Genomic DNA, 57,929 nt, shown 5'->3' on the forward strand with positions numbered 1-57,929 from the left:
AGAATTATGTATCATAGTGTAGTCTTCTTGTGTGCCAAGTTATATTGAAATTAGACCAAAACTGTAGGAGGAGTAGCATTTTGAAAAATTGTTTACAGACAGACGGACAGACAGACAGACAGACGGACGGACGCCGGACGCATTACTATCGCATAAGCTCTTCTGGTCTCTGACCAGTAGAGCTAAAAATGTCACACATTTCTAAATAAAAAGCAATTATCCACATTTAAATTACAATAAAACTAACCCAAAGACATATTATTATTTTTTACAAACATTTATTTCAAATCATCTCTATGTTAAACGACCAAAGAGAAATAAACCATTTCAATAAAAACAAACAAGTATATACCACTTTATAAATCTGATCAGTTGACTTAGCACCGATGATTCTGAACAGTTACTGTAAGATGCATTTGATCTTACGTTATAATTATTACAGATAGCGATCAAAATTGAAATATCAAATGTTTTCTTTCACTTCAGAATGTTCGAGGTATCTGGAAAATGGTATGATTAACGTGGATATAGATAAAGTGTTTACCCCTGGAGTAACCAGGACAGGCAGTTGTAATGATGGCTATGTTGCAGTATCTGGACAAATTAACGCAACATGCAACCCTAATTTTCAAACAGTTGTTTCCGATACTTGCCGTGAAGGTATCTTTTATAAGTATACTATGATTCGGTCATTTATAATTTGCACCTCACCTTATGTTCGTAAGAAAGTAATTTGAAATATACAGGGTTAGAAAACATATTATTGCATGAACATGTAAATATCCAAACTTTTAAAATGAGAAGTGATTTACAGTATTCTTATGTAAATTTTAGTCCTGCGAAATATCACGGTTGGCAAGCCTACAGAACAAATATCAACCTTTAGGGAGTTCGAATCTGGTTTAGCGGTGGATGGAATTAGAAACACTGATATTGACGCTCTCTCCTGTTCGCATACAGATGTCTCTGATGATAATCCGTGGTGGAGAGTTGACCTTCTAAAGGTTTACTTCATTGTTACTGTACGAATGCTCAACCGGGGAATGGATCGATATGGAATAGGTAAGTTTGAGGTCCTTGTCAAGAATTTTTACTAATAATGTGATGCCACCACCTGGCGGTGGAGGGCTCGACACTGAGGGCCATTGATCATGAACAGCGAGGGATCATTTTCGTGCCTGTACCTCGACACGGGACCTCGTTTTAAAGGGTCTTATCTGTGTAAGACCGGTCTCCATGTCCCGAAGTTGGATTACAAGCCGCGAGTTAAATTGATACGTAATTACAAAAGAGTCAAAACCACTAGCTTGCTATATTTTCAACTAAATATCAACTTATTCATATTTAATGAGAGCAAAATTAAACCTTTGATTTACTTTGCCATATTGGAACACTTAATTATCATTTACTATACACGTATGAGATCGAACAAGGCTGACAGGCACCTTTTGAAGTAGTAGTAATATAGTGGGACACAAAATAAAAATGGATAATTTTTCGGCTCGTCATTTCCACAAAAAGGAAGGTTTTTTTCGGTACAGCGCCGAGGGTTTCTTTTTCTGGCCTTTTTTTGGGGGGGGGGGGGGTTCCTCTTATTTGGGTGTTATTTGAGGAGGCTGGGGATCAACAAATTAACAACAAATTAACCACCACATATAACTTAAATTTTTAGAGATGATATCTATATAGCTGTCAACTATCATTTGGCAAAAAAAAAAAAAATCATACATATTTGTTTTAAAATTTGATCATTTTTGTGTATCTGTAAATGGAGATCTTCTTCTAAAGGAGGTCGAAATAGTCTAAAAATGGCCACGAACACCCAGCCCCTTTAACTGTTATTAGCTATCATTCTTGACCATGACTTTTGACATGCCCGAAGGCAGGTGGGTTTATTTCTTTGTTTTTACATTTGCAAAAATTTTTCTTAGATGACCCTTTTGAAGAGAAGAGATGTTCAGTTCTCTATGTACGAGGGGTGATCAAAAAGTTCGCGAACTATCTCTATATTTAGAAAACCACAATTCAGATCAGAATGAAATTCGGCACACATAGAGTCCTACACATGCACTGTAAATAGCATACGTAATGGAACGTTTTGCCCCGTGTTTGTGACGTCACAATGTGAAAATGACGTCATAAGGTATATAACGTGACAAAAAATGGCTGACTCAGTCGTATTCGAGAAACAAACGGCTGTAAAGTTAAACATATATCTTTAAAATTCCTTTGCAGAAGTTTATAATAATTTGTTCACGGTTTATGAAGACAAAAGGCTAGCCAAAAGTTTTGTCATTAATTGGATTGATTGTTTAAGTGAAGGAAGGGAGATGTTTAAAAATGATGTTTGTTCTGTTGCCCGTGGAAAGCAAACTGGGAAAGAGACGTGTCCTTTGTTAAGCAATTTGATATGAAAGATCGCCAACTTACAGTTTGAAAAGTAAATGAATATCTTTACAATAATATAATTATTCGAACCCTAAAAATATCGTTTTCTTGAGACTTTGAACATATCAGATATGATAAAGTGAAGGCATCCATACTTTATCCACATGGAATAAACGACGCTCAAAAGACAGATGACTTGGGTTTTGATGGTCACCATGCTCATTCTGCAAAATGATATCATTATCCATCCATACTGTTGCGGAAATTAGGCTATTTCTGACAATTGGACTGTTTTTGTTGTAAAAAATAACTTGCATGGTAAGAAATATAATATAAGAGTCGGAAAAAAGTTTATGCTTCTGCGACAGAACGCTAAGGAGCATGTCACGTGACCGCCTATATCACGTGATCTGCGCAAGGGCAGAATAGTTGCAGATACCCATTAAAATCGGAGAGAGCTACTGTAAAAAGAAATTCAACACTAAAACCCCATATCATTTCTTTTTTGGAAGTTATTCAATTAGTTCGCGAACTTTTTGATCACCCCTCGTATAGTACTAGTTTGGGGGTCAGAGGTCATAGCGCGACCAAACCACACGGGGAGATGATACAGTACCAACCAGACCCAACCTGACACTAAGCAGTCCAAGAGCAGTCCCGGAGACTGCATTATGGGACTGCTAATTATATATAAACCAGAGCTGTTACACAGCGGTCCCAGAGCAGTCTCAGAGATCCCACAGCAGTCCCATTGGACGGGGTTTATTAACAGGCGCGGGTCCAGGAATTTTACTCGGGGGGGGGGGGGGGGGAGCACTCCAGTGAAAAAAAAATCCAACCCAGAAATTTGACAAGAAAAAGCAAAAACCAAAAAAAAACAAAAAACCAAAAAAAAACCTAAAAACGTGAAAATCATATTTCGGGGGGAGGGGGGGGAGTGTCTAGTCGTTGACTTCCAAATCTTCTTCATACCTATGACTTTTCATACCAACTTAGCCATATCCAAGTTTTTGAGGGGGGATCTGCGTTTTCTAAGGAGGGGGGGGTCCAGGGTCACTTTCTACTTGGTTTAGTGGTCCGAATCCCCCCCCCCCCTAGATCCGCGCATGAGTAATTTAATGGGCGGAGCTAACTCGGATATGAGATTTCCAATAAACAGTGGAACTATAACAGGCAGTTGAAATTATTCTGAGTAGTATGCCAGGAATCCTTACATGTATGCGAAGGTCATATATAAACAGTACACACATAGAAACAATTTGAATTTAAATATTTATTGAAGGAAAAAGGTTTTTACACCTACATGACTGTATGAATTACACTAAACATGAATATTTAATCACAATTATCTGGTATATTAATAATTCAATATCTTTATTTTATCTGATTGAACCGGTTCCCATATTTATTTTTATATAGAAAATTAAACTTGAATTGAGTATTGTCAACCAGAATTAGTTTTAAATAGATCTTGTCATAATAGAACATGGCCGAGTATATTGCTTGTGAATTGGGAACAAAAATTATGAATGTCCTGGTCCCTGCCCCCCTGGGGCCTAAGGGATGGGGCCAAAACCACTAAAATTAATGAAATATTTAAAAATCTTCTTCTTCTTTACTCTTGGACATCAAGCATTCAAACTTTTTTGATGGTTGTAATAAGCATTGAGTCCTCTACCAAAATTGTGAAATTCATGACCCTGGCATCAGGGGTTCTAGTGCCACAGGGGAATAAATAGATTATATAGTGACAATTCATAATTTCTTTGAAAATCTTCTTCTCTGCTCCTGGGCATTAAATAAACTAAATAAGTACATGTACATAGTTATGTTGAATAAGGTTGCCTCTTCCAAAATTGTGAATTTCATGGCCCCTGGGTCAGGGGTTCTTAAGTTCTAGGGCGGGGCTATATAGATTATATAGTGAAAACGCATTATTTCTTTGAAAATCTTCTTTGCTCCTGGGTAGTTAATAAACAAAGCAATTTTTAAAACATTGTTAGGTTGAATAAGGTTGCCTCTTCTAATATTGTGAATTTCATGGCCCTAGGGTTAGAGGTTCTGGTATAAGGGCAGGACTCTGTTAATTATATAGTGAAATGCATAAATTCTTTGAAAATTTTCTCCTCTGCTCCTGGGTATTAAACAAACTAACCAAGTGTATAATTATGGAGGAGGTCAGAGGTCATCGAGCCGGAAAGTCGATCATAAAAGGGCTCTCTTGAAAATTCGTTAAAATGTGTTATTTCAACTATTTAAAGTGAGTAGGGAAAGTTTCTGCATTATTCTGGGGGCATACCATTGAGTATGTATAAATATATAAATACCTTTGTTATTCGTTTAAGTGCATTTGTCTATTTTCACGTTTTCTAACCCATGTAGCCAGTGAGGACAACTCACCCGTGAACACCTGAGAACATTGTCACAAATGTTATTATAGTTGTATGATAGTAGCTTACAGGCCAGCTATAGAATGCATGTGGAGATAAATTATAAAGTTAAACGAGACTTACCTGGAAGGTGAAGTTTGACTGTAATTTTTCCTCCATTGAGAGACGTAGGGATCAAATGAGATGAAGTTCAAGGTCACGTAATCATAATTCAGAGGAGTAGTAGTAAATATTGGGGCATCAAGTTATACACAAAATAATAGGGCGGGACTCGGAAAATCCATAGGGTTGGGCATTTGATCCCTACGTCTCTCAATGGAGGAAAAATTACAGTCAAACTTCACCTTCCAGGTAAGTCTCGTTTAACTTTATAATTTTTCCCCATTGAGAGCCTCAGTCTCAAATGAGACTTCAGAGTTGATGACCCAATAAAAATAGATCACAAACTTCATTACCAAATAAATGCAAACAAGTTTTAACTAACTTTATTAACTCCAACTCAGATTGATGAACACATTTCCATATATAATCTGCTACAAGTTGTCATTTTGAAAATTGTCCAACAAAGCATTGCTGAATTCACTAGACAGTTTAACTGGTTTGTTATAAAATTTTCTAAAGGTATTGTCAGTAGTCCAACCTGCTGTTCTCAGAATTGTGGCAACAGACACCTTAGCTTTAGCTGCAGCACTAGTTGCTGCTGATCGTGTACTATGCGAGGGAAAAACAGTTCATGTCTATTCCAGCATTTGTCATAACTGATTTGATCCAGCGACCAATGGTATCTACAGAAATTGGATTGTGAGGCTTTTGGGTACTTATACAGTACCCGCATCGTTATTCTTTACAGGATACACGATACGATAGGATACACGCACGATACAATAGGATACACGCACGATACGATAGGATACACGCACGATAGGACAGGATACACGCACGATAGGATACACGCAAAACACGATAAACGCAAAACACGATACACGCAAAACACGATAAACGCAAAACACGATAGACCTGATAAACGATCTACACGATAGGATAAACGCAAAACCTGATAGGATTGTTTCAAAATGCGGAACGTTTTTTGACAAGACGAAAAGATTATTTTGAATTAAATCTAAAGATTAAAGATTATTTAAATTAAATCATATTTTAATTTAAATAGTCGCAGAGCTTCAAATCTAAACTATAAAGTACATTTAATTATTATAAAAAGGACCTGAGATCTCAGTATTAATTTTACAGAAGTTGTTTATTTATATATATAAAAAAATTGACAGTGATTTAATGGATTTTTATGAAATGGAGACTGTATTTTTTTTTTAATTTCTTCCCAAGTGTGTGAATTTTGAAACTCTATAAACAGATTTATTACTTAGGAAAAATATGCATTTTAATTTTCTATCTAATAAATTTATCTACAAGTACCAAGTTATTTCACGGAAGAAATTTACGCAATAAATTAAAAAAAATTATTTACAGTGTAATGTCTAAAGCTTACAATCTGCAATGTATCCAAAAATCGCAATTAAATATTAATATCTTAGAAAATAATAAAAGTAGAGGACTGGCCGAAAGAAAGGTTTAAAGAAAACGGCTATAACAAAATTAATAAATTTAACATGATAGATCTATCAAGAACGAAACAGTTCAAGAAAATTAAATTTTCTGAATAGAAATCTAAATAATTATTAAAATTATTGCGATCTGCATAAATACATGTAAACTGTGTCATGAGAATATGAATCTGCTACAACTGCACATGTACGTTTACGCTAAGCTCTGACTTATGTACATGTAAACATTTTACATTACAGATACTTAAAATCTCGTATTTATTAACGAACATTGAATGGTTAAATACTTTCTTCTTAACAATACAAAACAGAAAAATTAATTAACAAATATTAAAAGAGTGAAATGCGACTTTTTCGACTAAATAATTATAAATCATTGCTATTAAACTCTGTGTGTACTGTTTCTAATAATAATAAAAATAGGTTTAATTCGGCAAATGGATTTTTTAAACCTTAAAAATCATTTTACACTGACCCGGTAATCTCATATTAGGCATATTCGAAGGGCGGTATTTTGAAAGTCCGCAACCAATTTTAAATTAGATAAACAATATTTAACCAAATAGCCAAATATAATATTGAATTCTTAAATAAAGTTATATAGGTATGGAATAAAATCGATTAATACTATAAATTGATTCTGTGTCTTTATTAGTCTTGCTTGGTCACGGCGGATCAGACGACTCCCTTTGTTTTATTTTTATAGTAAGATACCGTTAAAAAAATATTGCAAGCTAATTTTCCTAGTTTAGAATGTTAGAACTATTTTATCCGTTTCTACGATCAATAAAATTGTTTCCTAGAATTAATTTTGTCCGTTTTACGTAGAAAACCCGATGACCCGAAAGTGCACGTACCATAAGTGCAGTATATTTTTTTTATGTTTTTTAAAAGACGTATTTACATAAACATAATGGAAACATTGTACGAAATATAAAAGAATCAACGGAGTGAGTTTAGGGACTTCATTTCATTAAATTGATTTATTTTAATTTTTATTTAACATTCAAGATGATTTTTTAATCCATAAATCGTACAATTATTTAATGTATTTTGAATTAAATCTTTGATAAAATTGTTCAAACAAGTTGGGAACAAAATTTCGAGTTGACAGACTGGACACCCAGTACAGGTATGTTGACGGTGATCACACACACACGGGCCGAGGTGTCAGTTAGGGGAGAAGGGGGAGGGGGCGGTTGACCGCACAGGAAGACAGTGTGCTAATTAGAGGGCTACACATACGTGTCAGTTTTCTTGTAAGGAAAGGTCTTCGATTTATTTTGATTTTTGGCATCCCGATGGATTATATTTTGAGTTTATTTCCACGCCGAAAAGTAAGCTGTTAAAAAACTTCATGTTTTCCCCTGTACATGTACATATTATTTTTATGTTATCTAATGCCAGATAAAATTAATGAAAATCTCTTATTTTATAGTAACAGCCATGGTGTGATAAATTGGGTAGAATATTTTCATTGATTATATATGATAATTTTGATTTCTTTTATTAATTTAGACATATGTCAAGGAATTTATAGTTAGCTTTAAAAATTAAATTAAAAGTTTGAACGTATATACGGCCAAAATCGTTTTTAAAATCATCTGGATCATTGTCTTATATTATATTTGTAACATCATAAAGACTTTAAATAATAATGCATATATGCAGGTCAAATGCGTAAAACATATTTCTAACCTTATCAGACGATAATTTATTGCATGAAAAACAGACACATTTCAATATCCTGCTTATTATTTATTTATTTGCTTTTTGTCTACGCGAACATCGTAGCTTGCCAAAAATCTTTCTCCGGTAACTCCGATTCATTTGAGAAAATCATATTAATAGTATTTAATTTTGACAAAATAAATCATACAATTCGATAAATTATTTTTTTAAAGAAATAGACCAGTTGATCGATCTACTTATAATTTCATTTCTGAAAAATAGAGTTACTGTTTAAATTTTGACAATTACTCTCTGCTTTACCATGATATAATTATTTTATTTATTTATTTAATTATCTTTTAATAAATCAATTTATTCATTCATGAAATACGCGATTAATTATTTTTTCCTTCTACGCTTTAATATTTCTTATATTGATGAAAAAGAAGGAGATAAATCTTTATTTTCTCTTTTCCGGTCGAATTAATCTTATTTCTATTAACAAAACGAAAAAGAAATTCGGAATAGCTCAGTAGTTTCTTTACATAGTAACGATAAAAAGCGAGGGTTTCCGAATATACACGATAAACGCAAAACACGATACACGATAGAACCTGATAAACGATCTACACGATAAACGCAAACCACGATAAACGGAAAACACGATAGAAAACGCAAAACCTGATAAGCGGAAAACACGATAGGATAGGATACGATAGGATACACGCACGATACGATAGGATACACGCACGATACGATAGGATACACGCACGATAGAACACGATAGAATTGTAAAGAATAACGATGCGGGTACTGTAAACAATTTACATTCTGAGCCCCTCAATTTTTTAGTTCTATGAATATATTCCTCATATACATGTACAATACATAAATCTATATCATTTGGATAAGCAGCAATAGAAATTTCATCTAAATGATGCCCTGGTCTTGTTTGCTTTAACAAGTCACCATATTTAATGATTAACATATTATCTCTCACAGAAACATTTGTAACATCTAGCATATGTAAACCTTGTTTTCGCTGTCCAGATAATAAAGCTAACAACATTGCCAATTTCTTTGACAATTGAAACAAAGACAAATCCTGCACAGGAGACAATGTCTTAAGATATCCTAAAACCTTATTTACATCCCATATAAAATGATATTTGGGTAAAGTTGGTCTTGACAAAAATACACCCTTCATAAAACGTTTAACTAATATATGATCACCTATTTTTCACTCGAGTGATCAGAAAGAGACAAAAATGAACTTAATGAGCTTCTTGCCGTGTTCAAAGCACTGTAACCAAGATTTTTCTTATACAAATTTGTAAGAAATTCTAAAACTAAATTAACATCTGTTTTAAATGGATCACTCTGTTTTTCACAACAAAACTGCAAGCACTTTTGCTGATAACCCCTATATTGTCTTTTTGTGGATTCCCGCCATGATCTGCAGATAATATTGACAGTTTCTCCTGATAATTCTCTACTGAACAAGCATTGCCGGACAAACTGAATGCAGCTATCTTCATCTTTGTCAAGGGATGTCGTCGTTTTGGATCTTTTGGCAATTTCAAGAGAGTCTCTGTTTTCGGAAGAAGAAAACACGGACCTGCAACTTGATGCATCAGCTGCGGAAACCATGGCTGCGTCTTCCACACTGGAGCTATCAACAGAGCAAACTGCACTTCCTCCTCCTCGATCTTCTTCAAGACACTGCTTATGACACTAAAAGGAGGAAATAAATAACAGTCAATATTTCTCCAAGAATGTGCAAAGGCATCAACTCCTAATGCATTTGGATCTGATGTATGTCTATATGAATAATATTTATTTAACTGATGGTTGTCCTTTGATGCGAATAAATCTATTTCACATTTTCCACACAAATTTGTCAGTTTATCAAAAACCACTTCATCTAACTTCCATTCCATATCTACATTTTTGCGAGATAACGAATCGGCTATAATGTTTGTTGCACCCTGGACATGTTCAGCACTAAGCCAGATGTTCCTATCTATGCACCAAGTCCATAATTCACGAGCTAGTTCAATCAATGTTGAAATCTTGCCCCCTTGCTTATTAACATATGACACGGCTACTGAATTGTCCATACACAGTCTAATATGGGAATCTGAAATATTTTCTCCCAATCCTTTTAGAGTGTAAAATCCAGCTAAAAGCTCTAAATAGTTAATGTGTGCCTCACAAATATTATTGTCCCATAATCCACTAATTGCTTCACCTGAATCTTCATTCACTCCACCCCATCCAAACTTTGAACTATCACTTTTGAAAATGAATTTTGGGGGTTTTCTAGTTAATGGTTTAAAGGATTTACACACATTAAGAGACCACCAGTTTAGCAGTATCCTACTCTGATGAGAAATTGTCATATGGGCTTCAAAATTGCCTCGATTAAGTTTTAAAGCCAAATCTTTTTCAATTTCTAAGGTCTTATAATAAAGTCTGGCATATTCCACCCCTGGTTCAGAGGCTACAAACATGCCTACAAGCTGTGCAACCTGTTTAATTGTCACTTCATTTTGATTCAAAACCATATCGCAAAATTCTTTAATAGATTGAGCTTTCTCTGGTCTAATAGATTGAGCTTTCTCTGGTCTAACCGTCATTGTAACCGAATCTAATAAAAATCCCAGAAAGACAACATTCTGGCTTGCATAAAACTGAGTTTTATCAGGGTGAATAGTAAATCCTAGACTATCTAAAGACTTAACAGTGTCTCTTAAATTAACTTCACACTCATCTTTTGTGTTGCCCAATAACAAAACATCATCTATGTAAATTACATTCAAGTGACCAAATTTCCTAAGTTCAGCAAAAACAGGCTTCATGATTTTAGTAAAAATACGTGGAGCACTGGCTAATCCCATAGGTAGACAGGTGAACTGATACGTTTTATTTTCCCACCTGAATCTTAAGAATTGTCTACTACATTTATGAATTTTCACGGAATAATAAGCATCTTTGATATCAAGTGAGCTAAACCAACAATTTGGTTTTATTAAAGATAATGCTGACCTCAATGTCTCCATCTTGAAATGATGATTGTCAACAAACTCATTTAAATTCTTTAAATTCAGAATAATTCTAAAAGACCCATCTTTTTTGGGACGCAGAAAAATGTTTGAATAAAAAGAGTTTTCACACAAATTCTCATTTTCATGAACGCTCTCTACAATTCCCTTCTTTAAAAATTTTTCTACTTCTCTTTGAGCTGCTTCATACTCATTTTCAGAAAATTTTAGCGAATTTGGTATGTGAAATTGAAAAGGTTCATATTTGAATTCTATCTTGTAACCTTTAACAACATCAAGAATCCAACTATCATGAGTTAATGTACACCAATTATGTAAAAAATTGTTGATTTTGCCTGCAGTAAAATTTTCAGGCGTGTTTTTCAATACAAATTGATCTACAATTGTACAAACATTAGACATACTAACATCATGTGAATCTACTGATTTGACTCTCCTTTCTTCTTTTTCTTGTTGAAGCTGAACTGTTTGGCCAAAAAAGAATTCCCTTTTCCGTTCCCGTACCTTGGCTTCTTCCCATAGCTATGGGAGTAATGGGACACTTTGGGAATTCTGTATTTTCCACTGTAATCTTTATTTCCTATCTTTTGAGCCAGTTTCTTTGCTTCAAGCACATTCTTAACTTGACTGCCCAAGTCGTCTCTGAATAAATTTTCTGAAGAACTCTTTGCAGAACACAAACTTACAAACTGTTTGTTTTTCTCTGGCTGGATAATTTGTTCCCGCCTCTTGTAGGACAAATGGAAAACACACTTCTGAAACTTCAGGATGTCACCGCACAGCTGTTTTGCCTTCTTCACATCAACTGATCCTTTTTTCGAGTTGCAATTAATAAGCATGTCAAAAAGTCTCAATGTCGGAATCATGGCTTTTCCTATGAGATTCTGGGTAGTCTGCAATTTGATATCGCTTGCTCTGTTTTTGGATGACATGTTTTCCCAAATGACTTTGTTGACTTTTGGCGCAGAAATGTTGTTAATGTTCTTCGGCCTATCATACTTGTTGGAGATTTCTTTAATTTTCTCCGAGTTAGTTTTCGTCATGAACATTTTCTCCATGATCTTTGCCAGCTCAGAACTTAACGGTTCGCTCGTCTTGTCTTCATCACCGAAAAATTCGGACAGTTCATTAAGAGCAGAAACCTCATCATCATCTGACGAATCATGAAAACTATCATCTCCCTCAATAAGGGAATTAAGTGCTTCATCAGCATCCGATTTGTCTGAATTTTCTACATCAGAATCATTATCACTAAGTTCGTGAGAAGGACGAATACATGCTTGAGACGTTTTCGTTTTCTTGCGAGGTGGCGAAGTACTCTTAGATCTATTCTGTCCGCGTTTCCTCGAAACGTCCGGAATTGTATCCGTTGAAGACCGATCAGACTTCAAAGCAATAAGTTCCTTTTGAACTGAAGTCATGGTCTTAGACATATCTGCAAATTTACGCTTGAAAGTGTCAAACATACCACTCATATTTTCAGTATGCTGCTTCGAATGCATCGTGTTATCGTCACGAACGGCATCCTCGTCAACTTGATCTACTAGATCATAGCTGGTGGATTCTCGCATTTGCGATCATGGTCCCGGCTCATTAGCCATGCCGCCAAGAAAGAATGCAGAAATTAAAAGATTCTCAAACGCTAACTCCACACCACATGGCGTGTAAAAGTTAAATGGCGCACGGGGCTACAGCCCCTGCATCAGTGACGTCACTGAATCAAAAGCTGCACGTCTTTATCAACACATGTTGAAAGAATGCAACGCTAAATGCTACAATTCCCACATGGGAAAAGCGCAAAGAACATGTGTTCTGTACAAGCAATATTGCTACAAACCACTGGCTACAAAATCAGTGGAAAATTTAATTAAAGTGATTAATAAAATCTGAAAAGAATTCTCTAACATCACTCGCGTCTGAACTATGAAAAGACACAAACTTCTATGATTACGTGACCTTGAACTTCATCTCATTTGAGACTGAGGCTCTCAATGGGGAAAAATAACGTGTGTTTCTTGTGCTAATGTTCTTCTGTGTATCGGTTGTGTTTCCCGGAAAAAATGTCTGAAATGTCTGAAACTACTAAACTCTTAGAGGAAACTCGAGCCATTGTATATGAAGAACAAATTCGTACATTAAGGACTTTACAGATTCCCTGTATCATTTGGCGGTCGTTGCAGCAGCCAATGGAAAGGCATCGGTCTATAAAACATATAAACATAATTAAGAAAGAAATGTTTCCGTTCATTTTTAGCTCACCAGAGCCGAAGGCTCAAGTGAGCTTTCCTGTTCAAAATTTGTCCGTTGTCTGTCGTTCTTGTTATTAATTATTATATTTTCATTTTAATCATCTTCTCAAGAACCACTGGGCCAATTCCCACCAAACTTGCCACAAAGTATCCTTAGGTGAAGGGGATTCAGGTTTGTTTAAATGAAGGGCCACACCCTCTTCCATGGGGAGATAATTATGAATTTGTGAATAATTAATGGTATCTTCTTAATCGTCTTCTCAAGAACCACTAGTCCAGAAAAGATGAAACTCCTGTGGAATCATCCTCAGGTAGTGTAGATTCAATTTTGTTCAAATCATGACCCCCAGGTGTAGGGTGGGGCCACAATCGGGTATCAACGTTCAACATAGGAATACACAGGAAGGATCTTTGAAAATCTTCTCTAGAACGACTAGGCCAGGAAAGATGAAACTCATGTTGAATCATCCTCAGGTAGCGAAGATTCGAAGATTCCAAATTTCTTCAAATCATGATCCACAGGGGTAGGTTTGGGCCACAATGTGGTATCAAAGTTTAACATAAAAACACATAGGAAAAATCTTAAAAACATTTTTTTTTCAAGAACTGCAAAGCCGTGTTTGGTCATAGTTATATTTAAGTATCCTCTGAGAGTGTAGATTCAAGGTTGTTCAAATCATGAACCTAACAAGCGGTGGGGGGGGGGCACAATGTGGGATTAAAGTTAAAGAAAGGAAAACTTAGGGAAAATCTTCTCAAGGATCTGATTTCCCTATATTTAGGACCTTTTAAAATAAGTGATTTAAGGTCCTCCTTTCATGTATTAACTATATTTACGTCACCTGTAACAACGTATCCAGCAGAACTATAGTTATATGGCGAAGAAGAACATGAACACGATGGAGGATTATGTTTCAGATACTCGGTATCCAGGCCATGTAAAGTTTTATTGTAATTGAAAAGTTTGGAAGCAATGGTCCATGTATATTTGTGTATTGTTGATTCAAGTTTATTCAAATCATTACCCCTTTGGCAAGGGTGGGGCCACAATAGGTGACCAAGTTTTTACGTAGGAATGCATGGTAAAAATAGGTAAAATTCTTCAAAAAGCCATCATGATGATTGATCATCAATTTTAAAGCATAAAAAAAAGTAATGTACATTTGAAATTCAGAAGAATACTCAGAGGAGCAATAAAGTGGACAAAGGAATACAAAGGCTATAGCAATAAAAAAAAATTATCCTATAAGCAACAAAACCATAATGTGTCACAAAAGCATTCTAAGGAAGTGTTGATTTAAGTTTGTTGAAATACCTCAGAACCTACTTTTATAATATATTTAAAGCATTTCCATACGTTATATTTTAATGACTCTATACAAAACATGATTTTGTATACCCCGGATCGATAAAATCGATAAATTGTTTTTGTGCTGTCTTTCTGTTTGTCAACTTTAACCTAGCCCATAACTATTGAGTGGGTGGGGCTATGACGTTTATATTTCGCATTAGACAATTTTCGTAGAAGACAAACAGTTTAGAAACGCAGAGAAACTGTTACAAGTATATGTACATATAGAGAGTTTTCGATGGACCTTTTAGCAAAAGTTACCTCCCGTTGGCCGCCATACTGGACGTCCAAATGCTCATATTCCTTCATTGTTCAACCAATTTAGGAATCATTATTTTTCTGAAGTATATAAATTTTTGGAAGCCTCCTTTATTTAAAAAAAAATATTTAATAAATATTTTCCACCAAATATTGCTGCTATATTTTCTTAAACTTGGTAAGACAAATAGGAAAAGTCACCGAGTCGACCTCCAATCTGGCGGAGTTGAAAAAAAATCTGAAGCAAGTAAAAAAATCAATATTTTGCTTCATAATTATGATTCTTTCTTCTGCAAGCTGATGCAGATAAAATTCCTATGTCAATCAGCTTGCACAAAACCTAGCTTACAGTCTCTTAGTTCCGGGCCATGGAAAAATTGACCATTATGCTGTCTGACGCTCGTGGCGTCAGGCAATAAGTCCGCATTGTGAACATTCAATTCTCCAGATAACGTTTAATTTTTTTTTTCAAATTTTCCCCATTTTTGTATAAAACCTTTGTCCAATAAGGTTGCTATTTATAATAAAACGAAGTACTACAGTATTTCATTAGAAAAAATATGACAGGTTTTGTAAATATTTGGAAAGGGCACACATCGGGTCCGAAAAGAATTGTTTTAAATATTATGTATCTGATTGGAGCTTTAGTTAAAAATCTCTAATTTTTATTTCTTTACCGCTTGTATTCGTTTCGTTAATATATATTTTCAATTTTTGTTCTAAACCAAATCTCAATCCTTAACATTCTTTATAAAGTTGAAATTCTTACCATGTTTCAAGATTTCTCTACAATCAAAAACGTTTATATTTTGCTGCTTTTTTTTTTTTTTTTTTTTTTAATATATACAGATGCGTCTGATCACCTTCGTAATGTTTCCATCAGAACCGGAGAGACCGTGTCAAATATCTCAACACTCTGTGGTTTCTATGCTGGTCCTGGAACTCTTGGTGAACTGGTCACTATTGATTGCCCGCCCTCCACTACTGGACGCTACGTTGAAATCGCCTTGATCACCGAAATTTTGACCCTTTGTGAAGTTGACGTTTTTGTTGCTTCAGTATAAAGGGCCAATTAATTGACAATTTTTTTAATTACTCTACATGACAGATGAAGAAAATAGCGTTTGAAATATGTATCAGAATTTGATAGAAAGACATCGGTCATTCAAATGGTTTGATTGTATATTTATTGCTTAAAGAGGCTCATTATACCACTCTCTGATGAAATACTACACAAAAAAAATAAACCTCCATTGTGTCGTGGCTGTTTTCTGCTAGGGACAAATTGTATAGGTTCGCTTTATTATTTTATAGCCTGGCACTATCACAGTACTGTATCTTGTTTTGTGTATAGTTTTTAAAAATGATTTTAAAGTTTATAATTACATTCTCTATAAGTTTTTGTCTTTTTAAAAAAAATATGCTTAAACATTCCTTAGTGTTTTGAGTCAGGGGAACTCTTGCAATTGGATCTATATTCCAATTATTTTTTTTTTTATTTAATTTTCATTTCTTATAAACATATTCCATTCAATTTGTCACTTGTTTCTTTATTTCATAGATTTTATTTTTGCTTTTACATTAATAGACTGTACAATATATTACTTTAGTAGTTTACATTAAATACACACTTTCAATTCTTCTCCCTAGTAGTTCATATTATACAATTAATACAATTCCTCTTTGGTAAGTACGAATACATGTTCATTTCAAAAAGCTGCAAAAAATATATGTATTATATAAATCTTCACTGTGATAGCTTTATATGCAAAGAAGTAAAGAAAGGGGAGGGTGGAGGAGGGTGAACACACACAAAAAAATTAGTGAAGTGGGGGAACAATATTCAGTATTTTAACATAATTGTATATTTGAATATAAATTCGGAAAAATAAATACAATACATTATAGCATATCACATATAATTTCCCAGTATTTTTCATATTCTGAAAATTTACATTTTCTTTCAAATATTATAGCTTTTTAGGTCACCTGAGTCACTCAGGGGACCTATTGCTATCTGTTTTCGTCCGTCGTCGTTCGTTGTCAATCGGTCGTAAACTTTTGAACATTTTTAGCTTCTTCTCTGCAACCACTCAACTAATTTCAACCAAATTTGGCATAAAGCGTTTAAGGGTGAAGGGGAACAAAAATTGTAAATTTCATGGTCCCTGCCCCCCTGGGGCCTGAGGGATGGGGCCAAAACCACTAAAATTAATTCAATATTTAAAAATCTTCTTCTTTACTCCTGGACATCAAGCAGTCAAACTGTTAGCATGAATATAATGACCATTGAGTTCTCTACTAAAACTGTGAAATTCATGGCCCCAGGGTCAGGGGTTCTAGTGCTAGGGTGGGGCTCTATTGATTATATAGTGAAAATGCATTATTTCTTTAAAAATCTCTGCTCCTGGGTATTAAATAAACTAAGTAAGTACATAGTTATGATTGGGAAGAATGCCTCTTGCAAAATTGTGAATTCTATGGCCCCAGGGTCAGGGGTTCTGGTGTTAGGGTGGGGCTCTATTGATTATATAGTGAAAATGCATTAATTCTTTGAAAATCTTCTTTTCTACCCCTTGGTTATTAAATAAACTAACTAAGTATATAGTTATGATGAGGAAGTATACCTCTTCCAGAATTATGAATTTTATGGCCTCAGTGTCAGGGGTTCTGGTCTTAGGGTGGGGCTCTAATGATTATATAGTAAAAATACATTTAATCTTTAAAAATTTCTACTCTGCTACTGGGTATTTAGCAGATGAACTACCTAATATTCAGTTATGATGAACAAGGGCCATTCTTCCTGAATTGTGAATTTCAAGGCCCCTGGGTCAGGGGTACCATAGAGGGGGGTCTACTTATATACTGAAAATGAATTAATGGTATGAAATCTGCTCCTTGGTATTCATCAAACATTTTTGATAAGCAAGGGTGCCTTTTCCAAAATTGTGAAATGTGTGGACCAAGGGTCAGGGGTTCATGTGTGGTAATGGCACTGCTGATTATGGCTAAATATTACTGATAAGTTGAAATGCATTTTTTGTTCCCAAACTCTGTCTATAGGTACTAGTATTTTGAAAGTAACCAAACCAAACATGCTAATTGTATACTTATGATTAGCAATGGTGCCTCTTTCAAAATTGTGAATGCCATTATGACTAGTTTAAAACATGAATCAAATTCAATCGTTGGAAAGTTGTTGCATGATGCTCAGGTAATCTATAAGGTTCATGGGCCTCTTGTTCAACTAATATTCTATCTACACTATTTTTTTCTAGAATTACAGTACTTAATTTAGGCATATTTTTAAACCTACTGGCAAAAATAAATTGTTTAACAGGAAGTTTTATTATATTGTGTAATCTAAACATGTTTTTATTGTTGAGTTCCCAAACAGTATATCCTGTCTATCAAAATTAATAATAAAAAACACCATATTTTTTTTTACACATAAATACTCAAAAAATAAATGTTTAATTGTTTCGAATTCTTGTTTACATAATGGACAAACAAGTGAATCAATTAGTTTAAGTTTATAATTGTATATATTTTTATAAGAATTTTATAAGAATTGTTTTAGTTTTCTGTTTCGGTGTGCAAGTTATTATGCCTAACTTTTATTCAGTAAAATGTGATAATTCATATGAGTTGTTTATTGCTCTTGTAATGAAGGCACTTATGTCCTGCCAAAAAAAATGAAAAATTCGCAGGTGAAACCATCTCGTCCAGGGCTTTTCTCATTTTTCATATTTTCAGATAATTCAGAACTTCAAAATTGGTTGAAGGGCCTTCAAGATTTTCTGATTCCTTTTTGGTCAATTTAGGGATAACATTGCTCAGACAGTTTCTAGACTCAAAGCTGGTAAAATATTTTATCACTCCTCCATGGCACTTGATCCCATCTCTGATGTTTTAGAGGTCCGTGTTTGCTCTGTTCCTGTTTTTGTTTTAAATTGTTTTATGGACTTTGATATTGAATACTGTTCGTTATCTCGATATCCTTTATCCACCACTTAACACTGAGATTTCTGCAATTTTATCAATAAGAAGCTTAAAATAAATAATTTAATCAATATCAGAAAAAAGTAAAAAAAATTACTTAGAAATATTTATTGCATCATAACCTCTATTTTTGATATTTGAAATCTTCACAATAAATAGTGTTGTAGTGAATTCTAGAATAAACTGCTACCCCCTGTAATTTATTAGTAATCCGGAATTATAAATATGTTCTGTTATATACATGTACATTGTTAGTCTAATAAAGATGGAAACCTCCATGCGGTTGTCTATGTAAAAATACCTGGGAAAAAACTCCAGAGTTTAAAAAGAGTAAGTTCACACACACCCTCACACACACACACACCCTCCCTCCCTCACCCTCTCTCACACACACCCTAACCCCAAACAAATATGACTGTATGTAGTGCAATAGCTGGTTCAACACCACTTCTAAATTGGAACACGGGAAACCTGCCGAAAAGATGTCAAATATTTAAAAAGCATGTTGAATTCATGGTTCGCTCAAAACAGAAGAGTGAAGAAGAAAAATTCAGTGTTTTGATATTATCGGTCGGTGATATTAAAGGACAGAGAAATATATATACTAGTATTATAGAGCTTAGAATCTAACCAATGATGAGAAAAATTACTTGAAACTTTATACACGAAATTTAAGGCATATGTAGAACTGAAGTCCATCAACGTATTCGCTAGGTATAAATTTCAATGCATTGTATATAGTGAAAGTGACTCTCGTTTACAATTCATCACAGCTCTCTTAAAGCTGGTGTTAAGGGCTGTGGATAGCAAATTGCAGACGAGATGGTGAGAGATAGGCTAGTATTCTAAGTAAGGTCGAACACAATCCGCGAAGAACTGATAAATGAGGGCTCAAATCTCGCATTAAAGAAGGTAATAGACCTTGCACATACTTTTGAGTTATCACAGGCCCAACTGAAAACAATGCATGAACAAGATCCAAAGATTGATATCGTACAAACTAACAGAAATAGTTACCAGTCAAACCAAAACAAAACTCACACAAGGACCAAGAAAACATTTTAAGCACCAGAAATCTTGCACAAGATGTAAAAGCAAAACACGAAAGAGGTGAAACCTGTCCAACAATTGGTAGACATTGTAGTAAATGTAACAAGCGTAGATCGAAAAAGTCATAAACGTTAAAGCACAAACCTATGAGTAGAAGCAACAAATCTGAACATACTCTTCAGGAGGAGTTTGATGACCTAGATGATGCTTGGAATGTTAACAGTACAATCAGATACTGGTCAACAAAACTACAACTGTGTGTGTCGATGGTTAAATTTCAATTGGACAGAGGAGCAAACTGTAATGTGTTGAGCAGAAAAAAATATAAACAGTTGAAACCTAGTGAAGAACTCTAAGAAACCAGCACTTCGTTTGAAGTCGTACTCAGGACATGTGGTGGAATCTAGATATGGCCGGCCGATATGTAAATGAGCAGAATGAAGACCATTTCTCTATATGGGATTCCTGATGAGGTGATTTCAGATAATGGTCCACAGTACCCATGTAATGAATTCAAACAATTTGCTCAGGACTATTAATTATTTACTTTATATTACATCTAGTCCTTATTTTGTTCAGTCTAACGGTTACATGTAAGTAAAAGGAATGGTCCAGACAGTAAAACGCTTACATGTACTAAAGAAGTCTTAAGGTCCATACAAGTCTTTGATGGACTATCGCAATACGCCATTAGATAAAAGTCAGTCACCAGCTCAGCTATTCTTGAACAGACGTTTAAAAACTTTACTTCCTAGCTACTACATGTACAAGTAAATTATTACGTCCACCAAACACAAGAGAAACTACAAAAGCGACAAGTGAAATCTAAACTTGTACTTTTATGACAGACAAGCTGGAAATGTGCTGCTAGAACTCAAAGATGGAGATCCAGTCATGATTCAGGATGGCAACATCTGGAAACATGCCACAGTTAACATAACGCACCTAGGTCATATATTGTACAGACCCGTGACAGCAAACTTTACAGAAGGAAAACGCTCAGACCAACACAATCAGCTCCATTAATGAGGAACATTTGGAAGAAAAACTTGCAACCATTTGCAAATGCTGATGTAATTCCAACTCGACCAAGACCACAGAATTAATTTCCGAAACCTACCACTTCACCAGTCACAAATTTTTCCGTATCTGTCAAAATCATTGGCATTTCCACTCATCACTCAGCAAACAAGATCCGGGCGCATCGTCAAAGTATCTACGAAGTATTCTGATTGTGAAATGTGAGTGTGAAATTAAATGAACTTGTGTAACTTTATTTTTTTCATTTCAAGGGGGCAGAATAATCCCAATATATATGGTTTGAAGGTACACGTGTAGTATACCAAGTGAAAACCATATAAAGCATTATTTATGGCACGCCAAATTCACAAAAATGAGATAAACATAGTTTCACAGTCGATAAACTAGGTTTATCGGTTGTAAACTATAGTTTACGGACTGTAAACTATAGTTAACAACGTTAATCTATATTTTACATCCGTAAACCATAGTTAACGCGATAATCTATGTTTCACAACCGTAAACTATACTTAACACTGAAAACAATCATTTGCGATTGCAAAACATGGATTATCTGATAAATACAGTTTCACAATTTGTAAACTATAGTTTACAAACCGTTAACTATAGTTAACGATCTGATAAATATAGTTTCACGATTTGTGAAACTATGATTAACAACTCTTAAGTATAGTTTACGATTGTAAACTATAGTTTACAAACGTGAAACTATGCTCATCAACAAAATCTATTGTTAACACTTATTACAGACAGATAAACTTAGATTATCATTCATAAACTATAGTTAACAACCGTTAAATATAGTTTTACAGATGAAAACTATACTTAACGAATCGTTAATTATAGTTTACAGTTTGTAAACTATAGTTTACAGTCGATAAACCTAGTTTATCAATTGTGAAACTAGGTTTATCTCATTTTTGTGAATTTGGCGTGCCATAATTATTATCATCTGTTTATGTGTTAACAGTTTAAAATTTGACACTTGCTCTGTTTATTAAAAATTCTCTAACCAGTTTCATCTATTCTATTAAAAAAACACTCTCATATTACGGTTATCTGACTATAGAAAATAGATTAAATACAAAATCTTGGTGTAAATTTAACCGTTTATTGTTCGTTTTACATCGTGATCATACCTTTATTATCTAAGCATTGAATTAAAATTTTTGGATGTCGTCGGTCGTATAACATACCTGACCCTGCCCACGAATTGAATACCGCGAAACGCGCGGTGTGATAATTTATCGGTACGGCCAGGTGAGTTATACGACCGACGACTAAAAATTTGAATTCAGTGCTTATATTGACATTCTCCAATTGTTCCTCTTCATAATTATTTATTTCGTTTTAATGACTATTTAGCGCCCTTTTTAACAGGATTACCGTTACAATTTTACATAAATTGAATTAAAACATTGTACATTTTGGTGTTTCTAGTTTATTGAAAATGTATATACGAGGGTTGTCCCAAAAAAGTCGTAGACGGGGGAAACAGTTTAGTTTCTCTTTTGCTAAATTAAATTTCTTTTCATGTCATAGCAAAAGGTAACATTTTATGATCATGCATTGCAAGTTTCATGATGATATCACATTTAATAAGAAAATTATGAAGAACTTAAGAAAGCATGTAAGTGTACATCGGCGCACGAAGCAAGCGTAATAATTTACGTCTCATAACGTCATAATCTCTTTTTCTTCTTCACACGCGTCCATCACAGGTACTTGTGGACAGGACCCCCCCCCCCTCCCATAGAATTCATAGATTTAAGGGAAAAGCCAAAGTACTAGGAAAAAGTTCGGGAAAATTTTGATAAAAAAAGTCGAAATCGATTCATTAGAATTTAAATTTTACTGCAGATTTTCGAGATGAATTAGGGTACAATCAACGATATTCTTTATAGAGGATTTATCAATGATACAATATAGTGTTTTAAAAATAGAGACATTATATGACATGTAAACCCCCCCCCCCCTCCACTTTCTACGTGGATATGTTAAGGCAAACTGAACTTTTATTTTCTAGTGACTGTCTGCGTAAATGTGGATATCTGTAATGCATTAGTTTAAAATAAATACAACCAGTATTCGAAACAGCTCAGGAATCATTCGTCAATATGATAATTATAGCGCAATGAATGATCAATATGTACTCCCAAAAGCTTTTCAGATTCAACATTTTCAATTAATTTGTTTGAAGCATATAAATTTAGTTCAGGGGAATTTATTCTTGATTTTCTTTGTCGAGTTCCCATGAGCATAGATTTTGTCTTGTTGGTATTTAACACCATTTGATTTTTGGAACACCAATTTTCTATCTCACACAAATCAAATTTTAGGGCATTCTCAATATATATATATATATATATATATATATATATATATATATACATATATATATAGCTTTATCAAAATCCAAGGGAGATAATTCAATTATATGAAAATTACACAATAAAATCTCCCATTGCTTTAATCAATGAATATTAACAATAAAATCTTTACAATAATTATCTCTCCAATGTATATGTACATCATTAATTATTGTTTGACATAAAAGCAATAAACATGCGTACCATTCAATGGGAATGGGTCATACACTATAACAGCATATAAGCTGCACACAGCAATACATGGAGAACAATATCTCAATATCTACAAATCAACAATAAACATCTTTGTAGATATCTACACTAATCATAAAATAAAGTTTACTTTAAAAAAATGAGGAAAAGTGTGACAGAAATGTATTTACTATTTACATAACTCTATACCTAAGGTCTCACTCTCACTATACATTTACTCCAGAAAAAGTGATTTAAGGAATTAAGTGCAAAAATTACAGATTTCACATTTAATAAAATTAGAATCTTATTACTTATTAGTCTGAAAGAATTACTTACCATGCAAGAGGAAGTGTTGGTCTCTATGTCGAATGTCTGATATGTAAAACAACTATGGTAAACTCAATGACAAAAACACTTCCAACACATATGCACACCTCCCAACCTTATTAATATTCAGGGTCATGAACCCAAGGGAGAATTCATTGCATCAGATATTTTCTTTAAACAAGGAAAGACAACTCAAGATTTTCTTTGATGGTATAGTCAGTTTCTTTTATCAATTTATATACATTTAAATTGTGATAAAATTGGGGGGGGGGGGAAATATTGTGAGATATGTTTTATTTCATTAAGATCACGTCTGGTCAATTTTTATGTTGAATAAGTAAAACATTAACACAGTGTATTTTCAATATGAAATACTGCATAGGTATATGAATGTGTTCACTAAATTTCTGTTTAATAAATACAGGTAATTTGAGTTTCAAGTATACCTGATTTCACATATTAAGCTACATATCTGCAGCTACTAGTACATGTAAATATTTCTGGAAGGTATCTATCTAGATAATAAAGATTATGCTGTTTGTTTATTAGAAAGTGCACATGTACATTCTAAATATTTTTTTTTCCTACTCAAAAAAATTAATGTTCCAATTTTTAAAGATAATCAACCTTATAATAAAATTCATAGTAAAATTATTCAAGTGTTTCTTTCTTTCCTGATCTGGTTTAAAATACATGTGTAATTACAATATGTAATTCATATAGTTTAAGCATGCAATACCAGTGAGAGCTACATGTAGCTATTACCTCCCTTTTTTGCAAACATTTTCTATTTTGTGATTGAATTAAAAACATCAGTTTTAAGTTATAAATCTTATGTTATTTTATAACCTATGAAGTCACCTGCATGGCACAGTGGCAAGAGCATCTGCTTGAGAGTCATGAGTAAGGAGTTGATCCATAAATTGCTGGTTCGAAATCCCACAGTCGGACATCATAAGATGAGACTGTATATACAGAGGTCCTGTGTTGCAGTAGTGCTAGTACCAAAAAGATCCCTCATTGCTCAATTAGAAATTTGTGCCAAGTAAAGGACAAAATTTGCAGCTCTCCACCGACAAATGTTGGCATCCCCATATGAGTGAAAATTTCTCAAGAAGAATGTTAAACAACGTACAAATAAACAATAAACTACAGAGTCTTTGAATATGCAAATTCTTTTTTTCTGAGAAAGGGATCCTCAAATGATGTTTAGATATGGTTCATATGAGTAGAAAAGTACTGTATCATCCCAGCTAGTCTTCATGAATTCAGCAACCATTTGTTATATGGCCTGAAAAATATAAAATGTTAATGCATTAACATAAAAGTAAATGATTGATATTTTTATAATTCATCATAAATTAATTGAATCAATAAAATATTTAAGTCACACTTGTTATCTTGAAATGCTCATGGGACTGCTGAAAAAAAACTGAGATATCCAAGAGATTCAGGGTAAGATATATAGAAAAAAAAATGCCGTTCAATGGACTTTAAAATAACTTTGGTATCTCAATATGTTCAAAATATCACTCAGTGTCAACTGTCAAAGATATATACCAAAGTTCAACTCTAAACAGAGTATATAAAATTCATATACATGTATGCCATTTACAGTTGCTAATTCAATCTATCATTGTTCATTAATGATCTGCATGAGAAAGAAATATGCGCAAAATGAGCAAATTAAATTAACAAAAGTAAATCATATATAGTGTTTGCAAATAATTCATCCAATTTGTAATACTGTCATGAACGTCAACATACCCTATATAGGTAGTCAAAAATTTCTGATTTTAAGATACTGTTGTTTAACTATATATACTTATTTAGACTGCACTGTATTCACTTGTTTTCCAACAGTACACATTTTTCACATTATCTGAAATCCATCATTACTATCATGATGAGAGTTATGCCCCTTTTCTATAACCCCAAAATATTGCTTTCTTTCTGAAAATTGTGTCTTTTTTTTACCTTACATAGATATCAACTAAAGTCCCCATAAAATTGGAATTTAAATTATGAAAACTTCTATTATTTTAAGGGGAGACAGGACACATGTCACATGACTCAAAAGACAGACTACGTCATAGTCGATGCTGATGTACATGTTAAACGTTGTTAAAATCAACAGTTCTTGTGTAATTAAGGTCTTCCGCTCAGGCGGAAGACCTTCTACTGATTCTGATGGTTAAGATTATTCCCTATTATTCTTTTTTTTTTCCTAGACGCCAACTTTGAGACCTCGTAACTCGCTCATTTCTGAACGGATTTCGCTCAAATTTTCAGAGTTTTTGGACGTTACAAAACTCAATTAAAATCTTTTCATACATTTCAAAAATTCCCTTCCGCTTTCGAGTTATTTCCCTTTAAGTGAAAATTTGGTACTGTTCGTTTCCAGACAAAGGCTCAGAAACGACAAAAGCTGGAGCAGAATGTCTACTGCATTTAAATACTAGAAGAATTGAAGTTGTGCCTATCGGTTTTTCTTTTTCGATTTCTGCGCTCCAAACGGTGCTAGATAGGGGTCAAAAATGAGAATGCCTAAAAGCGCCAAATTTTACATATATTTCCTTGTGTATCTTTTAAACTAAAAATAATTTGTTAAAACATATTTCACAAATATTGTGCATAATTTTAAGATCTATCATTTGACATCATTAAAAAGGGGCTGGCCCCTCACATTAGGGGTCAAGGGGGCATGAAAATTTTTGCATTATAACTCAAAAACGATAAATATTTCGATATGGTTATTGATTTGAAATGGGTTCTTTAACATCTTATTGATCTCATGAAAACGTTATTTTGTTCGAATCTTGTGTTATTGAATGAGCTGCAAACTTTATGTACAGGTAACTGATTAATTTTATACGGCAAGTGAAGAATTCTTTATGCGTACGCGTATAACACGTATAACTGAAATAAACTGGATAAGAATAATACTAGTATACTTAACTAAACTGAATGTTAAACTTTGTTGAAATAAAGTTTTTAACGTCTTCTCTTGCTGGATGTCATACAGATTATTCAGAGACAACTTTCTCCTTGTATTTAGTTTGAATTACAAAACGGGAGATAGGAAAAAACTTATCATCTCTCATTCGATTTAGACTCAATGTTGCATTATTTATAAAAAAAAAATCAAGCTTAATTAAAATCATTCACTGTCATTTTATTCATGCATCGTAAATTTTCCTCGGACCTTGACTGCTTTGTTTACAGTTGTGCTACCTGTTTATTGATCGCGCATGCATTGACCTATATACATTCCGGAGGTCAACATTACCGCTCTTTGATTTTTACGCGAGTCCCAGAGTTATCTAAAACGATGCTAGTCATCCATTTACTCAGTTTAAAATCAAGAATTTGTTATTTGAATTAATCGTAAGAATATTTCTAGACACAAATATAAAGGTTTTCTTGAACATGTACGAGTATTAAAAGATAAAATGTCTGATTCTATTCTTTGACGAATGAATAAAAGGCGCTGCGATTTTGCTCAGGTACAGATGATTTCTCTGGACGAGTCCATCGGTTACACTGAAAGGTGACGCAGGATGACCTATCGATAACTCTGCCAATTTTGATACTGATTGTAATTGAACATGTACATAAATTAATGTTGAATTCTATACCCTTGTGAAGTCCATTATAGTTTCGTTATTTATAGAATCGGGAATATCACTACTGCAACTTAATTGTTTTTAATTTGAACGCATGATTCTATATTACTGGAAAGGTACACATTTTTTCAGGCGCCGTCGTCTCCCTCTCAACTTTGAAGTAATCGCAATCGTTATATGTATACGGGCCTATATCAAGTTATTCTAATTGTTGCTTAATTTATTTCAGAAAAAATTGCGATGTTGTTTAAATTAGCAATTACAAATAAATAGGACAAATGCACACAGTAAATTGTAAGTGGAAGTGACGTTTTCAATTCTCATGAAAATCGAAAATAAAATTAAGTATCTTTGAGTTTTGCATAATTTGCTACATAACTTATCATTGTATTTTTTCCGAATGATATGCTCATAAATTTCTTTTATTTCCTCAAATAAAAGGCTAGAATATCACAATGACACGATTTTATGTGCATGTACATGATATTAACTAAAACTACATGCTGTTTTACACAGAAGAGCACCCAACATGAGCTTTAAGAATACGAGAAAAAAAAGAATAATTAGAAATTCTTCTAACAAATTCAAAATTTCTTATTGTAATTTCATACAAATATTCCAAGCCTTTCTTTCGTGTTTATTGGACTAAAAGAGATTCAATTATTAAATTTCCTCTCATTGCGATACGTAACCCCCTGAAATGAGACAATGCTTTCCTTCAGAGTCGAGAATGGCAGGTCAGGGCTGGTGTTGAAATCCATGATGATTAATCCATAACCTATTATAATATTAACCAAAAATCATACGCGATATTGTTTTTAATTCGCAGGTTGTCAAATAAATTTAAGAAAAGGTCGAGGTGTGTACATGTACTACATGTACTAGTTTTTTTTTTTTTTTTTTGGGGGGGGGGGGGGGGTTACCAGTTTTCGCTGCATTTGATTTCCTGAATTTTGCATTGCATTTCTGACAATTAAACAAAGTTAATAGAATATAATTGGTGACAGTAACACAAGTGATTTATAAAACGAAAGTCAAGCAATAAAACGTTAAAGTTTGTATTTTGAAAAACAAATCAAGTCAAGTCACATAAAACAAAGACAAGTTGAAACGCTCACACATGGACATACATACAAACGTTTTGGTAACTCGGAATAGTCCAGAGTAAAACTATATTTTCTTGATGACAGAATGTCCAGTACATCTAATGTTCACGTCCGGTCATCACACATACGCAATTATCATACAAGTCGAACGCTCTTTGAGGCTGAGGAATGACACTAATTCCTTAGATAAATACTGAGTATCAAATTCCTTTTTACTGTCTTAACTTAACTTGATAGGTAAATAATTTTAGCATATGTTAAAAATAAGCATTAGAAATAATTCTTTTCATAAAATTCAATTCTGTTACATTTCAAATGAATTTGTAAAATTAACTTTATGACAATTGTCATGCTGCAGATCTGTAGCTCGCTAGCTGTTCTAAAAAAATTGAGATGGATCACCAGAGAGCTACAGTGCCATCCATACTATGTCAAGTTCAGGCTCAGAAGGACTATTAAAAACGGTTTTAAGGAATTTTTAACTGTAGAAAAATTTTAGGAATGTGTTAGAGACACACGGTAAATAATATTTTTAGATTCAAGCAGTTGAAAAACACGGATATTGAATATAGCTTCAGTGCAATTTTTTTCTAATATTTTCTAGTTTTTTATTCTTTGTATTTCTCAAATTCTCATGTTCAAATAACGTGTATTCATTTTTATTAGGGCACATTAAACCTTATTTGTCAACCATTCTGACAGTGCCCATCTGTCACGAGAACTTTAAACTTGATAATAACTATTCAATGAGTTGAAATAGGACTTTCATATTTCACATGTGCATTATTTGTGACATGTGATTTTCAAATATACTGTGATTTTTAACCCCGTGACCTTGATCTTGGAGCTTGACCTACTTAAAGTAATATACGCCGTATGGATGCCGATTTGTATGTGAAACAAAATGATTAAATGATTTGAAACAAATAAAGTGTAATGAAAAAATAATATTTCCACAAAATTTAACTATAAAACTCGTTGTAATAACAGAACAATAAAGCAATATCTGCAATCAAGAATTCAGTCTTTTCATGAATATTGATAAAGGAAGTGCGTAAACAGTAGGTCTAAATTTAGACACGTATGTCCACGGGAAATTATAGACAACGAGGCACGTTGCATTTTGACAACGATTACTAATAAAAGGTTAATATGCGTCATAACAGAGTATAGATGGTTGATAGTGATTACATTTAAAAATAAGTTATATTAATAGTAACACGCCATCCATGTCAAAAGCGAGTTGTATCTCAAAGGGCTTACCTCGTTTTCTTGACGCCGTGTTTGTTTATCAATCTAAAAGTAGCGACGGCGTCACGTGGTGGATTTACTTAAAAATAGACATTATTCTCCTTGCAGGATAATAAATAATTATAATTTGATAACTTTATAACGAATTTTATTTAAATGGTGTAATTTACAGCATTTTCGTAACTTTTATTGGTAAACAAAATATATAAATTTCCAGCCGTATTTTAAAATGGCGCACGTTATAGCGTATATTACTTTAAACCAGAAGTCTCTGTCGAGACTGAAGCTCTACTGGTTTGAACTTATAGCAAAGGAAGAGAAAAGTACTTAAGCAGCTGGGATTTGAAACTAAATAGAATAATGATCGTTGATAAAGTCTCTTTATGTTCTTAGTGTAGTCTACTTGTGTGCCAAGTTATACTGAAATCAGACCAAAACTGTAGGAGGAGTAGCATTTTGAAAGAATTTCACAGAAATTTCTATTTTTAGTAACCACGGCAACACCGTTCATCAAAATTAAAATTCGATACACAGAATTATGTATCTTAGTGTAGTCTACTTGTGTGCCAAGTTATAATGAAATCAAACCAAAACTGTAGGAGGAGTAGCATTTTGAAAGAATTTCACAGAAATTTCTATTTTTAGTAACCACGGCAACACCGTTCATCAAAATCAAAAACTGATACACAGAATTATGTATCTTAGTGTATTCTACTTGTTTGCCAAGTAATACTGAAATCAGACCAAAACTGTAGGAGGAGTAGCATTTTGAAAGAATTTCACAGAAATTTCTATTTTTAGTAACCACGGCAACACCGTTCATGGAAATCAAAAACCGATACACAGAATTATGTATCTTAGTGTAGTCTACTTGTGTGCCAAGTTATAATGAAATCAAACCAAAACTGTAGGAGGAGTAGCATTTTGAAAGAATTTCACAGAAATTTCTATTTTTAGTAACCACGGCAACACCGTTCATCAAAATCAAAAACCGATACACAGAATTACGTATCTTAGTGTAGTCTACTTGTGTGCCAAGTTATACTGAAATCAGACCAAAACTGTAGGAGGAGTAGCGTTTTGAAAGAATTTCACAGAAATTTCTATTTTTAGTAACCACGGCAACACCGTTCATCGAAATCAAAAACCGATACACAGAATTATGTATCTTAGTGTAGTCTAATTGTGTGCCAAGTTATACTGAAATTAGACCAAAACTGTAGGAGGAGTAGCATTTTGAAAAATTGTTTACAGACAGACGGACAGACAGACGGACAGACGGACGGACAACGGACGCATTACTATCGCATAAGCTCTTCTGGTCTCTGACCAGTAGAGCTAAAAATAACATTACTTTAAATTGACCATAACTATTGAAAGCTTTCCTTTTATAAACATGTACATGTAATACCTGTGTCAACGCCTTTGAAAATTCATTATGACTTTTGACCCTTTGACCTTGAAGTTTGACCCATTTTTCAAAAACATCAACCATAGTCATACCTTTTGAGAGAAAAGAGATCGATTAGGGCTTTTATTTTACCACTGTGTATCACCTGTAACAAAATTTATTAAATACCGATACGCTGATTTTGACAACGTGACCTTGATGAATGAGAAGAGATAGGGTTTTCGTATTACACAAAAATCAAATGTATGTAACCTGTGATAAAATCATTTCAAATACTAGCATATAATGAACTTTGACCTTGAAGTTTAACCGGCTTTAAACATTGCTTAAAATTGACCATGACTTTTGATAAAGAAAGGATAACGCTTTCATACCTAGATTTACACATGTATAGACGTATTAGCTGTGACAAGGCCTATCGATTAAAGTATAGCTTAAGAATTCGTCAATACGGTAGTACACAAATGGCTTTGCTTATCACCAGCTTGTGTCATGGTGTGACGTAAGGTCATTTTCACAAGGTCAAGGTCGCAAACATTCCTTTACTATCTTTTTTAATAGTAAAACATAAATAAGATGACATCTACCCTTAAAAGATTGCTTTAACATTAGAACGTGGCATGACCTTGACCCAAGGTCATTTCTCCCTGTCCGCAGCTCCGACGGAAGACCTACTCGTTGCTTTGCAACGAGCTCGGCTCTAGTTTTATTCTAAAATTGTTTTTTAAACATTTATTTTTAAAAATAAATATTTAAGATTTTTAAAGATCTCGCCAACATTTAGATATTGTGAAATTGCCAAATCGACACATCCATTTCTCTTTACCCTGCAGTTTGACGTCCATGACGTCATAGACGTAGCGTTAGAATTCTCAGTGCAGCGAGATCAAGTACACATTAGCTACACCCGTCATGATCAGTTTTATTTCATAATAAACAGGTCTCAGTCAATTTATCGTGATAAATTTCTGAAGCAGATTTTTAAAATTAATATTTTTTCGTGTTTGGTATCAGAGATTCCCTCTATTTAGATAAATTTGCGTGTTTATGTTTTCGTGTGACGTCACAATTGATTTCCCGCACCCGGAAAATGCAAACGTGAAGCGTTTTTATCATGCTTACGTCTAATTCAATGATGTCCTGTGCGATATTGAGGTAAGCTTCACCCTGCGATATTTATGCAGTTAATAATTACGATGAAGGACTGCCATTCAATCGTAAATTTAGCAATATTTATTGACAGAATGCTTTCCAAATGAGGTTTTTGTCGTTGAAGCTGCCTTGAAAAATGCATAAATTTATCCCACCCAAATGCTATAAAAAATTAAAACAATTGCTTTCAGATAATTTAAACACTATGAATATTCTAAAATATTTGAGTATATAGTGTTATCTTTTCATATTTATCGTTTGTGCGTAAAATTTTGCATTATGGACTCCGTTATGGGCCCTTAAACATGAAGTATTTAAACTCCAAACAAACTCTAAACAGGGCGATATTTGTGGGGCAATATCTTTTAAATAAGTCAAGAAATCCCATGACAGGACCGTTTTAAAATGTTAAGAACATATTAAATTAGTAAGAAGGTCCTGTTCCTCCTTAATCTCTACTTAACTTAAAAGCCAAGAAATAAACAAAATGATTTTCCAATATTTACACTGGACTTTCAAGATAAACATTCTGTTTCTTATTATGGCACATCCATTACCCTTGATTCTGGGATTCTGTACTAGGATGTCTTCGTTCAAAAAATATGATGTATTGTGGCCCTGATAATCTTGAATAGATTTCATAATAAAAGGCTTCTGAGCCTTAAATATTCCAGAATAAAACTTTGACCCCCCACTGTGGACCACCCTACCCTATAGCTATATGATCTGAACAAATCTAAATCTGCTCTTAACTATCTCAGAGTGACTAATAATGACCTGCCTATTCTTGAAAAGAATTAAGATTTAATTTTTTGTCTACGGATTACTATTGTCCTCTCTATTTTATTGCTGTACTCTATATACATCAATAACATATCATCACCAGTAATCAACATACCTTCTCTTTGGACTTGACATCCTTTCCTAGATTCTCGTGGTTGAAGATTTCATCAGATGATTTGTTTTTGTTACAGCTGAACTACAAATATGATTAATAAGTTAATACCAATCCTCTGCATTTAATTAATCCAAATAAAATACAAGCATTTGCAATAATGTGGAAAGAAAACTGAATGAACAAGAGGCCCAGGGGCCACAGCGCTCACCTGAGCAAATCGGGCTTGAATTTGAATTTCTCCCCCCCCCCTCCTCCAGGCGTTCATCATTTGAACAAATTAGAATCTACACTACCTGAGGATGATTCCATATAAATATCACTAATCATAGCTTTCAAGTACTTGAAAAGAAGATTTTAAAAAGTTTCCCTATATATCCCTATGTAAAACTTGGGTCGGCCATTTTGGCCCCACCCTAGCCCCGGGGGTCATGATTTGAACAAACTTTAATCTACACTACCTGAGGATGATTCCACACGAGTTTCATCTTTCCTGGCCCAGTGGTTCTCGAGAAGAAGATTTTTAAAGATTTTTCCTATATATTCCTATGTAAAACAAGGGTTGGCCATTTTGGCCCCACCCTTGCCTCGGGGGTCATGATTTGAACAAACTTGAATCTACACTACCTGAGGATGATTCCACATGAGTTTCATCTTTCCTGGTCCAGTGGTTCTGGAGAAGAAGATTTTTAAAGATTTTTCTAATATATTCCTATGGAAAACAAGGGTCGGCCATTTTGGCCCCACCCTTGCCCCGGGGGTCATGATTTGAACAAACTTGAATTTACACTACCTGAGGATGATATCACATGAGTTTCATCTTTCCTGGCCCAGTGGTTCTCGAGAAGAAGATTTTTAAAGATTTTTCTAATATATTCCTATGAAAAACAAGGGTCGGCCATTTTGGCCCCACCCTTGCCCCAGGGGTCATGATTTGAACAAACTTGCATCTACACTACCTGAGAATGATTCCACATGAGTTTCATCTTTCCTGGCATAGTGGTTCTGGAGAAGAAGATTTTTAAAGATTTTTCCTATATATTCCTATGTAAAACTTGGGTCGGCCATTTTGGCCCCACCCTTGCCCTGGGGGTCATGATTTGAACAAACTTGAATCTACACTACCTGAGGATGATTCCACATGAGTTTCATCTTTCCTGGCCCAGTGGTTCTCGAGAAGAAGATTTTTAAAGATTTTTCTAATATATTCCTATGAAAAACAAGGGTCGGCCATTTTGGCCCCACCCTTGCCCCAGGGGTCATGATTTGAACAAACTTGCATCTACACTACCTGAGGATGATTCCACATGAGTTTCATCTTTCCTGGCATAGTGGTTCTTGAGAAGAAGATTTTTAAAGATTTTTCCTATATATTCCTATGTAAAACTTGGGTCTGCCATTTTGGCCCCACCCTTGCCCTGGGGGTCATGATTTGAACAAATTTGAATCTACACTACCTGAGGATGATTCCACATGAGTTTCATCTTTCCTGGCACAGTGGTTCTGGAGAAGAAGATTTTTAAAGATTTTTCCTATATATTCCTATGTAAAACTTGGGTCGGCCATTTTGGCCCCACCCTTGCCCCGGGGGTCATGATTTGAACAAACTTGAATCTACACTACCTGAGGATGATTCCACATGAGTTTCATCTTTCCTGGCCCAGTAGTTCTCGAGAAGAAGATTTTTAAAGATTTTTCCTATATATTCCTATGTAAAACTTGGGTCGGCCATTTTGGCCCCACCCTTGCCCCGGGGGTCATGATATGAACAAACTTGAATCTACACTACCTGAGGATGCTTCCACATGAGTTTCATCTTTCCTGGCCCAGCGGTTCTGGAGAAGAAGATTTTTTAAAAATGCCATTAATTTTTAACAAATTCATGATTATCTCCCCTTTGAAAAGGGCGCGGCCCTTCATTTGAACAAACTTGAATCCCCTTTACCCAAGGATACTCTGTGCCAAGTTTGGTTGAAATTGGCCCAGTGGTTCTTGAGAAGAAGATGAAAATGTGAAAAGTTTACAACGACGACAACAACAACAACGACAACGACAACGACGACAGACGACGGACAAATTTTGATCAGAAAAGCTCACTTGAGCCTTCGGCTCAGGTGAGCTAAAAATACTGACAAATATCAGTGCACTACATGCAAATCAGAAAAATATGTAATGCAATCATTTACAGTTTGCATAATATGCTGATTATGTATCAGCATAATTTTCAGTTCATTAAATTGTTTGCTGAAACAGACAACCAACTGTATTTATAAATTCTTTTTTAATGGATTTTCTTCTGCCTTTGAACTTACATGTACTATTATGCAGCATGATAATGTGAGAATTTTTTCACCCATTCTTTATTATTAAAGTATCTGCTGAAAATAGAACAGAATGTGATTAAATCTTTTGAGAATTAAACAAAAACAAAAATCACTGATGCATGATTTTCAATTATATTGACCCTTTTATCAACATCTCTCTCTCTCTCTCTCTCTCTCTCTCTCTCTCTATATATATATATATATATAACTTTACACAGGATTCTTTTATACATTGATATACCTGTAAATGTAGATATTGGAGTAACTGGGCATGCTTAATATTTTTTCATTGTTTATTCCAATCAGCATGATCAGGATGATAATAATTAAATAATAATGTTGCATATCAAGTATGTTATAATTTTATCCTTACAGTTATACATATACATGCAATACTCACAACAAGCAAACCTTGAACTTGCACATCACTGTCTTCAGAGTATATCCTGCAAGAAACATTCGATCATTGCACATTACAAATGAATTGATTTGATTTTCTTTTTTAAAAGTTTATATTTGCTTTTTTGTTTCATTTTAATGAAATTATAATTTTTGTGCATTTAATACAGTGTCATCACTACCATGTGCATACATATTGAAGACCATTTTTAAATTCAATCAACAATGTCATTCTTCAAAAGAAAGCCCATATTTTAAAAGTGGAGAAAAAAAATATATTTTCTTGGTGTATAATTTGTGTGGGATGGTGCATATCATTAAAAAACAAACAACAAAAAGGATGGAATGTCTCGATAGCTGACTTTACAATGCAAGGCTAAAAAATAATTGAAGGCCCACTGGACTGGGGTCAGTGATTTTTGTTTTATCTAGGATAGTACATGGTAGGGGGCATCTGTCTTTTGGGTCAGTTCTATGTACATGTATAACAAAATACAATTACAGTATAGTTGGGCTAGTGACTTGACAGGCTTGTTTCAAAGTTCTGTCATTTCGGAATCCTGTTTTGTTTAGATTAATTATTTGTCCAACTGTGTATCACATTAAATAAACAAAATATAACTATTACATTTATCATGATTATTATTATTATTATTATGGTTTTGGGTCAGTCTCTTTTTTATTGAATCTAGTAGCCTGGGAGTTGGATAGTGATATGATGATCTGACCAGTAAAAAGCCTGAGTGAGCAGTGAAAGAAAACTATTTCTAGCCTGGGCCTACAATGATTTCACATTTGTGCTTCATTATATACATTTTCTATATTCAATAATGTTTGTTTATTTAACCTTATAGGGTCAATTGTGTTATTTTTGTCATACCTGGAGATAGCTGCTACAGCTGTACCTGCAATAGACAAACAAAAAAGAAAATTACTTTTCATTTAACACATTGAAATAATTAAACAATATGTAAACTAAATACATGTATTCTTATAAACAAAAATGCAAAACATCAATGTAAATTATCTTTAGCAATATTTTTTCATTACACAGATTGATGCACGCATGCATTTAATTTATTATACCCCCCGCTTGAAAAGTGGGAGGCTATATTAAGTAATTGGTATGTCTGTCCGTGCATATGTGATTGATTGATTGTATGTTGTTTAGATTGTCCCTCTCGAAAATTTTTCACTCATATGGAGACGCCACCACTTGCCGGTGGAGGGCTACAAATTTTGGGTGAGGGCCTTTGAGCAGGGAGGAATCTTTTTCGTGCCAGCACCTACAGCGACACGGGGCCTCGGTTTATACGGTCTCATCCAAGGACCTGTCTCCACTTCCCACAGTGGGATTGGAATTAGCGACGTAAGGATTGACTCCTTACTTCCTGACTCTAGAGCAGACTCTCTAATCACTGCGCCACGCGGGCAACAACTGCATATGTGAAGTTTCATACCTGATATATACACAAGTATGTGAGAACTGCATGCATTGACATCATCTGATCGGATTGACTCCTTACTTCCTGACTCTAGAGCAGACTCTCTAATCACTGCGCCACGCGGGCAACAACTGCATATGTGAAGTTTCATACCTGATATATACACAAGTATGTGAGAACTGCATGCATTGACATCATCTGATCATAAATTCTATGATATTAAATTAGAAACGTAACAACCATATTTTGATCAGAAGGCTCTAGTGAAAACTGCATGATTGATATAAACTGCTGACACTATTAAAACGGCAAACAAATGTAAACAAACCTTTAATTCTTTATCCAGGTACACATGTATATATATGTAGAGGAAATTCGGAAGGATTTCTTGTGCATACACAAGTATGCATGAGATGATGAGTACGGATAGAATTAAATTTTAGGCTAGTCTCTTGGTATTTGAAAAAACACATATGGTTCTCACAAATCACTGGGTATTGATAAGTATTTGCATGCATAGTAGACTACCTTACAAGTAGGAACGAACTATAGCACACCTGCATTTTCTCTTCAATTTTAGACATGCTATTAACAGCATTTGAAAAACATGCCCTAAAATATTTAGCCATTTTGTGCTAGAGGTAATCGAAAAAATAAATGAAATTCTACTTACGAGTGTTTTTCTTCACTAAATCAGTGTATGTGGGTTAATGTTGACCATCACAACTACTCCCGTCCACGTGGAAACATGTTTACAAAATCGAGAGGTGCTGTTTTGACACTTTAAAGTGCAATAGCACTTGACAGAATAAGAAACTGCAAACCTACTTTCACTTTTCAGGTAAAGAAACGTTTGTTTTTCAACTTTTTGCTATTTACAAATCTTATAAATCGAGATAACATAAAGTTTTACCTCTTTTTCCATGTTGAATTTCTCTCTCGATTTTCACCTGTAGCATGTTGGTCTCGCTGAATTCTCGCGAGGAAAGCTGTTCGGACGTTTACGGATTTTGTTCATATTTTATTACGTTTATCTCCGAATTCTTCCGATTTATGCTAATGAGGTTAGGAGGTGTGATATGGCAACCAAGCAAGAATTAACCAAAAACACAAAGAAAACTTGGAGGGAAAAACAAAAACCAATAGAAAAGCATAAGACAACACTAAAAAACCAATGAAACTAAAAGATACAAAATGACCATGGCCAGAATATAATTAGCGCCCTGAGGCTAATTCTGGACCTCTCTGGAAAAGAATAATTTAAAAATCAATACACTTAACTACAGATTAAATGAATAATTATATAATTCAGCTGTAGAAGTGTGCTGCAAGTAAAAACATACATAATTAAATCAGTGAGTAGATGCACATGCAGTATGCATTGCTACGCACATGTACATATTATATAAAAACATGAGTCTGTCACATTCTCCCCCTGGTGCAAGAATGGCGTCCGCGCCATTGACCAAACCCGAGAATGTAACAAAAATGCTGGAAAAGAAACAGCGTAATAAAATAAGGATAAAACATCACTTACCTGTGATTACGGATACAAGTGCTTTCGCAGCTACTTTATCCATACTGGCAAATTCTCCGTTAGCCACTAATGTCTGCAAATATCTTGCTATCTCTAGCCATTCTGAGGACTGTAATTGTTGAGACATAACAAAGTCGTCTGTCCACTTTGGTTTGGCTCTAACTCTAGCTGATCTACGCTGTGGGGGAGATGGGTCCTCTACAGTGTTATCATCTGATTTTGTCTCCTCACCAGAATGATCCTCCTCTGCTACTGCTCCCTCCGTAGACTGATTTTCTTCGGTCTCTTCAGCAGTAGGATCTTCCGATGGGTCATCCTCAGGAACAAGTTCGTTGAGCACATCCTCATCCATTGTTGCTAACTCTGACTCCTGACCTTCGTCTTCCTCATTAGTAGAATTACTAATGGACACTGGAGCGTCCTCCATACTCTGGTCCTTTGGAGTCTTGGTGGTACCGGTACCTGGCATAAAATAGTACTCAGATTCATCATCATCGTCATCACCATCCTTCGATAGGTGGACTGGACGGCTTATGATGTGAATCCTTCTTTTTCGTGCTCTTTCTTGGTGCTGGTACTGGAGATGGGAGTTTGGTTCCAATGGGTAGAAGCAAATTCCTATGCAAGGTCTTGCATCTGCCTTCCCCATCCTCCCTTCTAACCCTAAAAACAGGAATATTGGTGCTGGGTTGATCTATGATGACGTAGGGGTGATCTTCCCATCGGTCAGCAGTCTTGTGCTTCCCATCGTAGGCAACCACTTTCACCAGTACTCTATCTCCAGTACTCAGTATACCTCCCCTGGTCTTTGAGTCATATAAGGCCTTGTGTCTGGATTGGCTGTTCTTTGTTGCCGTATTCGCTATGTCATAGGCTTTCTTCAATCGGTCCTGTAAGTTCTGGACATAATTGGAAAAGCTTTTGGTCTTCTCGCCATTGTCTAACCCAAACACTAAATCCACTGGTAGATTCGGTTCTCTCCCAAACATCAGGTAAAATGGAGAATAACCTGTTGTTTCATGTTTGGTGGCGTTGTATGCATGGATCAATGGACCTATGTAGGCTTTCCAGTTGGACTTGAGTTCAGGTTGAAGGGTCCCGAGCATGGATATTAAGGTTCGATTAAATCTTTCGGTGATTCCATTACCCATAGGATGGTAAGGGGTAGTTCGAGACTTTGAAATACCTGTAATAAAACATAATTCCTGAATTAATTTACTTGAGAAATTTGTACCTTGGTCCGAATGAATCTGTCGCGGAAGTCCATAAGGGATGATGAAATGGTTGAGCAGAGCGTCATCTGTGGTCTTCGCTGTTTGGTTTTTTGGTTGGGACAGCTACTGCAAACTTGGTAAAATGATCAGTAATAACCAATATATTCTAAACTCCGCCTTTAGATGGTTCAAGGGTTAAAAAGTCCATACATACAAGCTCTAGGGGCTGAGTTGTAGATATACTGACCAATGAAGCTAGCTGGTTGTCTAGTGTTTTAAACTTTAAACATCTACCGCAATATTCAATATAATTGGCAATGTCTGTACACATTCTCGGCCAGTAGAACCTGTCCATTACCAATGCTGTGGTTCTTTTCTCTACCTGGATGTCCCATTCTGTCGTGTAGAAAGTCCAGTAAAATAGGAACGACCTCTGGAGAGACAAGAACCTGTTGATGTTTCTTATCATCAGCACTGGTGACTCTTACTAATAAATCATCTACAATCCTAAGCTTGTTGAAATTCTTGAACAAGATCCTGTCTTGATCTGTAGTGATAGTTTCTTTCTTAGGCCGGGTTCCATTCCTGACAGCATCTTTCCAGGTAGATATGGTAACATCTTTTTCCTGTACGTCACGTAAATCAATACGCTGGAAAAGATCAAAATCTGAAAGCTGTAGCTGTTCACAGGATGCTATGGTCACTGGCAATGACTCAATCAGTGGTTGGCCTTGCTGTAAGTCACAAATGGCTTTTACTGTGTCGCAGTCTATGACCTCAGGGAGTCTTGACAACCCATCTGCATCAGCGTTGTTCTTGCCTGGCTTATATGTGATGGTGAAATGGTATGCTGATAAAGCTGCAATCCAGCGATGACCAGTAGCATCTAGCTTAGCCGTAGTCAGGACATAGGTCAGAGGGTTGTTGTCTGTAAAAACGGTGAAGGTGTTGCCCATAAGATAATCCCAGAACTTTTCCGTGATGGCCCACTTCAGAGCGAGGAACTCTTATTTATGTGTTGGGTAGTTCCGTTCGGATTTAGTTAACCCGCGGCTGGCGTAGGCAATTACCCGGTCATGTCCATCCTGGTTCTGGTAAAGAACCGCACCCAACCCTGTACCGCATGCATCCGTGTGGAGCTCAAATGGCTTGGAGAAGTCAGGGTATCGGAGAACAGGTGGGGATGTCAATTTATCCTTCAACACTGAAAATGCTCTCTCCTGTTCTTCATCCCATTTCCACTTGGACAGCTGCTTGGTATTGGGGTTGCGACTCTTCTTACCAGTTGCCATGACATCTATTACTGGGCGGGCAATTTTGGAAAAATTCTGAATGAACTTTCTATAATATCCTACGAAGCCTAGGAAAGAACTCACATCCTCAGGGTTCTTTGGTGTTGGCTAATTTCGCACTTTCTCTATCTTATCTGGATCTGCCTGAACACCTTCTTCTGAAACTATATTGCCGATTTACTTAACCTTGTCCATCAGGAATGAGCACTTCTTTGGCGAGAGTTTTAATCCATATACTGTCTTATCCTGGTAAAAACTTGACTTAGTCTCTCCAATGCAAATGCTCCTCAAAAGTTCTTGAAAATATAATCAGATCGTTAAGATAAATGAAGCATATCTTCAAGTGAAGATCTCCCAAGCAGTCTTCTTGAAGTCGTTGGTACGTTGCTGGTGCGTTGGCGAGTCCAAAGCTCATCTTATTAAACTCGTAGAAGCCTAACGGGCCAACTGTGAAGGCTGTTCTTTCTTTATGGGATTCTTCTATCTGTATCTGGTGGTAGCCCGATTTCATGTCTAGTACAGTGAAGTATTTGTTACCTGATAAGGAGTCTAATATTTCATCGATGCGAGGGAGTGCGTAATTATCCTTAATGGTTCTGGAGTTTAGTTGACGGTAGTCGATACAAAGTCTCAATGTCCCATCCTGTTTCCTTACCAATACAACGTTGGATGAAAAAGGAGAGTGTGATGGACGTATCACTCCGCTTGCCAATAACTCTTGGATATGTGTCCTGACCTCTTCAATCATAGCTGGTGGAATCCTTCTATTCTTCTGTTTGAATGCTGTTGTGTCATACAGGTTGATCTGATGTTTCACCTTATCTGTTGTACCAATGTCTGTTGAGCTGGTAGAAAATATGTCCGAAAATTCTGAGATCAGTTCCTTACATTGATGTTGTTCTTTTGTAGACACTGATGGTGAAATCTTGATCTTGTCATAGATGTTCTGTAAATCAGGACTGATAGTAGTCTCAGGCACCATGGTGTTCAATATCTGGACAGGCTGAAGTTCACACAAAACTGCTCGTGGTGGAACTGCAACGGTTCTTGTGGTAACATTACATATCTCTACAGGAATAGTAGCGCTAGACTCATGGTCGTACAGATGGAGTGATGAAGTGATATCCAGATCAGTATGAATAATGGATTTCCTTGAAGCTTGAAGCATGGCAAGGACTCTGTGATATGGTAGCTTCTTATCCATGTATCCTTCGATCGTCACTCTTCCATTGGGTGGAATAATCACTCGTTCTGTAGATGCAGACTTGATAAGACAAAGTCTATTGTTGTGTCGCTGTAAGTCTCTCTGCCTCAAGGTCATACACTTAAAAGCTAAATACCATGAAGTCTGTAGTTGAGCATCTTGAAGATATCTCGATCCGAACTCATCTCGGGTAATATCTATGAGACGACTAATAATGTTGGTACCAATGAGAACGGGTACTCTAGCATTATAATTGCTGTTAGGTACAATCAAAAACAAGCAATCATTCAAGACATCATGAGGTGTACCAGAAGGCTTAATGCTAGCAGATATATAGCCTGAGTAGGGCATATGTTGTCCATCTGCACATTCAATATGCAGTATTTCTTCAAGAGGATGAATCTCAATATTATGAGATAAATACTGGTCATAAAAGTCGGAACTTATGGTAGACACTGTAGCACCTGTGTCAATGAGTGCTGGGCAAGTGACCTGCTCAATCTCAATGTTCACCTCGTTAGATATTCCAACTATTGCTTCCTTGTCACTGGGCCTCCCTTTGATCTGGCCTGATCCTCGACCCTAGGATTTGGCCTGTTGAAGTTTAAATGACCTTGTTTCCTCTGATGATCTAACTTGACTCTACATCCAATCGCTAGATGACCTTCTTGATGACATCTGAAACAAACAATCTTACCTTTTTGTTGATCTCTTGTTGGTTGGGCTGGATCACTCGTTACCTCAGGAGGAGTAGGCATCTCAGCATATCGGGTCTTCTTTTGTACGCATGAAAGTTTCCTCTTCCTCTCTGAAATGATGGTCTGGGCCCATACTGGTAATACTGGGGAGATTGATTTTGGTGCTGGGGTCTAGCCATCTGCTGTATCTGTGCTGATAGTTGCTGAATCTGTGCTTGTATCTGACTAAACCTCTCGTCTGTGGTGGACTGTGCTGATTTAGCTGTAACCTGCTTAGGTTTCACTGTAATACCAGGTTGATGATCCATCTTAATCTTCCTGATAGCTACTCTAATTTGATCAAAGTCTGGGGTAATCTGATTGATTGGTATTTAACGCCGAGTCGGCAATATTTCAGCCATATTTCGGCAGGAAAATATGTTAAATGATCAGTTTTGAGAGTTTTTTGGTTTCTCTGGCGGCCCTTAATGAGCCTACTCTTTTTTCGAAAACCAGAGAAACGATCATTTGCGTGCCAAGGGGGTTGTAATCCTTGACACGGGACACCGTTTTACGTCCCATCCGACGGACTTAAAAATTTAAAAATATTTAAACAGTTAAAAATAAAACATGTTTTAATAAACCAAATATATTGCAGTGTGTACCATTAAATTTTACGGTGAAAATCAGTTTCATGTAAATAATCTAAAATTGTATGAACATTAACTTTTGTAAACAGTTCACGCATCGTTTGTACATTATTGAAAAGTCTACCTCGAATAGGCGAAAAATCAGTACATTCTAAAAGAATATGATTTATAGTAAGCGGACAGTCACATGATATACATTCTGGCTGTAATTCTCTTTTAAATAAGTATGCATGAGTTATTTTTTAATGACCTATACGTAGTCTTGAAATAATCACTTCATCCTGACGTTTAAGGCCAAAGTTAGATGATTTGTTATTTACTTTGTGCTCTATAGCATATAGTTTACTTGTATCACAAAACTCCCAATAAACTTGCCAAATAGAATTTACATAAAGTTTCACTTTATATTTCAGATCAGTATAAGGAATTTTAAAGCAGGTTATGTCATATTGAAGGGCCATTTTTGCAGCACTATCAGCCTTAGTGTTTCCAATAATGCCAATATGACTTGGAATCCAACAAAAATCAACTACTTTACCTTGTTGTGTAAAATGAAAGTACTGAATCAGTATATCTAGAATGTATGGTAGATCGATATTCATATTTTGTATAGATTGTAAGCAAGAAACGAGTCCGAAAATATTGTAAAATCGTTTTCATTAAAGGATTTTATATATTCAAATGCTAGCTGTATGGCTTTTGCTTCTGCTGTAAATATTGTTGCTTCATTTGGAAGCCGTAAAGAGAAAACATTGTTTTTATTCACTGCAGCCGCAGCTACTTTATTGTTGTCTTTAGAACCATCTGTATAAATTTCGACTGAAGAATTTTTTGATTGTTTTATTTCGGCTAATTTCTGTTTAAAAACAAGAGAATTGGTTTCTGATTTCTTAAACTCAGTTAAAGATGTGTCTACATTTGGTTTAATTAATTTCCATGGTGGTATTTCAGATAAAGTTGTAGTTTTTATGATATCCAAAGGTATTTCGGAATCTCTGATATGTTTTCTAGATCTTAGACCAATAGGCTTTATACAAGTTTTACATTTATCATACATATGTTCATACTGCGGATTAAAAACACAATCATAAGCAGGATTATTAATACTTGCTTTTAATTTGAGAATATACTGTAAGGTGAGTTTGATTTTTCTCAAGTCCAGCGGTGGCTCATTTGCTTCGACATATAAACTATTTACAGGAGAAGTTCGAAAAGCTCCCAAGCAAAGTCGAAGGCCTTGATGATGGACTGCGTCAAGAGCTTTCATGTATGAAGCTCTTGCCGAGCCATTTATAATGCAACCATAATCTAATTTAGATCTAACTAAAGAGCGATAGAGTTTCAATAGAGTATTTTTATCTGCCCCCCATTTTGTATTCGCAATGACTTTTATTACATCCAATGCCTTTTACATTTTTCTTTCAGCATTTTAATATGTGATATAAAAGAAAGTTTGCTGTCAAAGATTATGCCTAAAAATTTAATCTCTTTTACTACTTTTATAGGGATTCCATCTAGTAACACACGTGGTTCATCATGAGCTTTCCATTTGGAGCAGAAGTGTACACAGGAGGTTTTACTTTTTGAGAACTTAAATCCATTCATATCAGCCCAATTTTGTATTTTGTTTAGACATACCTGTAATTTTCGCTCAATATAATTCATACTTTTAGATTTGAAACAGAGAACAAAATCATCGACATAAAGACTTCCATGCATATCATTTTGAAGCACTTCAGCTATACTGTTACTTTTTATACTGAATAATGTGACCGATAAAATACTACCTTGTGGTACGCCCATTTAGTGTTCAAAATTGTCAGAGTATGTAGAACCCAAACGTACTTGAAAATGTCTATCATTCAAAAAATTCTTTATAAAATTGGGCAAGTGTCCTTTAAGGCCCATACTGTAAAGATCTTTCAAGATGCCATATCTTCATGTGGTATCATTGGCCTTTTCTAAATCGAAAAATACAGATACAACATGCTCTTAATGTATAAAAGCATTTCGAATATAGGTTTCCAGTCGTACTAACTGGTCAATAGTACTTCGTTTTTTCTAAAACCACATTGTATATTGGTTAAAATGTTATTGGTTTCAAGAAACCATATTAGGCGTTCATTGATCATCCGTTCCATGGTTTTACATAAGCAGCTTGTTAAAGCAATTGGTCGGTAGTTATTAGGATCTGTATGGTCCTTTCCAGGTTTTGGAATAGGGATAATGGTAGCTTGGGTCCAGGACGGTGGAAATAGACCTCGTGTCCAGATAGAATTGAAAATTTGCAAAAGACATTCTTTACTATTTTGGGGGAGATGTTTAATTATTTGATAATGAATTTGATCCGGTCCTACCGCAGTATCATGAGATTTATCTAAAGACTTTTGCAGTTCATCTAATGTGAATGGTTGATTATAACATACCCGGTTTTCAGATGTAAAATTTAAGGTTTTCTCTTCTTGTGAGTTTTTATATGGAATAAATGTAGGGCTCATATTGTTTGTGGAAGAATTTTTAGAAATTGTTTTAGCTATTTCATTAGTTATTTCTTTTTTATTCGTAATTATTTGATTTCCAATATTAAGATGCTGATATTTTTCAGGACCCTTTCCTTTAATTTTTCTTATTGCGTTCCAAACCTTATTTATCGGAGTATGCGAATTTAGACTGGAAACAAATTTTTTCCAAGATTTTCGTTTGCTAAAATTAATGGTTCTACGAGCTTTTGCTCTAAATATGCGGAAATTGCTTAAATTTGTTGATGTTGGTAATCTATTGAATAGTTTTTCAGCTTTTTTGCGAGCTTTAATAGCATCATCACATTCTTCTGAAAACCATGGTTTTTTTAGTTTTTGTAGACTTTGCCGAAGTTTTAGGTATACATTTAGTTGCCGTGCTTAATAGTATTTCAGTGAATTTTTGAATAGGATCAGGATGGTTTTCAAACTTCTCAGCCAAAAGATCTTGTAAGCATAATTGTTCAAATTTTGTCCAATCAGCCTTGTTTAGTTTCCAGTTTTGGATATAACTATTTTTTGAAGGTTTATTTACTTCGACGATTATTGGGAAATGATCAATCCCACATAAATCGTCATGTACTGACCAACTTAAATCTAAGAGTAAAGAAGGATCTACTAAAGTGATATCTATAGAAGAGTATGAACCATTACCCGGATGTAGGTACGTGTTAGAGCCATCATTTAGCATACACAGATTATGATGTGCTATTGCTTCTTCGATCTTTTTCCCTTTATCTGTTATTTTGTCACTACCCCATAACGGATTATGGCCATTAAAGTCACCCATAATCAGATATGGTGTAGGAAGCTGTTGTATTAAATCTGAAAGTTCCAAAGATTGTAATTGATAGTTTGGAGGTACATAAACATGCAGAACAAAGTGTCATTGTTTTATCAAGAGAAAGGCGAACAGCTACTGCCTGTAGACTAGTTTTCAAAGGTACTTGGCTATGAATGTATTTATTGTTAACTGCTATAGACGTACCACCAGACGCTCTTTCAGTCAGAGCATAATGGTTATACATACTATAGTTTTTAATGCTAATTTTATCCGTTTCTTTTAAATGTGTTTCTTGTAAGCATAAAGCTACAGGGCAATGGTCTTGAATTAAAAGGGATAAATCATTAAAATTAACTCTAAAACCTCGGCAATTCCATTGTATAAAAGTAGGATGAATCATTTTTACTTGTTGTGAGTAATGGGGGATATCCTCCCTTTATTTTTATTGGGTGACTTACTTTGGACTCGCGAGGAAGAATGGCACGGTGTAACGTCCATTTCCTCGAAGATCCCAAATTTATTGTGAAGAGCGACGGGATCATGTGACCCTTTGCGCAACCGATCGCTCGATTGCTTTTGGGTATTTTTGGAGGGAGATCTGTTTTGTCTCCCAGACGATTTAGTTAAGCCTGCAGGTGCGGGTTTTGATGTAGCTTCAGCTACAGACTTTGGAGTACCCACTGTTGTAGGGCTTGCAGAAGTAGGTGATGAAACTGCTTTGGAGTTGCCATTAGATGACAAAGGAACATTGGATGTTGAGATTTGTAGAGAAAGATCATTCTCACAAACCTGAGTAGACGAATCCTTCTTTGAGGATGCTTTTAAAACTGTTGAGTATGATGGCAGATTAGGTTTAGGTACAGTATACTTATTGACCAATTTTTTTGTTTCTGGATAGGGAATCCTTTTTTCTGTATTAACTTTTTGAATTTCTTTTTCTTTTAGCCATATTGGGCATTGTTTTGAGGAAGCCATGTGGTCCCCCTTGCAATTCTTGCATTTGGGGTCTTTTTGACAGCCTTTGCCATCATGCCCCTCCTCACCACACCTGAAGCATGTATCATTGCCTTTGCAGTTTGATTGTCCGTGTCCAAATCTCCGACACTTGAAACAGTCAATGGATTGGGAACAAACATTTCAATTTTCATGACATACAGACCAACTTTAATGTTTGTTGGAAGTGTAGGTGAGCAAAAAGTTAACAAGTAAGTGTTCGTCGCTTCGATGTTGTTGCGCTTTTTCATGAACCGTTTTACAGAGATCACGCCTTGAGATTCCAGTTCAGATTGGATTTCCTGTTCAGGAATGTCGTCAAGGTCATGATCTCTGTCATACAGAATACCTTTACTTTGGTTGAGCCCAGAGTGAATTTTACCGATAACAGGGATATCTGCTAGAGTATTCAATGCCAGCAAGGATGAAGACTGTTGTTTTTAGCTCTACTGGTCAGAGACCAGAAGAGCTTATGCGATAGTAATGCGTCCGTCGTCCGTCCGTCCGTCCGTCTGTCTGTCTGTAAACAATTTTTCAAAATGCTACTCCTCCTACAGTTTTGGTCCGATTTCAATATAACTTGGCACACAAGTAGACTACACTAAGATACATAATTTTGTGCATCGGTTTTTGATTTCGATGAACGGTGTTGCCGTGGTTACTAAAAATAGAAATTTCTGTGAAATTCTTTCAAAATGCTACTCCTCCTACAGTTTTGGTCCAATTTCAGTATTACTTGGCACACAAGTAGACTACACTAAAATACATAATTCTGTGCATCGGTTTTTGATTTCGATGAACGGTGTTGCCGTGGTTACTAAAAATAGAAATTTCTTTGAAATTCTTTCAAAATGCTACTCCTCCTACAGATTTGGTTCGATTTCAGTAAAACTTGGCACACAAGTAGACTACACTAAGATACATAATTCTGTGCATTGGTTTTTATTTTGATGAGTGGCAAGGATCATTTTTCTATTTATTGCTGATTTAAAGTCTCAAGTCCCAACTGCTACTTTTCTCTTCCTTTGTTTTAAGTATAAACCAGTAGAGCTACAGTCTCGACAGAGACTTCTGGTTTAGAGACATCAATTAGAAGAGCTCCAGATTTTAACTTTTTTACAGATTTTGGAGTTCCAATTACTCCCTGTATTCCTTTCTGTATGAGAAAAGGCGACACCTTTGTAAGGGGCTTTGTTTGTTTTTCTGATAACTTTGCTTCAAGTGTGATGAAGCGGGGCCAGTGTTCTACAACTGAAGTAATCTGCTCATAATTCATAGAAGATTCTAAACCTGATGGGTAACAGCGTTTTTTAGTAAGAGCCATGGTTTAATGAATAAAATTCAGAATCCTTGCTCCCCGCCCGCCACGGAGCGCCAACAAGGGCGGTGTCAAGTCAAACGGACATCCAGTAAGAATGACACCAAGAGGATACAAAGAGACTATATTCAGACATAAGATATATCTGATTGACCCTAAGCCACCGCTTGATATAAATATATTAACATGGAAACGTCGGCGTATTGGAAATTTGCAAAGTCAGAAAATAACGAAAGGGTTACAAATACATCAATACTAAGGCATGTCAATAAAAATCAGCTCGGCATGACTAGCCGATTGATCAAGTCGGGTCAAACTTGACCTCCCGTCTAGATGAATATGGGGCCAAAGTGGAGTGTTGGTCGGACAGGTGCGTTACACCAAGCACCTGCAGACCTCAGCCACCAGGATCCCCTCCTCCACCAACACGGGTCGCAACCCACGGCCAACAGGTTGCTCCATTTAGTCGCCTTTTACGACATGCAAGGAGGTGCCAAGGACCTATTCTTGTCACCCCGGGTCCCCACGGGGGGGGGGGGGGGGGTAATCTGAAAGATATGTCCTGAAATGTCTTTCAATTCCTGATGCAGACCTTTGTAAAACATAGTCCTCAACATGTCATTGGCATTTGCTGGGGAAATCTTTCCTTTCTTAACAGCCTGGTTAAGAAGTTCCTCCAGTCGAATACTCCATGCTGCGCAATCCTCATCAGATTTCTTTTTGGCGCTGTAAAATTCTGCTAGAATATCTTCAGTACCGAGCACATTCCCATATATGCTGTCAAACTTCTGCAGAATTTCCTCAATGGTGCTGACTGGGCCTAACCTCATCAACACATTTGCTGGTTCACCTTTTAGAGATCTCCTTATAGCATTCATGATGGTATCCTTGGAATATCCTTCCTTACTTAAACAAGTAACCTCATAACGCCATAGTTCATAAAAAGAATCACTCTTTCCTCTTGAAAACATGGCAATCCGCACGGGATGCTTGGATGGAGTCGTAAAGTCCATTGTTGTGTTGGAGAAAGGTGAAAAAGGTTCTGGCTTGATCGGTGTTTTGGGCGTCTTGGGTATAGCTCCTGATTCTTTACCAACGGCGACTACCTCTGACATCCAACCAAGCAGATCCGCAGGGGTATCAGCCTTTGGATTCAGGTTCATAGCTTCCAGGGTTTTCATCAGCTGCCCTTTCTCTTCCTTCGACATAAACGTTCCTGCAGTTGCTCCTTCTTCATGTTCTGTTGTAGACTTTTTCTCGGTAGACATGCTTGATGTGTTGAAGCACAATGATATAAAAATGTACAAAAGACAATAAATCATGTACAAAATTCAAGATAGTAAGTTGGTAGTCTCTCTGAAGACTAAGTAAAACACAGGGCAAATGTTGGGCAAATAAATCTTCTTCTAATAATCTAAGTAATAAGGAGGGTAGTTCAATGTGAACGTCTCAAAATATGGGCTATCAAATCAATTTATGAATTCAGTGCTGAAAAATAAATGAATCAGAATTTGCTAAGGAGGATAAGCTCTTAATAGAACTTATAAACAAGGGAAAACGAAAGTAGAAATGCACTTCCGGTAATGATAAATTATGCACCAAAGTTGTAAAGTTGTGAAATCAGCTGTTCAACAAGTCAATAAATTACCAAAGTTTACCTGTATACTCCGCTGTAAAATAAACTAGTGCTAATTGTAACGGGAACCGTTACAGGTGTTCCCCAAACGCTCCCCAACTCCCTTTATGTGCCATATTTCCTGTAAGCCTCATTAAATAAGACAAACTCTGTGCATTTTTGACTTTAGCAACGTTTGCCCAGAAGAATACCAATTATATTCAAATTTTAGCATTGCACTGGTGCGCATGTGAATGCATGTGCGTTATGACCATATCATCTTGTCTATACTAGGCCTATCTATATATTTTAATATGCTGTATATTAAAGCATTCAGTCCAAAAGTAATAAAAATCACTCATTCAAATGTATTTTTAATTTCACTCGTTCCAAATGCACGCACGTGCTTGCACGTGCATGATGACCATACCTTCTTGTAGGAGTCCCTTACATCTATGTATGTTCTAAATCCCATCCTGTTTGGTTGAAGAACAAGGGAATTATAGCCATTTCAAGTTTTAGCCAATCAGATTGCAGCACACGTGCATGCGCGTGATTTCATGAATTTTTTTTCTATATCATATTGTAGGATATCCTAATTCATGACTATATTTTAAGTTTCAAAGAATTTCTTCGAAAAACAAAGGAGATATAGCCATTTAAAGTTTCAGCCAATCAGATTGCAGCACGCGCACATGCGCATGCTTTTATGAAAATTCTTATATATCATGCTGTAGATCTTCATAATGTAAAACTATGTTCAAAATTTCAAAGGATTGTGACGAGAAACAAGAAAGATATTGAGACTTTAGTTTCAGCCAATCAGAGCAAAGCGCATGTGCATGCGCGTGAGATCTAGCTATTTTGAACATGCTATCTTGTCTATACTACTAAAGTATCATTACATTAAGAGTTTCCAAAAATTTCATCAACAAATAGAAAAGTTACGACAATATCCATTATATTGGTCATTTTACGTGTTGCACGTGCGCGCTCTTGCAAGCACGTGCGCGCAAAATGACCTTCGTTCGGCAACTCTACATAACATGCCTACTAACCCTAAAAAGGTTTCACCGAAGTCGGATGTATAGTTTACAAGATCACTCGTGGACAAAATTTTCCCAGGAAGAAGAAAAATAATAATAACTAGAAACAAAACTCGTTGCGAGCAACGAGAGGTCTTCCGTCCGATTCAGAAAAAAATAACGTAAAATCAAACTGAAAAAGTTATTTTAAAAATCGGACATACGGGGGATCGAACCCGAGTCGCCAACATGAAAATCCATTGCTGTACCCATTACACCTTTGGGAACCCGATTCAAATTTAACATTCCAATATCGCGAGGTTGCTTATTTTGATTCCAACATACTTTACATTTTTTTTAAAATTCAGTTTGGAATTGTAAAATGACAGCCAGCTTGCTAAACTTTGCTCAAGATGATCACATTGGAATTTGTTACCTGAGTTTTAACAGTAATTTTTAGGTAGATAATCTATTAGTGATGAACAGATGATACTGTTGTCTTTCCTTTTTTCGATATGTATTCAACTTTTTATTCCATGCAACTCCATAGACAGGCATGCCAATGTTATATATTTCTGCACTATTGTCACCATTTGTCTACTACTTAAATCGGGTCACGATACATTATTTCGTGCCAAACGTCACAAGGAGTTCTTAACGCTATTCCTTTGAAATGTTTGATCTATTGAATGGATGTGATAACTTCAATGATAATTAGAAATGTATGTTCTTATAACCGGAATTTCGAGCGTTAGAAAGTATATTTATTACATTGTACAAATATAATACGTATACGGCCAAGTAACACTAAAGCCGTGAATTCCGTAAGATTTTCCTCGAATTTTATATCCTGTTTTCCCCCAAAGTGGAGATGAGTTACACGTTCATGAAAAGACTGGAATGTTTCACTAAAAAAATCACTCGCCCTCCGACGGTCAAGGAATGTGATACTATTTATGTTCAATAACTTGCATTTATTACAAGAATATTTATATAACCTTTAATAAACAATCTTTTTTCCAAAAAAATGTTTTTCTTATTTTTGTCTTTTCTATTCATTTAATATGTCACAAGCCTGCGTGGAAAAATAAACAGAAGTCAAGTAATACTTCAGAAACATAGTGAATATTAAGTCAGACAAGTTTCTTGAAAAGCTTTTACTTATAACCATGGTTTAGGATGTAAGTTTTCCCTGGTGCAAAACAAAAGATTGTTGTCATCGTATTTCCACTTGTAGTCATGTTGTATTCTACTTTGAGATGCAGACAAAAGCAATTTCAATAGACGTTTGAGGAAACCTCATATTAAAACAATACTCAATGCAATGTAATTTCGATGTAGCAATCTAAAGAATCCTTTACATGTCATAAATCTTTTTGGTAGAAGTTTCGTTCATCTAAACGCTCAGCTGACCTTCTAGAACCCGACTTGCATAATGGCGGAATTCACGGAGACGCCCCGCCATCTTGGACACGCTTCAGATTTTTAAATGCGAATATCTTGTGTGTTGATTGATCAATTCTAAAATAAACTATATATTAGGCCTTTCCAGTAGGGTCTGCACTAACATTAATTATATCAAAGAAAAATATTGAAAAACAAAAAAAGTTGAAAAAGTGCACATTTTGAATTCACTTCCTGTAGCGACCGGAAGTACTGACGACGCAAACGAAGGCAAAATTGCACATCTACAACTCATGGTCTATCATCTCTAACAAGTCTCCAGTTAATATCTTGAGCCGTTTTCGAGAACATTCGAAGACAAAATTGCATTTTAAAATCAGGAAATTGCCCATAACTTGGCACTGGTAGCGAATTTTCCAACAAACGGAATTTTATATAAAATTCATATAGTGACCTATAATTCCTGAAACTTTCATTGAATTCTACCGAATAGTTTACGAGAAATCGCCTGCACAAAATTTTGTCTAAAAAAAAAAGAATAATAATAAGAAACAATAGAATCACTATAAGGTCTTCCGTGAAGACGGAAGACCTTAATAAGAAACAGAGTAAAAACAATATGTTCCCCAACTTCGTTTGGGGAACATAATAAGGGGAAAAGGGCATTCAATGATGTTTCAATAAATACAAATTTCAAATGAAATATTCACGTATTCTAAAGAAATAAACACAAGAACAACAAATTTCGATAAACTTTGTCAAAACGCGTGTTTACTTTTGTAGTTTCCAGTGACGGTATAATCGGAATATCGAGCTCGATCGGTAAACGAAAAGAAACCAACCCGAACAGTTAACTGTGAAAACGGAAGTAGTCAAACGAAAAACGAACCCGATCTGAAAAAAATGTCAACAAAACGGCATGGTTTCTAAAAGCTGAAAAAAAATGTGGCAAGTATGCAAATGAAATACTCTGAAAATGGAAAGAATTAAATTAAACTGCTTAACTATGCTACATTACACAACTATGCAAGTAAAATAACACACTTTAACCCAACTTCAATCAACTGACACCAGTTTTACTCAAACAAAAAACCAATGCAACACTACCACTTCAACTACCACTGTAAAACTCAACACCTGTAAAATATCTGTGTATTGTCAGTCAACAGTCCTTTTCGTTAAAAGTAAGATAGATGAATTATTTAACTACATATCTGTTATTTGAATAGTAATAGCTGGGAACAAAGGCTAAAGGGTAGGTAATGTGCTATATAGAAATAGGATACTTTTACACTACACTTTCGTACCAAATAATGAAAATGTAAAATGAAGCTTAAATGATTACAAATTTAAATAAGCTTTCAAATAATCAAAATTCTAAATGATTTTAGGAGTACTCAAATGTTTACAAAATAAAAAAAATTACACTGAAATATGAGATACCCAAAAGTAAAAATAAATAAAGAAAAAGAAAAATTAAGACAGACAGACGATGTCTAGACAAACATCTAACACAAACTACCTTCACTCACCAATCAGCTGATCTTATGATTACATATACTTATGATGCACTGGAATAGTCCATGGACGGGATGGTCCGGAATCCAGAAGAAATCGCAGATAAGTCTATGGAATATTCAGTCACTACTGCACAATATCGTCTAGGCTCAATGCGTATATGTTCATAAGAAACTTAACAGTCTAAGCTCACCAGAGTAACCTCGGCCTGCAGGCTTCCTGTCATATCGAAATCGTGGACGTCCTGAGTGTACGTCTAATTCATCGTAGAGTAGAATTGTGTGTGTATATATATATATATATATATATATATATATATATATATATATATATATATATATATATATATATAGCTTTATAAAAATCCAAGGGAGATAATTCAATTATATGAAAATTACACAATAAAATCTCCCATTGCTTTAATCAATGAATATTAACAATAAAATCTTTACAATAATTATCTCTCCAATGTATATGTACATCATTAATTATTGTTTGACATAAAAGCGTTAAACATGTGTACCATTCAATGGGAATGGGTCACACACTATAACAGCATATAAGCTGCACACAGCAATACATGGAGAACAATATTTCAATACCTACAAATCAACAATAAACATTTTTGTAGATATCTACACTAATCATAAAATAAAGCTTACTTTAAAAAAATAAGGCAAAGTGAGACAGAAATGTATTTACTATTTACATAACTCTATACCTAAGGTCTCACTCTCACTATACATTTACTCAAGAAAAAGTGATTTAAGGAATTAAGTACAAAAATTACAGATTTCACATTTAATAAAATTAGAATCTTATTACTTATTAGTCTGAAAGAATTACTTACTATGCAAGAGGAAGAGTTGGTCTCTATGTCAAATGTCTGATATGTAAAACAACTATGGTAAACTCAATGACAAAACACTTCCAACACATATGGCAACCAAGCAAGAATTAACCAAAAACACAAAGAAAACTTGGAGGGAAAAACAAAAACCAATAGAAAAGCATAAGACAACACTAAAAAACCAATGAAACTAAAAGATACAAAATGACCATGGCCAGAATATAATTAGCGCCCTGAGGCTAATTCTGGACCTCTCTGGAAAAGAATAATTTAAAAATCAATACACTTAACTACAGATTAAATGAATAATCATATAATTCAGCTGTAGAAGTGTGCTGCAAGTAAAAACATACATAATTAAATTAGTGAGTAGATGCACATGCAGTATGCATTGCTATGCACATGTACATAATATATAAAAACATGAGTCTGTCACATTACGCATCTGATTGGCTAATATGTGTTTTTCAACTAATTTTGATAATGTTGAAAGAATGGATATTGGTCTGTAGTTCCCTGGATCTGCATGGTCGCCATTTTTGAAAATAGGAGTGACTTTTGCTTGTTTTAAACGGGATGGAAACACTCCATTAGTGATGCTAGTTTATAGAATGGATATTGGTCTGTAGTTCCCTGGATCTGCGTGGTCGCCATTTTTGAAAATAGGAGTGACTTTTGCTTGTTTTAAACGGGATGGAAACACTCCATTAGTGATGCTAGTATTTATAAAATGTGTAATAGATTTGCATATAAGATTTGCCGAAAGCTTTAGAAGAAGAGGTCCAATCAAGTCTATACCGGCTGACTTGTTTACATCAAGAGTATTCATCATATTTAATACTTCGGACTCACTTATATGATTTATACTGAAAACATCTTCTTTCCCTAGTTTAGTTTCTGTAAATTTGTTTAATAATTCTGAATCAAAACTTTGTACTGACATATCTGCTAATAATTTACAGGACATTTCAATTAAGTGTTTGTTAAAAATATCAACAATATCCTGTAAATCTTCGAAATCCGCACCATTTTGTGTTATACTGGTAGGTGTAAAATTTTTTTGAATCAAATGCCAAATGGATTAAATAACTCCACATTTCTTTAGGATATAGTGTTTCTATATTATCTACTGTGATGGCAGAATAGAGAACACACTATGATAAAATTTATGATTATTAGTGCCCGTAGTTATTACATATAAAATACAATAATGACGGAGCTAACGGAGACACGTCCGTTCTCTGCAGCTTGTAACACAAAAGAGAGCGAGGATAGGTATACGTCACGACAGGTGCTGTGACGTATACCATGTGATCGGAGGTAGCAGGGCAATTCGTGCCCAGTACCTCCAGGACCACCACATTCCTCCCCATTTTGAAAAAGGGCGTCCCAGCCCGTTACAATGGGACAAACTAGAAAAGAAAACTAAAATTAAAATAGCTGCACCGACCCCGCATCCCTGCGGGACAGAATTTCCCAAACTAACGGGACTGCACTCAGGGCAGATATACTGATGCACTGTCTTGCATAATCCTCACACACCCGAGGATGGAACCAGTCCCGGTAGCTGTCGCACTGCACCATCATCCCCTTGGGATTAGACTGCAAACAAACACAATATTTTTTTGGTTTTAGTTCCCTAGTTGCTCTGTAGGCCTTTTAGGCGACTTGGGCTGTACAGGCTGATCTTGTCTTTCCCTAACCCGCTTACGAGTACCCATATACGGACCTACTGACTCCGCTGGCTTGGGGCTTACTTTCGGGTGACCCCCACTCCCCGGCCT

General features: G+C 35.2%; 1 protein-coding gene and 1 pseudogene across 1 annotated transcript; one reads left to right on the plus strand and one right to left on the minus strand.

The window, feature by feature from the left end:
* The first annotated feature begins 490 nt into the window (after window positions 1-490).
* On the plus strand, window positions 491-16,107 carry LOC134238717 (fucolectin-1-like). Its single transcript, XM_062720835.1, has 3 exons — window positions 491-660; window positions 835-1,062; window positions 15,802-16,107. Exons 1-3 carry the CDS (start codon window positions 513-515, stop codon window positions 16,014-16,016), a joined length of 591 nt encoding a protein of 196 aa, XP_062576819.1. The 5' UTR covers window positions 491-512; the 3' UTR covers window positions 16,017-16,107.
* On the minus strand, window positions 9,448-12,926 carry LOC134238716 (uncharacterized; annotated as a pseudogene).
* Window positions 16,108-57,929: the final 41,822 nt, after the last annotated feature.

Source organism: Saccostrea cucullata, unplaced genomic scaffold (genome assembly GCF_032062105.1).
Source record: "Saccostrea cucullata isolate Sc308-1 unplaced genomic scaffold, CSIRO_AGI_Scuc_v1 ctg3088, whole genome shotgun sequence".
Classification (NCBI taxonomy): Eukaryota; Metazoa; Mollusca; class Bivalvia; order Ostreida; family Ostreidae; genus Saccostrea; species Saccostrea cuccullata.

Excerpts from the sequence above, each read along its gene's own strand:
- LOC134238717 (XM_062720835.1), top strand. The coding sequence starts at position 513 with ATGATTAACGTGGATATAGATAAAGTGTTTACCCCTGGAGTAACCAGG. Across the intron at positions 661-834 it reads TTCCGATACTTGCCGTGAAG|TCCTGCGAAATATCACGGTT; the intron begins GTATCTTTTATA and ends TGTAAATTTTAG. Across the intron at positions 1,063-15,801 it reads AATGGATCGATATGGAATAG|ATGCGTCTGATCACCTTCGT; the intron begins GTAAGTTTGAGG and ends TAATATATACAG.